A 72,089-nucleotide genomic window follows, 5' to 3' on the forward strand; every position below is an offset into this window, starting at 1 on the left:
ACTCTGATAAACATCTTTCATCAGACTCTGAAGCCATCAATAGCACAGGTTCATCATCTAATTCTCCTCTGGCTATATTTGCTTCTTCTGATTTCCTTCCTTTGTTTGCCAAACAGTCTCTAGCAAAATGGCCAACCTGTTTGCAACAGTAACATTGAACTTTCTTCTTCTCCTTTCCCTTCTGTAATTTCTTCTCATAAGAAGTTGAGGCTTCCTTCTGGAATCTATCACCACGTCTATTCTTAGACTCTGACCAAGAATGCTTCTGGTCCTTCTTGACAAAAGAAGCTTTCAGAGCTTGCTCAACTTCCCTTTCGGAAGTTATTTCAGTCAGACGCAACTATTGTGCTTCTAGACTGCTTTGCAACTCTTCTATTCTCATGGTTTCCAGATCTTTAGAATGTTCAATAGATACAACAATATAATCAAATTAAGGAGTAAGTGACCTCAATATCTTCTCTATGATTACTTGTTCAGAAAGGGTTTCTCCACAAGCCTTCATCTCATTAGTGATCAAAATCAGTCTAGAGATATACTTAGAAACTTTCTCATTGTTCTTCATGTTGAGATTCTCATATTGCTTTCTCAGGGATTGAAGCTTCACCTTCTTCACTGATACGTCACCACCGTAACACCTGACCACTATATCCCACGCCTCATTTGACGTCATAGAATCAGCAATCTTCTCAAACACATTCACATCCACACACTGATGGATGAAGAACAACGCCTTCTGATCTTTCTTCGTCGTTTCTCTTTGCGCACCTCTTTGTTCTTCCGTTGCATCCGCTGCAACTGGAGCACATCCTTCAGTGACAAGATCTAGAACATCTTGAGCACCAAATAATACATGCATTTGAATCATCCATCTACTCCAGTTTTTGCCATCAAGAACTGGAAGTTTGGTATTCAAGTTGCTTCCACTCATCTTTAAACTTGTGCAGAAAAAACAGATTTCACTCACACTCACACAGTGTTTCCCAACCCACAAACAACCAAGAAAAATGTGATTCAACACAACTTTGTTTCCCGGAAACAAAATCAATCACACAGTCACACAAACTCACATTCACTCGTGTTTCCTTGTGTTTGGAACCAGAGCTCTAGATACCAATTGTTGGTGCACAAGAATTAAAGATGATAACAAAGAGAATAAACAAAAGGAATAACAACGCAAAAAGAATGAGAGAATAATTGTTGTGTTCTCTATTACTTGTTAATAAATGATAGCTTCTACAAGGCTATTTATACAAAAGAAAAATTGCCACATAAGCCCTAATAGAATAAACTTAGTGAACAAGTTTAAGGTACAGACATTACAATACTAAGAAATACTAAAGTACCTTTACTAACTAAATAGCTAAGCTAACAAGACCCAGAAGGTAGAACTTCTGGTCAACACTATCTTCTGAGTAACCATCAAAAGATCAATCTACATCAGAACTTCCGATGCTCATCTTCTGAATATGAATTACTCTTCAATACTTCCAACACTGAAAAATCAAAAGTACGATCATATTGTCTTTGAACGATATTAATACAATCTTCATGGATATGATAATTTTACTTTCGACATTGTAGTTTTTATTGACACGAATACTACGACCGCATTTTACTTCAACACCTACCACTAAGCTCAACACCCTGATTGCACCATGGACTTTTCTACAGTGAGGCATGAAGATACTGGGGCCCTTCCCACTAGCCCCAAGACAATTGGAATTTTTCTACAGTGAATTAAAGCTGAAGTGTTAGCAAAAATCACACCCACCAACATCTTGAAGTTCATCAAAAAGAATTTCTTATTTTGATACAAGATCATGCAGTCTAGGGTCTCTGCCAATAACACTGAAAAAACATAACTTGAGAAAAATCTTCGAAGACCTGGGGATCGAATACCACTTTACATTACTAAAACACACTCAAACAAATGTCCAAACATAGGCCACTCACATAGTCCTATTGAGATAACTAAGATAAAAGACTAGAAAAGTCCAAAGACAATTGGGTAGAAGAGGTTCCACACGTACTAAGCCATATCAGACCACGACCTACTTCACTACCAGGGAGACATCTTTCAAACTTAGGTAAGGTACCGAGTCTTCATTCACGTTGAGGTTGGATATATAGCTTAGTTGAAAAATAGCACAACCCTTCCACAACGAGGAAAATTCACAAGCGATTCAAACAAAGTCGGACTTCCTATATGAAAACAGATGTTTTACAATCCTCATTGAAGTCGTCGTCAATCAAAACACAACATCCAAATGCAACAAAAGAACAAAGCTCGGGGAATTCTACCCCGACAGCCCTGTCCTTCGCAGAGCCGACATCGACATGAAAAATATTGAGAGTAAATTGACATCAAACTGGAAAAGATTGCATAGAATCCCAACCAACACGTGAAAAGGAATTTACACACCTGAGATCTCCACAGAAAACTGATTCCGAAGACGTGGAACACAACTAAACTTAAGCTGCTAAGTTTCTTTCTTACACAAACACTCTACAATGTCACTCTACAATTGTGTAATGATAAAGTAAAGATTACACACTACACATTGACTCTAAACCTCAAACGCAAAGGTGATGACACAATAAAGGAAAAAGGAAAAGGCAAAAGGATAAATCTTAAATCTTCCAAGTAGACACTAAATTTTGAACAGTGGTGGACAAGTAAAGGAAACACCAAAGTACACAACAAAAGAAATCCCTAAATAAACCCCAAAAAAGTTGAGAACCAACGATAATGTTTCATGTGGAGGACTTTACTAATAATCAACTAGAAAAAAAGTTGAGAACCAAAATTGTTAATAGTCCAAACTATGAGACTAAAAATGTAATCTTTCCACTCTCATATGACATGGATTTAGGATATGATTCAAAATTATTTTTTAATTATATTTCATTTGGTAACTAAAAGAATACTAAAACACACTCATGTGTCATTGCTTAGCAATTCCGTGTGGAGGACACACTCCTTTCCATTGTTTATATGCTTTCTAATTTCAGTTTACAAATGAAAATTTGATTCTACTACATTAGGTCATAATTAATGAACAGGCCAATTAGCTTAATTTAATCTCAATTATTAAAGGGTGGATTAGTGCCAGAACAGACCAATACTTTAATGGTTGGTTCCACTTAATTTAGCAAAAGCTGTGGTGGGTCTGAGTCAATCCAACTAACTTATTTGATTATAGTATTTCCTCAACACAATTTGTGAATACTCTAATTAATGTTCCACATTAGTCGTGTATTTGTTAAATAGAAAGCAAAATTCTTCCCCAAAGTTTTTGAATTATTCCATTTTAAAAAGTATTATAAGAATAAATTTTTTTCTGCCAAGTAGTTTAGTGACTAAAATTTTACCCCTTATCATCAGATTTTTTTTTTACTAATTATTAATTGAACTGATTTAACGAGACATAAAGGATGACACAACGGGACTGGTCCGTTGGACATGTCTGTTTTACCCGCACTTTTGTGCGGGGCAGACCAATGTTTTAGACTCTCACTCTCTAAAGTGATTGTTCCGTTCCGTCCATTTCTATGCAGACTTTTATGGGCACGAACAGTTAACATAAATTTTATATTTTTAGACTTAAAAAGTGCAGTGTCCGTGGGCTTAGCCGTCCCACACTCACTTTTTAAGGAACGGACTAAGGTTTTAGGCCATACCCTCAACTATCCCTGCCCCTTTCCGCCCCTTTTTTTGTGGATTTTTGCGAGACGGATCTAAACGGGGCGGACATATCCGTTTGCCACCCCTAATAATATGTATTTTCCACTTTAATTAAGATTGAAATCTAAAATTTTTTATGAAAATAAAAATGCATAGCCAGAAAGTTGAGCAGTTTATACGCACTAGCTTGTATAGCTTAAAAGTTGCTTTAAAAAAGAAAACACTAAAAACTAATGACTTTATTTTGAGCTAACTGAACAAGAATATTTGTTCCTTGTCAACCACGAAACAAGAATATATTTCCTCCTCTTTTCTTTTAAAAAAATTAGTGTTATTATTATTCTACTCCCTCTAACTATCTATAGATACACAAGAATTGGTGTAGTGACGGAGCCAGAAATTTTATGCAGCCTGGACAAAAACTTTACACCATTGATTATTCATCTGTTTTAATTTTCACATCTTATTTTTACTAATTTTGCCCCTGATTTTGTCTAAAAATTGACTATTAAATTAGGGGAGTACAAAGAAAATAGGGGTTGAGCCTGGGCGCCTGCCCGAGCTAGCTGGGCCTTGGATCCGCCCCTGAATTGGTGGTATACAAACAAAAAATGTAGTAATTTTCATTTATTTTTATTGGTATGATGAAATATTCACAATATTCAAATATTCTATAGAACTCTTCAACTTCAGTTTTGCATGCATTTTTTGTGCTTAAAGTAAATTATTAATGAATAATATAGTGCCGATTGATACCAAATGCTTAAGTGGCTCTGATTTTTTATTTTATTTCTTATATTGGAGCTTAATATTTGATAAGCATAAAAAGATATGGACTTTCAACATCTCCCACTTTTCTATTCTATATGTGTACTCAATATGGCAAGTGGAACTAGGAAGAGGAAAATTATAGTTTGTTCAACATAAAATAGAGGATTTTTATGCTATGAGGAACATAAGTTAATCATAATGCATAAAAGGAAAATGGTACACCTATTATGCATTTAGCATCTTTGCCACTACGTGACTGGGGTTTCATCTTTCAGACCTTGCGGTCAGTTCGAAATAATTGCCCCCCAAACCCCTGTTTCTGCGAGGATTTGTGATATGCATCATTACTCAGACATGATATCGGTGGATGTAAAATTCCTAGATGAAATGTTGTTGTTTTTGAGAATGGGCGCATTAAATGTCTCTTTTAGAAAGTCATAATGTAATGCTGGGAGTGACTGGTATGTCTTTACTCTCTAGCTAGTGATGGTGTTTCTCTTTCTTTAGAGTGCTCGAGTGTTTAAGAATTATCTTTGAGAAGATCTTAATCGTAGGAAGTGCTGGGTGGATCATTCAATCATCAGTGACTAAAGGGAGCATAAAGGGTCTTTAAAGCGTTACTTTGCCTTTTCCACTTTTAGCTATCTACGAAGAGAGTAATTTTGTTTCCTTAATCATTCTTCCTTGAGAGTGTTTTTTTTTTCTGTCGTTGAATCAAACTCAAACAATATTTTTCGTCGTTGACTCTTGAATTATAATTTCGGCTTAAATGCACCTTTGGTCCCTGTAAGTTAGCGAGTTTTTTATTTTCGTCCCTGTAAGTTTTTTTCTGGGTCTGAGTCCCTATATTTCACTTTCGCGTTTGTTTTAGTCCCTAAAATCAAAATTGGCTTTAGGGACTAAACCGCAAGCAAAAAGTAAGATATAGGGACTCATACCAACAAAAAAAACTTACAGGGACGAAAATAAAAAACTCGCTAACTTACAGGGACCAAAGGTGCATTTAAGCCTATAATTCCCCTAGGGATATCTCTCATTCTAAGTTTGAAGTCCATATTTCTTTGCTCTTGCGCCCTTTCATTAGGGCTTCCAAGATAGGGATCACTCAAACTTTCTTACTTTGTTGTACCTACATCAATTTTTTCACGGTATATTTTAAACATGGTGATTGCTTCAATTTCCACCAAGAAAGCTGGTAGGGATATCTTAGCTGATTAGGTGGATCACGTCACACTAGGGATTATTTTTGCCTTTGTTAGTGAATGTGTATTTAACCAAGCTTTGACAGAGGTGGATCCCCTGACTGATTGGTGGTGTTTCCCCCAGATGAAGATAAAAGGATATGCAGCCGTTATGATAAATGTGTTATCCCTTTTCACGAATGCTTGTTCTCCATCATAGGTTATCGTCTTCCTTTCAACGAATTCGAGTTCAACATATTGAATCACTTGTTGACTTCCCTCTCCCAACTGCATCAAATGAGTTAAGCATTTGTTGAAGTCTTTCATCAATAGTGTGAGTATAAAGGAGATACATCAACTATGGCGCTATTCTTCCATCCTCTTAAGTTTCAAAACAACTCCACTTATGCAAACAATTTTGGACTATTTATCAAGTATCTTTCTGAGCTAGACATCTCACACAGACTTACTTGTTCATACACATCCCACTAAAATGACATTGTGGAAAGAAAACATATGCATCTAGAGGAGATGGGATTGACATTGTTATCTCGCTCATTCATTCCCTTACACTTTTGGGATAACAACTTTGATCAGTTGTGCATGTCATAAATATACTCCCTATTGCAGGTTTTCCAAAATCTCATTCTCCATATCACGCCTTGTACCACAAGTTACCTAGTTATGAGTCTCCCAAGGTTTTTGGTTGTGTTGCTTTCGTTTCACTAGACCCTATTATAAGCACAAACTAGATTTTTAAAAGCCAATAATGTGTATATCTAAGTGTTTTATATCAACATAGAGGTTGCAAGTGCCTTAATAGGTTTGGGAAAATTTTCATCTCCAAAGATATTGTGTTTCATGAAATTTCCTTTTCCTTCCCAACTATGTTTCCAGCTAGTGAAATCATCTCATGTCAATCGACTGTTTCTTCTGATTCCCTCACCTATTTTAATATACTTATTTCTCAAATGCCTAATTCCACTCCCATGAATCCAATGGATAATTTCCCACCCTCTTTAATTAGACCTGACAACTTACCATCTGCTCACACACCATTTGTCTAGTTAAATCCTATACCAGACCCTATCGCCGAGTCTAATCTATCTCAAAGTGCTTTTAGCAACCCTGGTCACATACCTCAATTCAATACCTTAGAATTTTCAAATCATAAAAGTCTTCAATGAACGTCTTTCTACCTCTAGAACCTACATTTTTTCTGATCCAAATGAGCGTCCTTCTTCCTCTAGAACCTACATTTTTTCCCTAATCTTGTAACCTGGAGCTTTAAGAAACAACATTTTGTGACTAGATCAAGCATTGAAGTTGAATACAATGTTCTTACCCTGACTACTTATAATGAATTGCTCTGGTTAGAATCATTTCTCAAAAAGCTTACAATATTGTTTCTACCTCCCTTTCTTTTGTGCAATAATCTCAGTGTAGTACTATTGTCCCCATAATCCCATACTTCATGCTCACACAAAGTGTATTGAACTTGATATAAATTTCATTCATGAGTGTGTTATCTTCAAGAAGATGAAAATTTGACATGTTCCAAGCTTACTCCTTGCAACTTGCAGACACTCTCACCAAATCCCTTGGCACGATTGTGTTTCAAGAACATCATACCAAGTTCAAAGTATTGACTTTTGTCCCTCCTTGATCTTGTACAGATCTTATAGGAGGGAAGTATTAGAAGAAGAAGCAACTTGTACACTAAGGCATCTAGTAATACACTATGTATGATGTATTAAGATGATGATATAGTTAGCAATGCTTTAGAACATAAGCGATATGGATGGTAGGATGACATTAACATACATAGGTCACTATAGGTACTAGTGCATTTTTATTGTAAGAACTTAAATGATTAATGTATAGTAAAGCGGTGTTCAAAGATATAACTCTAATAGTATGAAGTTCACATTAGTTTATATTTATTGTACAACAACCCATTTTTATAAAAGGTTAAGACTAAAAATGGACATAAATCTTATGGCAATTACATTTGAAATATCTTTGCTTTTATAGACTAAAAATATCTCTAACCGAGAGACTCTCAATTTTTTTAGAGGTTGGTGTAAATTAGTTATAATTTAAAATCATGACAAAATAAATAAAGGTCTAATTTAATCAAAGTTTAACTATGAAAAATATTTTATGAAGTTCAATTTAATTAAAATTTACTTATGATAAATTTACGAGTCCCCTTCCATATTCTGCCTTGCACATTCTCAAAGAGAGACTCTATCTTTAAATCTAAAATTTATTGCCTTCTAATCAATTTATAAAAATGACTAATTTTATAAACTAAGTATCATCCGCTAAAAGATTAATTTTATGAATCTTATCAATGGCCAACTCTCTTCTAGACATGTATATCATGAAATTTCATGTAAGCACTCTTCAATAACTAGTTTTTTTTAATTGATTCCTAACTTGGAAAACAATAGTAAAGCTGATGTACTATTAGTCCATAAATCTTATTTTAACCGATAAAAATCGATATTATTAAGTTGATATTAAAGTTTTTAATTCTGATATTCACAATTGTGTGTATGCGTTTTAATGATTAATTTCATTTCGTTTTCGGGAAAAAAAACTCGAGACCATGAAAGAGACATCAAACATTATATCTATATATATAACAAAGACAAAAGATGTGCATATCAAACTAATCTTATCTTATATAACAAGAATTAAAGATGTGTGGAATAATTAAAGTTATAAATTAAGCACTAAAAAGAAAGTAACTAAAGTTGATCAAAATGATCAAACTCCAACATGGTTCACAAGCTTAGTTAAACCAAAAGTAAGAGACATAGCAAGCCATCCACCAATCAAAACCCTAAAAGAAGACTTAACCAAAGGTGCTTTCCCAAGAAAACCACTCAACAATCCAAACCCAAACAAAGCAACACTCACCACACCAACCACAACTCCCAACCTAACCCTATAATCTTTCACAAACGCCGCGCCGAGCAACGGCACCAACGCGCCGACCGCAAACGCCACCGCCGAGGCGAACGCCGCGTAATAAGGGTTAGGCAACTTATCTTTCTGAGAAATATTCCCTTGTCTTTTCATTTGAGAAAGCTCAATATCATATTGTGAAAAGACAGACACAAATTCACCTATTGCCATGCTACATGCACCAGCAACAAGACCAACAATTCCTGTCAGAATCATTGTCTTAACATCTTTGTTAACCGCTCCAATACCCATCATTAAGGAGGCTGTTGAGAGTAATCCATCATTAGCACCTAATACAGCTGCTCTAAGCCATTGAGCTCTTTGAGTATAATCCTTTTCATCAATTTTTTCTTCATTCTTTTCAACATCCATGTTGTATACTTTTGATTCACTACGAGGTAATGAAGTTGCATGGTGTTGAATTTCAGCCATGGATAGATGTAATAAATATGTGAGATGAAAATAGTGGTAAGAGTTATTGGAAGTGTGGAAGACACACGCCATGGGATAAAGATATTTATAGAAAGAAGTTAGTGGGTGACACGCGTTAAACATGATATATAAACTTTATTTTAAGAATCTAATGCGTTCATACTTTGGGTGGTAATTATCTCTTTATATATACTTTACCGACTAGTATAGATCATGTTTTTCTTTTCAAATATTGTATCAAATTATTTTTTGGAATCTATTTACACCTAAGCAGAATGACCTATTAGCTGAAATTTGCAAATGGTTAAATCTAGAATGAGGTGAGTGAGTCATCACATGAAGTGATTGGTAAGATGATTAGAGATATGTGTGAGATGAACATTTTTCAAGTTATTGAAGTCCATAAGAATTTGAGAATTGAGTTGAATATTGACCTAGCAGAAGAAGATAATTAGATTGTTTAGTCGTATTCTTTAATTGTAGCACACCATTAAGTGAAATTGTTATTGTTACTATTGGATAATATGAATGACAAGTTATTTATAAATTGAGAAGAAAAAAAAGAATAAATATAATAGAAATTAAAAGAGAAGTATAATTGAAATGAAATTGAGTATATTAGAAATATGTGTTAGACTTTTTATATTGGGACAAATTACAAACTAACTTCAAATTAGTAAGCACATATATAGTTAAGAGTAATCACGTGGATAACTAACATTAATCACATGCATAATTGGTAGTAATCACATGTATAACTAGCAGTAACTACATGTTGAATTAACATTAATCACATGTTGAATTAGCAATAACCACATGCATGTCTATGGGCAACCACTCGCATAACATTCAACAACCACATGTATAACTTTCAGTAATCACATGTGTAACTATTAGTAACCACATGTATAACTAACTTCTAACTTCTGAAAATTGAATTACATATATAATATCCTTCCTAATTTAGACTTCTTAAAATCCTCATTCCCATTAATCCTTTTAGGCCTTCAAATCTTGCTTGCTTCAAAGGTTTTGTTAAAATGTTAGTAAATTGGAATTCAGTCTTGCAACACTAAGTTCTTAACTCTCTTTACGAACTTGGTTCCTAAGAAAATAATACCTAATTTTTATGTGCTAGCCCCTACCATGAATCATAAGGTGGTTTGCGAAATTTGTTGTTGACTAATTATCCACTAGCAATTTGATTTGCTCACAGGTTCTCACATTCAATTCCTCAAGCAACATCTCCAACCAAAGTGTTTGACATGCAACATATAGGAGGCTGCAACATACTCTACCTCACATGAAGGAAAAGCCACAATTTCTTGCTTCTTAGAACTCCATGAGATTGGTGTTAATCAAAGCATGAACATGTAACCAAATATTCTCTTTCTATCATCTTGATCACCACTGCAATCTAAATCAGAATAACCATAGACCTTAGCTTTCATTCTTGTGTTTTGTTAATTTGGCATGAGTACTCCATAGTTAGTCGTACCTCTGATGTATCTTAGGATTCTTTTTGCTACAAGTAGATGGCACAACCTTGGTTTCTCCAAGAATCTACTTACCTTCCACACTATGACAAATATCAGGCCTTGTATTGCAAAAAAAAAAAAAAACTCAATGAGCCAATGATCTGCTTGTACAAAGTGATATCCACCAGTTCATGATCTGACTCCTTCTTCAATTTGATGTAGGTCTCCATAGCTATGTTTGCATGTTTGCATTTTCTCATCTTGAACTTCTTTAGGATGTCTTCTACATATTTCTTTTTATGCTAGAAAACTCCATGCATTGTATTCATAATTTCCATTCCTAGAAAGTAGGCCAAATTTCCTAAGTCTGGCATATCAAACTCATTTTTCATACTTGACTTGAACTTTGCCAATTCATCTATATTAGAACTTGTGAGCAATAGAGCATTTGTATATAAACATAGGATGACTTAGTTTTGTTCATTTGAGTCTTTCATATACATTCCATGTTCTAGTATGCACTTGTTGAAACATAGCTTGATCAAGAAGCTATGGATCCTCTTGTTCCATGCACTAGGTGTTTGCTTCAATCTATACAAAGCTATTTATCCGCCTATACACAATCTTATCTCGCCCTCTCACTTTAAAACGAGATGGTTTCTTCATATAAACTTCTTCTTCTAAGGGTCCATTGAGGAAGGCTGAGTTTACATCAAGTTGGTGCATCTTCCAACATCTATATGTTGCAATGGATATAATCAGTCTTATGGTTTCAAGTCTAGCAACTGGTGCATAAACTTCTTTAAAATCAATTTCGAGCTTTTGAAGAAAGCCTTTTTCCGCCAATCTTACCTTATACTTGGAATTTTCACCATTTAGCTTCAACTTCAGCTTGTAAACCCAAATGACATATATTTCCTTCTTACATAGTTGACAAGATCCCTATTTTTTTTCTTTTCAATAGTCTTGATCTCTTCATTCATTGCACCTTGCCAAATTTCATATTACATGGCTTGAACATGGTATATATTGGCTTTACTTCAAACTTCATCACTTCTTCAATTAGGTCATCATTTTCTCTTATGCCTCGATTTGGAAAACTTTCATAATCATTTACTCTGACTAGTTGAGTTTTGGATCTTGATAATCTGCATACCTCTTGAGATTGTGCAGGTCCAGTTCCAGCTTCTACTACTTGCTCATCATCCTAAGGATAGGTTCTAATGTGACTTGAACCTTCACTTTCCTGCATTAAGTTGAGCCAGTTCCATTATATACTTTCATCAAATTCCACATCCCTAATAAGCACCACCTCGTTCTCAAATCATTTTCTAGCCCATGGTCTTACCTCCTCACCAATAATCAAATAAACATAATAATTATATAATATTCGTAAATAAATATTATAAACAACATAATTCTAAATTGGGATGTTACAGAAAAAGCTTGTATGTTTGGCATCAGCAGAAGAACACCCAACGTAGTGTCACTCTTGAGCAGTTGTATTCCCCGCCTTAAATGGAGGAGATTTACTCCATTGTTCATATGATCTGCATGTCATCATAATTAGTGTCTTAATCAATACATCACAAACAAGCATGTTAAAGACAGAAAAGCCAAGATTTTTCAGGGCTTTCAATAGTTGGCCTTTCTTTCCTCCCGGGAACTGGCCTTTATTAGCATTCAAACATCAATGAGGCGCTGCAAATGTTTTCGATCGGCATCCTCTTTAGGGATACTTCCTCCAAAGTAGCTCAGATCTCCAATGAAGCTTATCAACCGTTTCTTCTAATACATATCCTCATAAAAAAGATTTGCCTCTTTGTATACATACACATTGTTCCCCATTAGAAAATGACTCTTCGTCCAATACTTGGGAAACAACTCAGCACAGCGTCCCTCCACTTTGTCTCCAATGGTGCAGACAATGGGATGAGCCTTAGAGACGATGGGGATGGCCATAAATAATCAATATTCAAAAGGCTGAAGCTTAAGAAGAGGCATGAGTCCACACACGGTCGGTTCCAAGAAAACTAACCCTCTTCTTCGCCCCCCCTGAGCCACAAATCTACGGAAGTAGTTAAAGAGATGAAAGAAAAGGTTCATGGAAAGCTTTCCTTTCAAATACTCACACCAATACTAGTAAACTGTAATGTATCCCCAGCTTGCGGGATGAAGTTGTGAAGGAGCCATCGCCAAATGCTTTGGAACTTCTATCTCAAAGGTGGTAAAAGGTAGAGGGATAGAAGAAGGTGCGCTCGTAAAAGGGAATGGTAAATCTCCATACTTATTGCATATCCTTTCATCTTCGGTAGGACTCCTGACTCCCTAGTAGGGAGATGGATTGACTTCGGTAAAGGCATTATCAAGACCGCCTAGTTTAATGACAACAAAAGAAGTAGAAGAGAACGTAGAATCCACCCAAGAAGATAGAACATTATATTGGTGTTTGTGAGCGTTCTTCTTGGTTTTTTACTCATATTACACTAACTTTCGAGGTGCGGGAAAGTGAAACTCCAAAGGAAAAGACAACTGCTAAACTAAGAAAATGACTTAAAGAAAGATAACGCTGACTCTTTGAGAACTATATTCTAGCGAACAACTTCTTAACACGAGCAATTTCCTAATGACGTTAACACATATCTCAACTTCAAGTGTATCCAACAGGTTACCGCAATCCACTCCTAACAAGTAGCGAGTTCGTTATTTTCTCTCCCTATATGTAGAGAAGGCGCTAAATTGAAGGAACAGGTTTCAAACACAATTTTAATTTACTCCTGTCTCACATATTGACTTGAGCTTGGAGTGTTAATCCTACAAGCTCCCCCTCTCCACCGCGTCGGAGGTTAAGATTCACCACCATTTCTGATCATCACTCTATTCCTAATTTCAACCCAAAGAATTCTCAAAAATTATTTTTTAGAGAAAAGAAATTAATAATTTTTTTTTTACTAATTTTCAAATTCAACTATAAAATCTGAATCAAATTTTTATTTGATAGTTGTTGAATTAAAATTGAATAACTCATGACTCAATATTTTTTAATATAAAAATTTATACGCTTTTTTAAAAAATAAATAAGTGTGAAGCATGAGAAAGGAACATTGATAAAAGAGAATATTATTATTCATTTTGTGTCATGTCGTGTCATGTTTTATTCTTTCTTTTTTCTCAACAAATACACCATTAATAACACAACCTATATTTACACCTCTAAAAAAATGCAAACAAATCTAATTTTGCTAAGATTCTATAAACAAACTATAGTCTATAGTCACACAACTTTCTTAAAGTATCTACACACCAATAAACTTTCTCACAACCCTTCTATTTTTCACACTATTTTTGGTCTTGTTTCATATTGCACCTTCTATTCCATATATCATTTTATTACATGTTATGTGAAATCAAATATTGAAAAGTTTTTTTATAAGTATTGACAATTTGTTAGAAGCACGTGTGTTATGTGAAACGAATTTTTGTATTTTTTAAAAGGTGAAAAGTATAGACAATTTGCTACTACATGTTGGTTACTCCTATTTAAGTTTGCATTTTGATTATTTTATTTACGACAAAATGTCAAAAATCATGTGCTGTGAGAGATATATATGGGAATTGGATTCAATGTTTCTTTTGTGAGATTCTATTATTATGGGTTTTTTTAGGACATTTGGACATCATTGGTATGTTTCTTATACAAATTTATATAGATATAAAGATTCGGTGCTATGCTATTTTTTTGGAATAAAACTATTTTATTTAGTTGCGTTGCTACTCAAGCAACTAATATAAGAGATATAATTTGAGAGAATAAGAATTCTGATAGTGGTGTATTAAATTAGTAAATAGCTAATATAAGAGAGATGGTCGTCTTAATAGGATTGTAAGACGGGTCGGCTCTGTCGGACTGGTCCATTTAATTCGTTATTTTAGAAAAAGAAGTTCATTATAGTCTATATATTGCTTTTAAAATCTATAAATTTTTAAAATTATTATTCATTATTCTCTTCTTATTCAATAGTTGTTTTTGATAACACAATTAAATTGTATTTCAATATCATAAACATCATAATTATTCTAAATTACAACTAATCTATTTTTAACTAATATATATTTGTATCTCTAAATAACAATTCTTGTTTTATTCATTGTGAAAGTGGTATAGATAGTATCATTCAAAAATGACAAAATTACTTTACATTGTAACTTCCGGACCGTGGAAATGGTTGGCTTAATTCTTTTAATTTTTAATTATCGTATTTGTATTGGTTAAAAAGTACATGTGTGTATGTTATTCCTAAAATGGCAAGGATATTTAGAGGTTTTAGTAGGTTTATCATAATTTGTGATGGTTAAAATTTACCCATGATAGCGTAAAGTCATATATGTTGGTTTTATGGTGGTTTTAGAGGAGTTGTGCTTACGTGAAGTGGGAGGTATCTTTTGACAACTTTGATGAATAAATATGCCAATTTATCTTTAGTAGGACAATACTTCACTATTAGTTTCTTTTTACTTACTTGATCTCCAAGATAAAAAAAACTTTATTTCAATATTCTTGCTCTTTCCATGGAAAATAGGATTTCTAGCTGGATTGATGGATGTCTTGTTCTCTGTCTTCAATTTGATAACATTGTCTTTGCTGATATTTAATTAAGGGTCATGTGCCCTAAGAGCACATGTTAAGGATACTATAATTAGAAAACGTTAAATGTAATTAAATGCAATAGAGTCATATTTAAAGTTTTAATACATTGAATGCACGCATTCCAATAAAATATTTCTATAAATATCTCATTAATTTGTGATCTTGGGACACATGTTAGCTTTTCCCTTTAATTAATTCTCGAGGAATTTCAGCCAATTTTCTTGGAAAGCTACTAAAGACTTTACCACAACTCACTTCACAATTGATATAGATGTAACAAATTATTTCTTAGAACACATAAAAAGATATTTCTCACTCCTCGAAAGATCGATGCTCCCCTTGGATCATGTAAAACTCTTATATACCAGTATGTTGAATTAAAATTGTTTCTAAAGCATGGAGAGAGAATTAATCACTAACTAAATAATTAATCACATCTTGACTAAATAAATAACTAAATCACTAACTACCTTCATAAAGTTAGTTATGCTAACTAACTTTTAACAAGCTAACAAAAAATTTATAACTTTGTTGATCTAACTATTCTAACTGATTTGATTAGTTCTAAAATTACAAATTCAACACTAGTATTATCAAAATTGAAATTTAATTGAGGTAAATGTTAATATAGCCCTTAGCTCAATTTGTTTTCCTTTAACAAATGGCATTTTAGAATAGATTGTGTCCCTCAATTATGCATTTTTTTAACTGTTCTAAATAGTGTTAAGTTTGAAAATGAATAGTTTTAATTATTAAACTAAGAAATGAATAAATATCATCTAAATTAAAATGATAAATTATTTGTTTGATTTTGTGTCTTAAATATATGGAAAAGTATAAAATTTATAGGGTTAAGAGTATGTTGACTTGTCAGTGGACAGAATTAATTCTAGTAAAATTAAGTTTGGTAGAATTGATTTTAACATAATTGAGTTTAGCATAATTGATTTATGTTTGGATACATTTATGTAAAAACGGGTTGAACAATAAATTTCAGTGTAAAAATCACCCAGAATCAATTCTGGAGGTAAAAGCTACAAATTCTAGCTTCAAGTAAAATCAATTATACTTTTAAAAAACCAAACATACACTAAATATTTAATTGGTCCATGTAAGTAAACGTATTTTTTATTTTGGTCCATGTATTTTTTTTTAGGCAAAGTCCTTAAATGTTAATTTCCATTTGATTTTAGTGCCTAACGTCACCCTCCGTTACAAACGGTGATGTGGGTAACATTGTTGAGGTGGATTTATTTTTTAAGTTTAAATTGTTGATGATGATTTATTTTTTTAACTTCTAAATACTGATGTGGCATTTCTCTCTTATTCCCCCGCCCCCCCAAAAAAAATCCCAAATAATGTTTCACTTATAGTCCTTGTAATTAAGGTTGAAAGAAATCTGAGAATCAAAGGGAAGCATTTGTGGTAGACGCATGAAGATTGTCACCAAGGTAGAAGAAGGCATCCATCCATTATCTACTCTTCATCCACTCTCCGAGTTTAACATTTTCTTCGACAGAGGTAAACGAAACGAGGTATTGAATAAGGTAAAGTTATTTCGTTCCATCCTTTTTTGGTGTTTATTCGTGCAGATGAGATTTATAAATATGCGAATGAAATGAAATGTGTAGTACACTTATAAGTTGATCATTCAGTATGAGGCGTGGTTGGAGTTAATGTTGAAGAAGAGGAACAAGATGATGATGGTACTGCAACACAAGAACCTAATGCATCTATAACTGTAGCCCGAGAACTATTTGTTTATGGTATTTTGACACAAGATCCTAATGCATCTGTAATGTCACTAAGTGATATTGATTTTGAGTTTGAAATGCTTGCTGCAAACCTTGTTGCAGCATTCGAGGCAACATAACTTCAACCAAATGTGAATGATGTAACATCTACACCTATTACAACTGCTACACCTACACCTGTTCAAACTAATGCACATGAGTTTGTACCTGATTATATTTTTTCTGCACCTGTTGAACATGAGGTACCTCAAGTAGCTACTTATGTAGAACCAGAAACTCCTGAAGTTTTTAAACTAGTTGAGCTTTTGCAACTTGCTACAAATATGTTTAAATCATATTGCTTAATCTGATACATTGTTTCATTTGTTATGTAGAAAAAGAAAAACAAAGCAAAGGTTGCATGAAAATTGAACTTAAAAGTGAGGAGAAGTAATAGAACAAGGGTTCTAAAATGCAAGAACCTCAAGGGAATGAAGATAAAAATAAAGCATTTTGGGACCTTTTTAGATGCATTTTGGGACTTTTTTGTTTTATAATTTGAAGCATCTTGGTTATGTATTTTGATACAAGTTTATATGTATTGGATGACAAAAAACATATGCCTTTTGAAACAATATGACAAGTTCAATTTGTGTCATTCTATTTATACATGTTTTGCTTGTTATCTCAATTCATTAATTTCATTCTTTAATGTTATTCATTAAGATCATTCATTACAGTATAGGGACGAAAATAAAAATAAATTCAAATATACAAGGACAAAAACCATAAACTTCATTCATTAATTAACCATTACAGGGACGAAGATCATAAACTCTCAAAATTACAGGGATGACAATTAATAATATGTAGTCTCCAATTTTTACATTCAAAACCATTTTACAAACATCAAGCACAAATTTTTAAGTATGCAAAGAACATTATCCAAGACACAATCAAAAGAATCTTAAACAAATTGGCTTTGTTCCTTTCAATGTCCAACTTCATCTTCATATCCTTATTTTTTTTTCAACACTCAGACTATTTCATTATGCTAGCTAAGTCCTTCACAACCTCTAAGTAATTGCAAGAGATTGACATTTTGGGTTTGGTTGATATCTTGCAAACATATAGAGGATGGCCATCAAGTTCATCATCCCATATAAAGAGCTTCCAACTACTCACTGTCTATGGATTTTAACAATAAAATTTACCATAATCAGATGACCAATGTACAATGAACAAATTGAAGTTTACCCCCTGAATTTATACATTAACATATTGCAACCACATTTTAAGATTTAAAGCGGAGTTGAGTTCCCAGTAGAGGAATTAAACATACTTCAATACGGAAAAATGGATGAAAGAAGAAGATAATGTAGAAATGGAGGAAAGAAGAAGATGACGCAGGCACGAGAATGAGGAAGGAGAAGATGATTTTTAAATAACAATTTATTTTTGGATTTTGGTCCTTTTTAATACCACCAAACAACTTAATCCACCTCACCATCTAATTCACCAATTGAAACTTCATAAAAATAAATCCACCTCAACAACATTAGCCACATCACCCTTTTTGTAATAGATGTTTGACGTTAGAGACTAAAACCAAATAGAAATCAATATTGACGGGCTTCATCCAAAAAAAAAAAAAAAGATAAAATGACCAAAATCAAAAACGCGCCTAATGACAAGAACCAATTAACTATTTAATCCATATTTATAAAGAAATAATTGTTTTACTGGACAAAAAAAAATACATGGACCTCATATTTTAGTCTTTGATATTTTTTCTACTCACATGCCCTCCTCCTTTCTCATAGGATGTCTTATTGACGATAATCCCTTCAGTAGTGGCAATGTAACCAGGGTATGATCAATTATCACTTCAGTTAGTGGCAATGTAAACAGGGTTGGATCATTGTGAATGGCAATGTAAATAGGGTTGGATCATTGTGAAACTTTGAATTTAAAAGAAAAATACCTCATTTTGCATTCACATAACCATCTTACCCTATTGGTGAAGATTGTTTGGTTAATTTTAAATTCAATTGTTATTTGTTTCTCACTCCAGTCTTTTTGTTTAGTTAATATAGATTTTTGAAAAATTTTAAAGTTATAGAATGTCAAAATTAAACTTTCAAATTAAAAAAAAAAAACTAATATAAAATAAACTAGTAATATTTTTAAAAAAATTATTTTTAAAAATACAAAAAAAAAATCAATTTTTTTAATGCTAAAACAGACAGACCCTATATACGAGGAACTGAATTGAGTTGATTGTCCTTCAAAGACATTTTATCCCACTCTCCCATTAGTTCTGAATGAATTACCACATGTGAATTGGCAAAGTTGCTTAAAGAATTGATGAGAAAAATCTATTAGATATTGTTTGAGATTCAAGACTGATATGAATTGACTCAAAATTTCTTGATACAATAACAGATCAAAAATTTCGAGACGAGACGAAAGGAAAGGAGGGGAGTGTTGTGTAACAGCAACAATATATGCCATGAGTGATTGAAGTAAATTGTTACCAACCAAGTCTCAAAGTTAATTAAAAATTGGCATAATTGTATTATTATTGATTATCATCCAAGGTCTCCATGGGATCAAAATCTCCCAATAAGAAAAATAATAACCACGCAGCGCATGAGTTTTGGTTACAAAACCACATGTTTAGGGGCAGTTATTTGGGAATGAAGACAAAAACAGAACAACGTTATGAAACCAAAAAATTCTCCCCTATTACTTCAGTTGAGTGAATAGCTTTGGTGCAACCTGCATTGCAAGATTATAATGTATCAGGGAATACAAAAGAAAATCAAGTAGCTCAATGGTTATTTATAAAATTAAACATCAATACTTACGCATTTGTCAACACAATACCAATAATCAAAGTACTGTCCAGTGCAGTGTTTCTGCCCGGAATCATCACCATCGATCCTTTTTATGCATGCCTGCAACAATTTAGAGAATTAGTTTCCTCTGCAAGAACTTCTTTTCACAAACAAAAATATGGTGGAACAAAATTTTGTCAAAATGTATTCTTAATTTTAAATCTGTCTTAGCAAAAGAATACAGAAAACTGCCATCCTTTACAAATCAGGCCATGGCGGAAAGCCAAAAAACTGCCAGCAATATCCGCCATGACCGATATTTGACAACACTGGTCATGATCCATCTATCTACCTGCATTGTTATATTTCTTTCCTCACTTGGAGCATAGTCCTAAATTCCCCCACAACAGAGAGACTACAGCAGAAGTGTTAAACATTCGATAGAATGAGAGAGCAGCAAAATGAAACAGAATAGAAGAAAAGCATTTAGAGGTTAGATTTCCGTGTTGTAGCTCGGAAAAAGAATTTAGTTCATCACTATCTAGCCAGTAGCCACGCATTCCCTCAAGAACAATCAGATAATAAGATTTTTTGGCTACATTGAATTTCTTTGTTATTTCCATTTCTCTATCTTACTAGTACTCCCTTCCCCTCTCCTTTCATATATATACACTGGTGACTATAAGATTCACCAATCACATTTTTCAATAAACAATATTATAATAAAATGTAAAAATTGTGACAGGGATAATATAATTAATCAGTAAATGTAAAACCCACTAATAATGCCTATCTACTATCGATTCTTAAACCTGAAAAAAAAATTTGTACTGGACATTTAAATTGAATTCGGCTTATAGTTCTACAACTCAGAAAAAATGACACACCTGATATTCAAGCAACGGTCTGACACATTTTGGTTTGCAAGACTCTTCAAGAAATCTCTTCTGATCAACAGGTTCCTCATCAGCCCTAATTTCACAACAAAATCCAAACATAATTTCAAAGCAAAACAATTTTTCATAAATAATTTGACGCCACAATTGTTAAAGTAGCAAATTGAAATTAGAATCAACAAAAGCTATAACACAGAAAACACAAATGAATGGAAAAAAATGCACGGGAAACGGATAGCATTCGCATGCTGTTCGAGTTCACACAGCTCCACACAGAAGTTAATCTCAGCTGTTGATTTAAGATCGGACATCAGTTTTACATCTCTATCATGGATCTAGATCAAAAATTGAGCTATAATTTCAACAAAAATAACAAAATGTACTACAATTAACTACGAATCAATGAATGGAATTAGTTATAAACATAAATCTAACAATAACAATCACCTCATATCATTTCTAGAAAAAAAATCAATCTAAATGAATCGGTAATTCGTATATTTTTCATGAAGAACACCGTAATCAATCGTAGCAAGGTTTGAAAACCCTAGATTTAAAAATTGGGAACATAAATGAACGGAATAAAGCTATAAAAGATAGATGATAGAAATGGAAAATGAACGTAATAGAGAAGTTTTGAGGCATACATGGCGGCGGTGCGTTAAGAGAGGTTGCAGGTGGTTGATGGCGGTGTTGCTGTTTCGCTTTGGTATCGAAATTTCGGATCAACTCTTCTATACTCTCTTCTTCTATTCTATTCGGGTTCAATATCCGATCCGATATGTCCAATTCGGTCAAATCATCCTACAAACTATTATTATTACAATTTTTTTTTAACATGTTTGATTTAAGTGTAATGCTAACTTGTGCTAAGTTAAAACATAAATATAATAAAAATTATTTGGAAATAAATGTGGGCTGAATTTAATTATTTTTTAAATTAAAGTTTATTAAATTAGATTTTCATAAAAATAATAAAAATAAGTGAGTCTATATTAGATGTGGCAAACGAGCATGCCTGTCTCGTTTAGGTCCGCTCTACGAAAGCATATAAAAAAAAGGGCGGGACGGGGCGGGGCGGGGAGGGCATAGTTAAGGATGTGGGTCTAAAACCTAGTCTCGTCCCGCAAAAAAGTAAGGGTGGGACAGAAAAAGTCTGCAGACACTACACCTTTTAAGTCTAAAAACGTAAAAATTTATGTAAGTGCATGTATCCGTAAAAACTTGCGTAAAAAACGGGGTGGACACATTAGAAGATGAGGGTCTAAACTCTTGGTCTACCCCGCACTAAAGTACAGATAGAACAGACATGCCCAACAGGCAGGACCTGCCGGACCTGCCGGACCTGTTTTGTCACCCTAATCTACATTAATAAATTTCATAAATTAAATTATCACTGGACATAAATATGAAAAGGGTAAGCCTATAAGACATAAGTTAAGAAGAAAATTTGGTTTAATTACCATGAATGCTAGTTTATATAGTTCATGTGTCCACTAGTTTGTTTATTGTATTAACATTTCATGTATTCTTGATTTTAAATTAATGAAGTTTTTTCTCTTTCGTCCAAATTTTATCTTTTATAATATGATATAGTTTGAAATTTTCAACTTCATTCACCTTTTTCGTCTGGGTTTCCATTCAGTTTATCTTATTCATCACAAATAATTTATTCTTCATTTGTTTTCTCTTTGATTTGTTCATTGATTCTTGTTTTTCTTAATAACTTTGCATGTCGCTTCAATTGGTTAACAAGCTGACACAAACTCAATCTACTATGTGCATTCAAGTGAAGGCTGAAATTTAGTTTCAATCGCTCTGAAGTTGAATGGCTCCAACTACCTAGTATGGAGTAAATCTATGCAAAGAGCGAGCAAAAGGTAATTCAGTTTACCAACTTCGAGGTGAAGTTCAGTTTCTACCATTCATAGAATAAAACATGTTAGCATCACTTTATCAAATGGTAATTCCATATATTAAATAAGAAGGCCATGTGTATTTTTCACTAAATATCCATTTGCATAATGTCCTGTAGTATAATGAATTTCATCTCAACCTAACTTCTATATCCAAATTATGTTAATCCTTAAACGGTTCTATTATTCTATTAAATTCTCAGCACACAAATGTGTTTTATAGACTTGAGCACCAAAAAGATGATTGGTTTGGATAAACAGGTTGAAGGTCTATATAGACTATAAGTTGATGGTTGTACACTTGTTGATGGCACAAACTTCCCTCATTCAAAAATACTAGCTCATCCTATCACTAGTATCAAGCACTTTTTCAGCATCTCATTCATTCCAACATTTTCCAAACCTTGTCTCCGAATCATGCCTATGCTTCATGGATTTATAGTGATTCCAAAAGGTGTTTTTATGATATAAATAGCCATAGTTTCTGACCAACTTGGCAACCATCTCGTGTAGGATGAGTGAAATGTAACCTCGATGTTGAATTTAATAATTAAATAGGAACAACAAACAGAGGGTGGTGTTATAGAGATTGTTTCGCCAGTTTGAAAATAGTTTTTATGGAGATTGAAACGTTGACCTTTAAAGAAGCTTTGCAGACAGTTATTCAATTACAAATAGATCATATTATACTTCATCATGTCTCATTTATAAAAAAAAAAATCATTTTTTAGATATATTGAATAAATAATGTATCTGGACAACATATTGTCCAGATATATTATTTATTTATTGTATCTAAAAAAGAATTTTTTCTTATAAATGGGACCATAGGGAATATTTGAGAGTGACTCACAAATGGTGCAAGCAATTCATGCAATTTATAGTTCATGCAATTTATAGTAATTCAGAATTTAGTGTGATTTTTTTTACTATTAGGAATTTATTAGCTTTCCATTCCAACTTCTAGGTGAAATTTGTTAAGTGCCAAAGCGAATTCGATTGCTTACATGTTAGCTAAAGTTGTCAATTCTTGTACTAGGCACATTATTTCTCATTTGATTCCTTCTTATATTAAACAACAATTAATTAATTAATTAATTAATTGAGCTTGTTTGTGTAAAAAAACTACTTTAGTGTCTTATTATTATTTTATAGGACAAATATTAAAGAGGTACATATTCATAGAGGCCTAAATTAGATATTCACTCTTAATTTAATTATTTTTTAAAATCTTGATAATTTAATTATTTTTTAAAATTTTGATATCTGACCTTGCGTCGATTAATTCAACAGAATCTATCTAGTTGTCCACTTGCAAAGGTTCCATTTAAAGTTAAGATCAAATTCTTTTTATAAACTTAACATTAACCTAACACCCAAATTGTTAGCATTTAATAAGATTCAAAACTCAGACCTTCGGAGAAGCACACTATAAAATTTCAAGTGGTTTTAATTTTATAAAAAATGGTCAATTTAAAATTGAATTTAAATAAGATAAAAAAAAAAGATGCATTGCACGGATTTGATGAAAATGTTTTTAAATAGTTTTTTACAAAAATTACTTTAATTTGTTTACTTTTATACAATTTTTTATTTCAATTATTAGTTGTATATTGTTTGAATATGATTTTTTATGAGTAAAATAATAATTTCAATATATATAATTGTAAAACTTTGTTTTATTTTCTATTTGTGAAATAGAAAAACTATACATAAATTTTTAATGATTAAATATATTTTTGATTTCTTTCGTCGAGAATTTTACATGATGTTTAAACAAAAGTAAAAAGTTTCATACCATATCAAAAGTGCGGATATAAATTATTCTAAAGGTGATTTAAGACAAATGAAAATCAAAAATATATATATTTAAAAGTTAGTTAATTTTTTGTGAAAAATTTATAATAATTTGACACAAAAATTAAAATAATGTGTTTATAAATGTCTATTACTTAAAATCATACTGAACTTTTACTAATTTGAAGTTTAGTGAACTCTAAAATTCTGCCAATGTGATGAGAATGTAAACTTGTATAAAATAATAAAGTGTATAAAATAATAAAGTGTGTAAGTGTCTATTATTATCATTAATGTGTCTATTATAAATTAAAATTGTAGTGCAGAAAAATTCTAAGAAACAAAATATTTTATGAGGGCGTTTTTCTATGAACTATTGCATTTTTGGAAGAACCATAAATTAACGCCACCTAATTGTTGCAAGTATATAAATTTCCTATGAGGCTTATCGTAGAGGGGTATGTGTAAAGTTGTTTCATTATGTTGTTCTCATAAGTGTGGATAAAAAGTGTAACAGATGGATTATTTAGTAATGTTCAGAAGTCCAAGCAGAAAACCTAGAAACTTGGTAGCTGGTTCTATTACGGGTTATAGGCTAAGGCTGCAACAGGCGACCTAGCTACGTCGATCACGGTGCACCATAGACAGGAAGCCAAAAAAAAACCACACTTCCATCATATTTCAAACATTATAAAAAAATGTTGGGTCTCTATACCAGCATACTTCCTACTAAGTCTTCACAGTTATGAATTGGCATAATGTTATTATTAATTATCATCCAAGGTCTCCATGGGATCAAAATTTCCCGATAACAAAAACAATAACAATACAGCGCATGAGATTTGGATACAAAATCACAAGTTTAGGAGAAGTTATTTGGAAATGAAGATAAAACAGAACAATGTCAAAATACCAAAATATTATCCCTTATTACTTCAGTTTGGGGAATAGCTTTGGTGCAACCTGCATTGCAAGATTATAATGTATCAGGGAATACAAAAGCAAATCAAGTAGCTCAATGGTTATTTATAAAACTAAACATCAATACTTACGCATTTGTCAACACAATACCAATAATCAAAGTACTGTCCAGTGCAGTGTTTCTGCCCGGATTCATCCCCTTGTATCCTTTTAATGCACGCCTGTAGCAATTTAGCGAATTAGTTTTCATTGCAAGAACTTCTTTCACAAACAAAAACAACTCGGAAGAAAAAATTGCCAACATTTATATTTATTCTAAATTTGTCTTAGAACTCAAAGGTGATTGCTATCATGTGAGTTGGAGTGGAATCAGCCTTATAATAAGGCACAATAAGACAACCTACGATAGACCTACAATGGGGCTACCTTTCCTCGGACCCAAAATGGAGTTTCCCTTTATTGTCCAAGGCATGCATCTACTATTCAACTAAACAAATCAGAACCTGAGGTTTTCCCGCTAGTGTCATACAATGTTGGTTCTCTCAACTCAAAAGAAGGAAGTGGGTATAAGACACGGCCCACCCAAAAATAAACTCTTAATCAATGCAAAACAGGAACCATAATCTTCTACCCTATTCCTGCATACCCCGGAAATGCAATATTGAGGCCTTGGTTTAGAACAAGCACCATTGTGTCGTATCTTCAAAAGAATATAGAAAATACTCATTCTCGTGGCCATAATTCATCTATCCTAACTTGAAGGAGAACAGAATCCTAAAATTCCCCAAATAGACTAAAGCAGAAGTGTTATATTTTCAAAAGAACGAGAGATGAAAAAACAGCAAAAGCGTCAACCTAAAAGAAAAGCACTTAGAGGTTATAAATTAGACCGGCATGTTGTAGCTCAGCATAATAGTTTAGTTTCATAACTATCTAGCCACTCATTCACTCAAAAACAATCAGATAATGAGATTGTATATCCCTTGCAAGATTAACACCTCTAACCTTTCCTTTACTACATTGCAATTCTTTGTTATTAACATTTCTTCACCTTACTAGTACTCCCTTTTCTCACTCCTCTCATACACAGCACTCATGACTATAGAATTCTCCAATCACATAGTTCAGTAAACAATATCATAATAAAATAGAAGAATGTAAAAGAGACTATAATTAATCAACAAAATCTAAAATTTCACCGATATTCAGCTTCTTTAAAATCTAAAAATTCACACACCTGGTATTCAAGTAACGGTCTGACACACTTTGGTTTGCAAGACTCTTCAAGAAGTCTCTTCTGATCAACAGGTTCCTCGTCAGCCCTAAATTCAAAACAAAACCAAAAAATGACCTTCAAGCAAAACTTATAAAACACAGACACCGGACACACCACATCCTGACACACCAGTAATAATTGAAAATAATGAATAAATTAAGCGTAATCACAAGTGTCAAAGTCGATTTCGGACACCTGACACGCCTTTTTTATCTTAGAATTAGAGTAACTCAATAAATCTCTTGAAAAGCTACAACTCAATTTATCGAATCATTATAATAATCGGTTAATCATGAAGAACACCGGAAAAAATCAATTAATTGAAGCATGGTTTCAAAACCCTAGATTTAAAATTCGGGGGCATAAAGCGTAATCGGAATCGAATAGAATATAAATCACAGATAGAAAGAGAAATCAAACGAGAGAAGCAGAGAAGGTTAGAGACATACATGGCGGAGAGTGATGAGAGAAGGTGGTAGGCGGTGTAGTTGATTCGTTTGGGTAACGCGCAGTCGAAGCTTCAGATCAAGTATAAGAAAAAAATGACTATGGGTGGAGAGAGAAAAGTATAAAATAAAACTGAAAACCTAATTTCATCTCACAATTTTTTTAACAACTTAATACATTCTAGGACGATAAATAAATAAATATAAATATTTTATTTAGTAATATTTTTATATATATGAAAAGTTAATTTTTATATTACTATAGGCATTTTGTCCCGTCAAAAAATATTTGAATTGTTTCGCTAACTCAGCTCAGTTGTTAGTTGTGCAAAGACATCATGTATAATGTCATGAATTCGAACATACGACATCTCTTAATTCATATTTAAGGATAAACTTCCGTCACTAGACTACATGACCAAAACATCAGTTAATAGTTATGCAAGGAAATCAGATACAAGGTTGCGAGTTCGAACTCGAGATATCTTACTTGTTCATCTTTTATTCGAGATTAATATTAACAGACTCGGGTTTCCTGTTCCTACGTTGTCTCAAGTACTGCAATGTCGTTCGTACTTTCCCCATCATGGCATCTAGAACGTCCCTTATCTCAGATTCCATCCGGAGAGAGTCCTCTGTCTATACTCGCTTGCACAATCTCCACGATACGCTGACATCTAGGCAACATATCAACAACATGACCTGCTCTAGCCAGCTCATCCTCTAGTATCTCCTAATGAGTTGTCCTAAGTGGATCTCCCGAAGCATTTAGTGTCATATAAGGATGTGACACCCTACAATATCACCTGATGTAGCAGTGTACAACACTTTAGTTGTTATGAGCTATGATACTCCATGCCTCATACAGTACCAGATGATAAAGATAATCATTAAACATGATATCCATATCTCTACGAGTCATTGCAGAAGGAGCGTGATCAGAATGATCCCTAGGAATAAACTGCATGTAGCTGAACTGGCGCATGACGTGCTCAAGAAAATGAGGATATGCTAAATGTGAATTGTAAGCCAACCATCTAGAGTATAAGGTTATGTCGTCCAAGTGACGGGTCTGACGGTGATCGACGTACACATGTGTCATACCCTAATTTTTGACCCCCCTGAGATGACATATCTTCAGGATTTTCATCAGGTCAAAGCAAGTACCCAGAGCAGTCACTTCTTCATCTGGCATTTAATCGAGGATGTTCAAAGACAAGAAAACTCAGGCAAAGGATCAATCAGTAGAAGGATTAGTCTCTAACATAATCATAGGACTCAAGAGCTTAATTTTCTCACCTATGATTGATTAGACACCCAGTCCTCTGAGTACAGATTTACTCAGGTCACCAGACTAGGGTTTTTGAGCCTATCAAGGACTAAAATCAGGGATCACCTTTGGGAAACCCTAAAAAGCCCCAGGGGATCATTCAAAGACATCAATCATCTTCAATTAGCTCATATGACAAGGTCCACTGGACATCACACCTCAATTCAAAGCCTATAGTCATCATTTTCATCTGGTCGACAATTAGGGTTTTTTAACCTAATTCATCTAGATAGTTGACTTTTAATCAGTGCATGGATCCAAAACTCAAGACATGATTCAAGAACCTCTACTACCTCAATATAACCCATTTACATCACTCATTTGAGGAGAAGATCTTAATTCCACACAAAAGTCCAAAATCTCACCTTATTTGGAAAAAGTCAACTGTATGGGATCACCTTTGACTTTTAAGATTTTTGGTCAAACCATGACTTTCAAGGATCAATATCATCAATATATGGATATTAAAGTCATTTGACCAAAGAAATTCAAGAAGAATCTTCAAGGAGCAAAAAGTCGGGAATTAGGGTTTTTGAGGGCATTGTGGGAACTCAAAATTTCACCTACACAACTCAAAAAACTTCCAACATGAAAGTTGTAGATCTTGCAAAATAAAACAACATCTTACAATGGAACTTTTTTCAAAAGATCAATCATTTAAGAGATTTGGAAATTTTGAAGTTTTAGGTCATAAACACTTAGAAAATTTTCTAAGTGTTTTAACCTAGTTTTCTTCCAACTTTGGCCTCATTTTTCACAAATTTGCCAAAGGATTCTGAAGAAACTCCAAACTAATGATTTGAAGTAGATGTTTAGGGCTTTCCAAATTGTGTTCAACCTTCTCCAAATTCATTTTGAGCTAGGAGTTATGCTTGTTCAAAGTTGGCCTCATAAAGTAAAATTATATGTCATGTATCATTTTTGAACTTTGCAATTTTGTGCACATGACCTCAATTATGGATGCTACACGACCCATAACACATCTGAAAACATGCCATGCATTCATTTTCACCATGCCATGATAATTGAGGAAGATTCCTAAAACAAGAACATGTGATTATGTAATGATTACATTTGATAATTTATGGCAAATTGATGAATCACCCAAGGAATCTTCTCACCAACCAATTAGAGCTCACTTTGCATCTGAAATGTTCCCTAAGATCAGATAGAATCAATGGATGGGGAGCTGGCTCGAAAATGCAATGATAACACTTGGATATTCTTTGAAATTTCTTCATGGCTAAGAAACCAAATTCACTTCACTAAGCAAGCTCACTCTCTCAATCAGTACTGAACCATTTGCCTATAAATAGGAGAGCATACCTCAGTAGAAAAACACACCAAAGCAACCATATTCCTTGCTTTCTCTTTCTCTTCTCATGCTTATGGTTTTTCAAAGTTCTTTGGCAAGAAGAATCGTTTTCTTCAAACCAGAGCTTATCTTTGGAAAGTAAGCATTCTAACATCTCAAAGGGGTTCATTTGAGGTGATCCAAGCACCTGGATCACTTCTGTAAGTGGAGGAACGCCATTGTTACTCTCACTTTGGAGCTGTTGCAGTTGGAGGTCCACAGAGCAATTCAGAAGGTTCCAAGCAAGGTTAAGCATCCAGGCACGTTCCATAGGAGGTAGTGGAGCTATCCAGATGGTCGCAGCTCATCTGTAACTGCAGATTCATCATCCTCCATGTTCACTTGAAGCTCAAATCGAGGGAGGTCCATAGAGCAATTCAGGAGAATTGAAGTTACAATAAGCATTCAGTTAGCATCACTGAGTCCCAAGGAAGCTTTTGGGATCATTCATACAAGCCCAGGTGCTCTCTACCATCCTCACGACCTCCATTTTCAGAGGTAAGTTTCTGAACTCCACCTCTTTAATTTAAGCACTCTTTGTGGTAAAGCTCGATTCTATCTTGTTCAGCATCATCAGAGGATTGAAAACCCTCTATCATCATTCATTTATTCATCTTGTGCATCATTTAATTTTAAAATTAGGGTTTATATGTTCTTCGTGTTCATGATGAAATTCGTTAGTTACACTTAGAATAAATGAATTTTGAGCCCATGATCATGTTCCTTGTCCAAAAACGAGTGAGATTGATGTTTACATCATGCCATTTAGTTGAGAAACCAGAGAGTTAGGAATTTGAAAATCTGAAGCTCGAGGAAGAAGATGAACATGGCGCGCGTAAAATTTGAATTCCCTGGCTTATCTGAAAATATAATATATTGAGCGTATATAGTTAACAAGCTGCGCGCGCAGCTCAGTTGGTTAAGTTTTGAAATGTGATCATGAAGGGCGTGGGTTTGAACCTCTCTAGGGCCAAACCAATTTTTTTTAGCACCCATTTTCATTCCTTTTTTATACAAACTTCACACAATTAATAAACCTATCAAATTAAATCATTTTCACTTCATTTTTCACACACTTGTTATTTAATATACCTATTTTGTGAATAATCAAAAAAAAAAAATCATAAAAACATTATTTATTTCATGTATTTTTATTAGGTTTAAAATAGTATGTTTTAAGTGTTTTCTTAAATACTTTAAATATACATTTTCATTTTGTTTTAACCTAATTACTTTATGAATAATTTTATGATAAAACCCTAATTATTTAGGTCTTAATTAGGTATAGATTTTATCTTTACCTTAATTAAGTTGACTTTTGTCAATTTGCAAAACTGTTTTCAATCTCCGATTAAGCAGACGATTAAGGTTTTCAAACAACAAAACCTTATATCATTTCAATCTTTTTTTTCAACTGTTTTTATAACAGTAAATCATTTTCAAGTGGGCCTCTAATAGAGTGTAAGTCCCAACACCTTCTTTCTTTTCATAGTTTGTTTTTCAAAACTGTATTTACAAAATCTTCTTTCTGTTTTCAAAACATTCTTCTGGTATTTGAAGGGCATTATTCCCGGTGAAACTCTTCAGATACCTATGTGACCTTTGTCCATCTTCACTTCTTCTGTTTTCAAAAAACCATTAACTGTTTATCCTATATATTCAACTGTTATCCATCAATTACTGGTAAGGCTTTGTACATACTTCTTCAAAGGTCTCCACTCCATCCAGGTTAGGCTTTACAAGCTTTCAATTTACAGTCTTTATTTAAATTACTGTCAAATATAAACTGTGCATATATTAGTTTAGAACTATGTTTGAGTATAAACCCTAGGACAGTTAAAATATATATATATATATATATATTATAGGAATATGGCCTAGGATTGAGAATGTCTTCCCGGTGAAGGCTCTTTCCTAATTAGAGATCTGTAGTTCAAACCCCCAAGATGAATTATTCCTGGTGAAACATCTTGGTAAAAACCTTAGAATCCAAAAATAGGACACATCCACCCAAAGAGGAATTATTCCCGGTGAAACCTCTTACCCATTTGCTTAAAGCCAAAATAAGTTCAAAACTACATAGCTTTCTCTTGTGCTATAACAAGGACCCTCGATGACCCTCGATTAGCCTCCTCTTGGACTTTGTACAAGGACCCACAGGCTTCTTAAAAGCATTTCCAGCTTCCTCTTGAGCTTGTATACAAGGACCCATCAGGTTTCTTATAAACATAGGAACAGGTCTTTAGTCACCTTTTAACATACCCTGGTGAGTTTCTTCCAATTTAAACCAGACTTTAAATAAGCTAAGTTTGTCTCAATTTTACATTGAGTACACCTTTTGGAATGAGAGACATGGACAGTCTCTGTCACCCTTATCTTCATCAATCTTCCTTAGCAGAGTCTAGGATCCATGTTTGCTTATCCTCAGTCAGTGTCAGCCTTCATCTTGGGCTTTAATCAAGAAGTCTCACTAGATAATCTTTCTGCCAATCATCTTAATAAAAAACCCCTGGAAAGGGTTAGCTTCCAAAAATCATTCTTTCATTTTTAACAAAACCCCTGGAAAGGGTTAGCCTCCAAAGTCAATTAATAAAAACCTGTTTAAAAGGATAAAACCCCTGGAAAGGGTTAGCCTCCAAAATCACTTCTTCAAAAACCAAAGATTCATTTCTCTTAGGAGATAATTTCCCCAAAAGAGTCAAAACCCCTGGAAAGGGTCAGCCTCCAAAAAACATGACAAAAATCAGTCTTTTAACAGACAATTTCTCCAGCTGAGTCAAAATCCCTGGAAAGGGTTAGCTTCCAAAAAAATCAGTCTTTTAATAAATAAATCCTTCAGTAGAGTCAAAATCCAACAAAAACAGTTAGCCTCAACCTTGGGCTTCATACAAGGCACCAAAACAATAAAACTCCCTGTTAATAGTCAGCCTCAACCTTGGGCATTGTACAAGGCAGATAATAGAGTCTCCCCTAGTGAGTCCTTCATTTTTCAGTAGCCACAACCTTGGGCTTTGTACAAGGCAGATAAACCATATTTCATGTGTCAAAGACTCCTAACATCTAGGATCTTTTCCCATAGAGTCATCCATACTCAGTTTATTTAAGAGTCCGCCACAACCTTGGGCTTCATACAAGGCAGAAAATAATATTTCTCCTAGTTAGAGTCAGCCTCAATTCTGGGCTTTGTACAGAACACCAAATAAAACCCATCAAAATAGATTTTCCCTAAGTAGAGTCAGCCTCAATTCTGTGCTTTGTACAGAACATAAAAATCCCTTGTAAATTAATCCCCAGTGGAGTTTTCTCCCAGAGTCATAATAATAATCAATCAATCAAAAAGCCTCAAGCTTGGGCCTCATACAAGCCAGTTAAAAAATCAAATCTTTTATACAGTAGATAGACATAGCTTATCTCTATAGAGAGATCTTTCCTCTATCTCACCACATTCAAACAAACAAACATTACATTTCATTTTAATCAAGTCTCCCATTTAGGATTTTTGAAAGGCATGAGCTGGCAGTAAAACCCAGACATGTGGTAACTTTCCCTAATTTGGATGAGCATCTTTCTTTCATTTAAGAGGCATTTGACTGGTATACTTGCACATACACAAGTAAGGTCCCCCTCTTGAATGAAATGAATTCAGTTATTCTGTCACTCTTTTAATGTTTGTGGTGGAATAGTAGAAATACCTCTCTATAAAGATGACTTCATGTCTCTTTACTGTAAACAGAGATTTAATTCCAGCTTCAACCTTGAGCTTCAAGCAAGGCACCAAAAAATAATTAATTTCCCTAGTTAGTTCCCCGAACTACATTAAGCTCTGACTTCCATTAGGGATATGTAGGCATGAGGTTCACAAGGAATCTCAGCGAGCTAATAAAATACCAAAAATAGTCTGTCTGTCTGTCTGTCTTTCTTTTATTCAATTCAATTCCTTCTCCTAATACAAAGGAGAAACTTTCCCAATAATCATTAGCAGCACAAACACATTTAGACACAGAGAAGGTTCCTGTAGAGTACTACAGATATGTAGGGTGCTTAAACACTTCCCTATGTATAACCGACCTCCCGGACTCCAGAATTTCTAGTCTAGGTGAAATCCCCACACTTAGCAAACTCCTAGGGTTTAGTTGAGATCTTTTTTTCCCTTTCCTACTCGTAGGACAAATAAGAAAGTTCGTGTGATATCGTAGGAAGAACTGAAACAAAATTCATCCCACCACGGGCGCATTCTCCTTCCAAATTTCGCGTGAAGGGTATAGCGTGCCGTCCTCCCAAGTGAAACGGGGAGGTAAAAAAAATGACACCACAACATGTACACATGTATGTGTATATCCTCTACTAATATGTTGTCAATATACACCTTGGATGGCTCTATCTGTAACACCCCGAATTTAATTAAATTGGTTAATTAAATTATTGAAGGATTTAAATATTTGATTTAGTCGAATTTGGATTGTCGGTGTTATTTAAGAGCGTATTTGGAATTATATAAATCGAAGTCGGATAGTCAGAAAATAATATTAAGAATAATATTATTTATAAGTCAGAATTTATTATATTGTTGGAATATTAATAAAAGTGGTATTTTGATTTAATTGGAGTTATTTTTCTTATTGGGCCTAAATTAAATTGTGAAGAATAATAAAAAGGGAGTGAAAGACTAAGCCCAATTGCAATTGATAAATTAGGGTTTTAGAGAATGAGAAGTTTAGTTTGTCATTTTGGAGAGAACAAGTTTGAAGAGAAGGAGGCAAGCCAAGAGGAACAAGCTTAGAGATGCAATTGGAGACCCATTGAATTGCTTCATTTGACAAGGTAAGGGTGGGATTCTCTTCCTATAATGGGGCTCATGAACAATTGTATGTGGGGAAATTGAGTGTGTAGATTTATTGCATTTGCTTGTGATAATTTGTTGCTGGAAATTAGGGGTTAGGTTTTGCTTGTGCTGTGTTAAGAAGCTACCGAAACTTGATATTCAATATGTCTCCATTGCTCTTGTGGTTGTTTGTTGCTGTTGCTGTATCGTGTTTGAAAAGAAAATAATTAAGATGACGGGAGAGTCGGCAGCTTAGTATTGTATATTGGCAATAAATTATTTTGAATTCTGTTACATGTGGGCTTAACACATGTATCATGATATGTTGTTATATTTCTCATATAATGCTAAGTAGGATGCTTATATAATAATAATGGAAATGGCATTATAATAGTAAAACAATAGGAACAGTAAGTAATTGCTACTACTGTTGAATAATATGCCACGAACATTAGTAGTTAGAAAACAAATAAAATGCAAAACAGTCCTCTTTGATCGAATTAGCCGAATTAAGCGGTATATTTAGTTGTTCGAAATTTGATAAAAATTTACGTGGTAGCTAAGTTTAATTAGTAGATTAACATGGTGGTGTTATTTTGTTGAAATTGTGATATTTTACGAATCAACTAAAATTGAGTTTTAATTAAAATATTCTTTATAAATGAATATTGATTTTGTAATGAAAATTGACACACATTTTAGGAATAGAATATAATGGAATTGGAATTAATATTATTTGTAATAATTTTAGGAGTTTTGGAATTAGAGATAAATAATTAGATTAATAAGCTAATTTAAATTATTTTAATTTGAATAGAGTTGTTAGAGTTGCTAATAGTGTTGTCAATAGAGTTGTTAGAGTTGTCAATAGAGTTGTTAGAGTTGACAATAAGTTGTAAGAGTTGTTTTGGGTTATAAAGAATCGTATTTTTATTTGTTTTGCGTAATTTTGACATGTTTAGAGTTGTTAGTGTATGATGTCGGTGTTAGCTTTTTCGTTGAAACTTTAACAATTCATATCTTTTGAACCGTAACTCCGTTTGAGTCTCCGTTCGAGGCGTTAGAAAGCTAGCGTGATATTCTTTTCAATAAAATTGTTTTGAGCAATAGAATACTAGAAAGTGGAAATGGAATAGAAATAGAAGTGAATTAAATTAATATAGTTTGATATTAATTGGTTAAACTAATAATTGAATTAATTGCGATGATTCTATTTAATCAGATTATGTTTGGACTTGGATAACTTATTTGGTTTATTGGTAAATTACGGTATTTTGAGGATTTTTCCGTAATTGTGTTTTGTCTTGAATATGTATGTTGAGAAATATATATTACTATGTCAATGATGTTGTTTTGATGTTGATTTTCTGTGGGTAGTTGGATAGCATTAATTTTAATGATTAATTGCTTGATTTTAAATGTGTATGTTCATATATAATTGGCAAAATGAGAATTAACATGAGATAGTATGGTTACTAGTGTTAATTGGATTTTGTGAATCGTAATTGATTAATTGACCTTTTATATGTGAATGATATGTATGTGTTGTGAATGTTGTGTACAATTGGTGGATAATTCATCGAGTTGAATTATTGTGATATGCTAAATATTAAGATGGTAGAGATGATCTTAAGTGCATATGTTTGATTAACATTGTACATACATTCATATCATGGATGCCTTGAAACAAAGGTGGTTTGCTTTGAAACATAAGCGATGCTTGGATTCTAGAGTGAATTCGGAAAGCGGTAAACTATATGTTTACATTTGGTGGCTTTGATCTTGTCCAGATCTGAAGCGTGGCTAGATTCTATATGAATCGGAAGCGGTGGAACTTTGGGTCCACATTGGGTACCACATGCATAGAGTCACATGTCTTGCATTGAGTCACATTGAGGTTAAGTGATGTTTGAATATATGCATTTATGTGATTGTCATGTGTACATGAGATGTGATAATTGAAATTGGTGATGTTTTGATATATAATTGGTTAAACGTGTGAATATGTGATAATGATGGATTGTGTATATATTTGGGATAATAGTATTGAATCTTTTGAGTATTATACTATTGAATTTTGTGCTTACTTGAATATGTGAAATTTATTAGATGATACTATTTACATGATTATGACTTGTTGTGTGATGAAAAGTATGAGAGATTAATGAACTGTGGAAGTATAATGTGTATGATAACTGTTGATACTTGCGATGTAATGATTTTATATGCCTGAATCCTAATATACAATTTATCATGCGCCCACTTATATGATTTGATATCTCACCCTTTTCTCTTGTTTCGCCGTTGCCTTTATATTGGTAACGTGCAGGTATTCATGTATGAAGATTTAGTAGCCGTTACTCGAGTCGGTTGTCGCTCTGATATGTAGCACTCTGGGGGGAACGATTTATATCATTCATGATGTTGTTGTTTAATTGTGTTATCTTGGTTGAACAAAATGATAAGTTAACTGAAGATATTTTATTGAATACTTGTTTAAGTGATTCTGCTGTGTTTTAATAAAATAAGTTATTCTGTTTCAAAGGTGCTATGTATCCGCTTTATGCGACGAGTTGATTTGTTTTGTTTTTATTATGTGACGCCTCATTTGTTTATTGAGAAATTTTGAAAACTCTGATTTATATATATTTGTCGGGTAGAAATGGGGTGTTACATTAGTGGTATCAGAGCAGGTCGGTCCGTCCGGCCAAGTTGTCGAGTCTGTTGAGTTGTGCGACAGTTGAATGTTGTCAGTGTTTTAGTCTTTAGTACATGACACATGTGTGAAACATTGTCCGTACTTGTTTATTTTGTTGCAGGAATTGGTTTGTTTCCAAGTGGTGGAGAAATTTTAATTCTCGAAGATGTTTCTGTTGTAAGGGATGGTCAGGTATGTCGTCGACAAGCGACGATGCAAGTGTTGTTGAGAGTTTTGGGACGATGTGAAGTTAATGATAATTTTGGGAGACAGAAGTTAGAAAGTGGCGATGTTCAGCATGGTTAAGGACTGAGAACTTATCGGTGTGTTTAACCTTTGCATCTAATGCCGGTGTTTGACAAGTGTTAAAGTGATAAAGTTGCGGTAGGCTTTATCTTAGACTCGCATAAGTGATTAACGGACGTAGTCGATGTGTGAAGTGGTGTGAATCGCGAACCCGAGTGGGAACTCGAGAATGCGTGTAGCTTGAGTTTCAGATATCTGATTTGAACTCTGTTTGAAGCGTCAAAAAGATAACGAGATGAAGTGTATTATAAGAATTATTGCCGCAGTCATAATAGATTTGATTTTGACGTGATGATGTTGAGATGGGATGCAGTTTATCGTCGAAGTTATTTGAGGAGTTTAGGAGATAACATAAAAATTGTCGATGCTTGACGTCGATGTTTACAATTCGGATAACCCCAGAGTTTTGTAGCTTGGGTTTCGAGTATCAGTTGGACGTACCGTTTGAGCCTACGAAGAGGTGAAGTTGTATTCTACCATATGGAAATGTGTAAGCCTGTTGAATAAGAATGGTTATTACCGCAAATGTCTAAAGCGAAGTTAAGCAAAACTTGTTGTTTATGATTAAGATGAGAGAACGAGATATTTGGTATTAAAGATGATTTGAGTACTTATGACTTTTAAGGAAGAGTGAAGTACTAGCGAAGAAAAAGTCAGACTTAGGGATGATAGAAGTCGTATTTGGGATGCCGAAAGTGGCGATGTGTATAAAAGAAGGACTGTATGGAATTTCTACTGCCAGTTTATCGTGAGGAGAACTTCGGTTGAGACGAAACAAATTGTGTGATGCTAAGTTATTATGAATCAGACTTTTGTATTATGTTTGGACGTCGGTGTCTCACCGACAAAATCGATTAATAAGGTAAGATGTTGTGGGAGATGTGAAAACCCAAAGTGAATCATTGGATTACGTCGTGTTATTGGATTTAAGTGGAAATTCAGAAAGAACACTATTTTGATGTATCAACGATTTATACTCCACTATGGTTGTCAAATACTAATTGACAAATTGGGGAACTGATCATCCTCAATCCATTGTTAAAGGGTAGATGACAATCGTACTGAATGTTATAGATCTGTGTTGCTATCCTAATAGTAGAGAAAGAGTATTGGTGTTACATCGCGTAGGTAGTCGCTCACCAGTTTGTGTAACTTGATAAGAGGAGTGGTTAAGTAAGAGTTTGACGAAATGAACAATTTGGAGTAGTGAGTATTGTACAAGCGAATGACGCAAGGGAGAGATTTGGAAATAACAGTGAAACAACGATGTGAAATGAGTATTAAGGAAAGTCTGCGTTGGATTGAAAATTTGTGAACCATACAGTTGACGGAGTTTTAACAAGGAAATGACTTAAAGAAGAATTATCAGAGTTGCGCTGCGGAAGCATTGCGTTGCACTGTTGTTATACGACTTGTAAGAAGTGAAGGACGATATGTCAGAAGACTATGAAGTGGAGTTATCTTGATATTGGATTGATGGACTGTTGGAATAAGTGTGATGCGCCAAAATACTGCATTGAGTCGTTGATTATTGCAAAACTGGTAAGAACTGCAATGTGTTTATGTTCATGAGAATCATTGTTGTGACGAAGAGGTAGTGATCGAAGTGTTACCAAGCGCGATTTAGAGATTGATATTTGGATACGAGGTTTGTGTTTGGATGGTGTTGAGCCAATTTTCGAGGACGAAAATATTCTAAGTGGGGGAGAGTTGTAACACCCCGAATTTAATTAAATTGGTTAATTAAATTATTGAAGGATTTAAATATTTGATTTAGTCGAATTTGGATTGTCGGTGTTATTTAAGAGCGTATTTGGAATTATATAAATCGAAGTCGGATAGTCAGAAAATAATATTAAGAATAATATTATTTATAAGTCAGAATTTATTATATTGTTGGAATATTAATAAAAGTGGTATTTTGATTTAATTGGAGTTATTTTTCTTATTGGGCCTAAATTAAATTGTGAAGAATAATAAAAAGGGAGTGAAAGACTAAGCCCAATTGCAATTGATAAATTAGGGTTTTAGAGAATGAGAAGTTTAGTTTGTCATTTTGGAGAGAACAAGTTTGAAGAGAAGGAGGCAAGCCAAGAGGAACAAGCTTAGAGATGCAATTGGAGACCCATTGAATTGCTTCATTTGACAAGGTAAGGGTGGGATTCTCTTCCTATAATGGGGCTCATGAACAATTGTATGTGGGGAAATTGAGTGTGTAGATTTATTGCATTTGCTTGTGATAATTTGTTGCTGGAAATTAGGGGTTAGGTTTTGCTTGTGCTGTGTTAAGAAGCTACCGAAACTTGATATTCAATATGTCTCCATTGCTCTTGTGGTTGTTTGTTGCTGTTGCTGTATCGTGTTTGAAAAGAAAATAATTAAGATGACGGGAGAGTCGGCAGCTTAGTATTGTATATTGGCAATAAATTATTTTGAATTCTGTTACATGTGTGCTTAACACATGTATCATGATATGTTGTTATATTTCTCATATAATGCTAAGTAGGATGCTTATATAATAATAATGGAAATGGCATTATAATAGTAAAACAATAGGAACAGTAAGTAATTGCTACTACTGTTGAATAATATGCCACGAACATTAGTAGTTAGAAAACAAATAAAATGCAAAACAGTCCTCTTTGATCGAATTAGCCGAATTAAGCGGTATATTTAGTTGTTCGAAATTTGATAAAAATTTACGTGGTAGCTAAGTTTAATTAGTAGATTAACATGGTGGTGTTATTTTGTTGAAATTGTGATATTTTACGAATCAACTAAAATTGAGTTTTAATTAAAATATTCTTTATAAATGAATATTGATTTTGTAATGAAAATTGACACACATTTTAGGAATAGAATATAATGGAATTGGAATTAATATTATTTGTAATAATTTTAGGAGTTTTGGAATTAGAGATAAATAATTAGATTAATAAGCTAATTTAAAATATTTTAATTTGAATAGAGTTGTTAGAGTTGCTAATAGTGTTGTCAATAGAGTTGTTAGAGTTGTCAATAGAGTTGTTAGAGTTGACAATAAGTTGTAAGAGTTGTTTTGGGTTATAAAGAATCGTATTTTTATTTGTTTTGCGTAATTTTGACATGTTTAGAGTTGTTAGTGTATGATGTCGGTGTTAGCTTTTTCGTTGAAACTTTAACAATTCATATCTTTTGAACCGTAACTCCGTTTGAGTCTCCGTTCGAGGCGTTAGAAAGCTAGCGTGATATTCTTTTCAATAAAATTGTTTTGAGCAATAGAATACTAGAAAGTGGAAATGGAATAGAAATAGAAGTGAATTAAATTAATATAGTTTGATATTAATTGGTTAAACTAATAATTGAATTAATTGCGATGATTCTATTTAATCAGATTATGTTTGGACTTGGATAACTTATTTGGTTTATTGGTAAATTACGGTATTTTGAGGATTTTTCCGTAATTGTGTTTTGTCTTGAATATGTATGTTGAGAAATATATATTACTATGTCAATGATGTTGTTTTGATGTTGATTTTCTGTGGGTAGTTGGATAGCATTAATTTTAATGATTAATTGCTTGATTTTAAATGTGTATGTTCATATATAATTGGCAAAATGAGAATTAACATGAGATAGTATGGTTACTAGTGTTAATTGGATTTTGTGAATCGTAATTGATTAATTGACCTTTTATATGTGAATGATATGTATGTGTTGTGAATGTTGTGTACAATTGGTGGATAATTCATCGAGTTGAATTATTGTGATATGCTAAATATTAAGATGGTAGAGATGATCTTAAGTGCATATGTTTGATTAACATTGTACATACATTCATATCATGGATGCCTTGAAACAAAGGTGGTTTGCTTTGAAACATAAGCGATGCTTGGATTCTAGAGTGAATTCGGAAAGCGGTAAACTATATGTTTACATTTGGTGGCTTTGATCTTGTCCAGATCTGAAGCGTGGCTAGATTCTATATGAATCGGAAGCGGTGGAACTTTGGGTCCACATTGGGTACCACATGCATAGAGTCACATGTCTTGCATTGAGTCACATTGAGGTTAAGTGATGTTTGAATATATGCATTTATGTGATTGTCATGTGTACATGAGATGTGATAATTGAAATTGGTGATGTTTTGATATATAATTGGTTAAACGTGTGAATATGTGATAATGATGGATTGTGTATATATTTGGGATAATAGTATTGAATCTTTTGAGTATTATACTATTGAATTTTGTGCTTACTTGAATATGTGAAATTTATTAGATGATACTATTTACATGATTATGACTTGTTGTGTGATGAAAAGTATGAGAGATTAATGAACTGTGGAAGTATAATGTGTATGATAACTGTTGATACTTGCGATGTAATGATTTTATATGCCTGAATCCTAATATACAATTTATCATGCGCCCACTTATATGATTTGATATCTCACCCTTTTCTCTTGTTTCGCCGTTGCCTTTATATTGGTAACGTGCAGGTATTCATGTATGAAGATTTAGTAGCCGTTACTCGAGTCGGTTGTCGCTCTGATATGTAGCACTCTGGGGGGAACGATTTATATCATTCATGATGTTGTTGTTTAATTGTGTTATCTTGGTTGAACAAAATGATAAGTTAACTGAAGATATTTTATTGAATACTTGTTTAAGTGATTCTGCTGTGTTTTAATAAAATAAGTTATTCTGTTTCAAAGGTGCTATGTATCCGCTTTATGCGACGAGTTGATTTGTTTTGTTTTTATTATGTGACGCCTCATTTGTTTATTGAGAAATTTTGAAAACTCTGATTTATATATATTTGTCGGGTAGAAATGGGGTGTTACACTATCGCCTGATTCCCTCTGAGCGGGTTGGATGTAGAAGCATGTGGCATAGCCTCAGTGTAGGTCGGCACACATGACCATCCAAATACGCGTGAGAAGTGTTGGAGGATCCAAAACTGAAAATGGTGCATATGAATCATTAGTAATGGCGTTGAAAAAATGTTATGAAAATGACACACAAACTATAATGCAGAAATATTATCGTCAACAGTGTGATGTTATTTGTCATCTGTTTAGTCTTCCACATACAAGATTCACGTAACTTAGAGTACAAATAGACCAAACAAGTGGCCCCTAGCTGCATTCATGGATTCGCTCCAATTCAATGAAGTATCGCGGGTAGATTACATCCACATAAGTGGCGCTCTTGTCCATAAAAATGGGCGTGCCAACCAAGAACAACATATACGCTCTCAATGCGTATGCTTTCTGTTACACAACCTACTCATCATCACTAGCGACATGCTCTACATTATGCATCTGCTATGTATATAATAATTCTAGGAATAACCTAGCATGAACCCCTCGAGTGACTTCTAACATCCATAAGGCATCCCTGAGGTCAGCTCCTAAATAGTATCCATCATATCCAATACGTATTCTCTGTTAATTATGTCGTGGCCTAACAATTTCCCCCCTGATCGGAAGATGCATCAGGCATGAGACATCGTCTAGAGCGCTAGACATCTCACCACGTCGAAGATGAAAAAATGAAGTCTACAAACGCATATAACTTACCATGGTTAACCATAACATACCCGATCCTATAGAAGTCTCTCAATACAGATAGCTACAACACATCCTGAAACCACTGCTCATCAGGCCGCGATACACTGGTAATTTTCCGTTCATGGTTGATGTATTTTAAAGCATCATGGTCATGTAGAAAAATATTTAGTCGTTAGAAACTTCGAATATTATAACAAACATGTTTTTTAAAGAATGAATACAATTGAATTTTACCTCTCTGTCCCAAACATGTTTGGTAGTATGTTCCAGGTATAGAGGCAACAACAATAAGTCGGACGAGCCTCCCCCAAATCCTTTGGATGCCTCGGGTGCTTGAGTAGGTGACTCGCGTCTCCTATGGGAAGACGAAGGCGGAGATGCGTGAGCTTCAGAAGTTAACGCCTCCGCATTTATCGGGCTAGAAACGACAACTGTCTACGATGATCGATCTTTTTCCATATGAACCGATACATGTTGCACAACTTTGTCTTGCCTCATTTTGTATAGACTATAAGCTATAATGCCTATAAGTAAACCACACAAGCATTATACATATGAAACAGAAAGAGTTCAAGCCAACAAAAGCATACTGATATATTCCGGAGATGCATCTCCGTAATTTTTTTTAACATAGCCTTAAAGCCTGATTCAAAAATTGATGTATTTAATATGCGTCCGAAAATATATTTTCAAAATCTGTGAATAATATTGAATTTTTAAGAGGGTGTGAAAGTCATCCTCAGTGCCTTAAAGAATTCCCAAATATTACTCTATAAAATTGGTATTTTTGTTGTTGGAATTGTAGTGGGTAATGGATCTTAGTGTTTTCTAATTCCTTTATGTGGCCAAGTTCCATATCTATCTATCTCCCATTCGAATTTATCATAATTCAAAATTAACCTCGTTATTATTGACTTAAGAATGGATCATCTTTTTTCCCCATTTCATCACACTTTTAAGTAGCCAAGCTCCATCAATGACTATCTCCCAGCATAACATCCATTACGCCTGCCACCTGTTTGAGAAAATGCCCCAACCAGAGATATCCAACTTTGCAACACATGCCAAAGCTCTTTTATTTTTCCTTGAGATAGAACCAGCATTCCACGTGTCAAGTTCTTATAGGAGAACAGTATCAACCGCCATAACTTACTTCTATAACTAACTCTTACAAAAACTAGTAAACCTCTCTCATTCATCAAAACCATTCCCAGTTAGAATGGGAGCCTTTGCACAACGGTATCGCCAAGCTCTTCAACATTCTCGAAGGCTCCGAGCCTAATTTCACTTCCGAGGAACGCGTATGTATGTATTACGTTAACATGTTCGTGTCGTGTTTAGTCATCATTTAATGTCAATATGTTCCGGCATATGTTCCTGTCGTGTTTGATATTCATATCAGATTATTTCATTCTTCGTAGATAATAATTGTGACTAAAAATATATCTTTTTATATCGAGAGTAACCAAGTTTATCCTTTAAAACCAGTGAAATGATTGATAGTACGAATGATCTTGATACAAAGTATTACATTGGTGACTAAAAATTGCAATTACATTATTCAAATGTAGACCTATCTTCCAAAGTTCATCCCTATAAAATCTTTCCTCTAAAGAGACTCTAAGATTCTGCATAGAGCTCTTTGATTTTCTCAATTTCATCATAGCTTCCAAGGAATATTGGTGATCTATCATGTATTTTCTTTGGAACCAAGTCAAGTGCCTGCAAACCATAGTATTATGTATATGATTCATGTAACATCAAAAGTATATGTTTCATGTGAAAGTAAAGATACATAAATACATGAAAATACCCTTTGTTTTCCAGTGAAAGCTTGACCTCCTGCTTGTTCCATCAAATATGACATTGGAAACACTTCATACAAAACCCTAATTTCACAATCAAATTTCATAACCATCAATTATTGATTTAAAAATATCATATCTAAAAACTATGAAACACAGACACAAGAAACACGACACCGACACTGACATGTTGACACTAGTATTCATTTTATAAAAAATTAATAAATTAAACGTAATTACAAGTGTCAGTATCGATTTTGGACCCCGACACTAACACGTCGGTGCTACAGATATTAAAAATCAAGACACCAAAGTATATCTATCATAGGATCTTACCTTAGTTTTCCATTTGGGCTTTTGATATCAGCAGGGTACATGAAGATACCACCATATAGCAATGTTCTATGGATATCAGCTACCATACTACATTGTTCATTCTTTGTTAGAACACAAAAAGAAGACACTAATTTGAAGAAAAACTATAACAAGTTCAAAATCATATACCTGCCAATGTACCTAAGAGATTTTGGTGATGAACCATCTTCTGGAAACTTGCAATTTGCTACATATCTAGAAAATAAAAAAGTTTCAATTCAATGATTCAATTCAAAATTAATTCAGTTATTTCAAATAGTACTAATGAGACCGAATGTTCAAAACTAATTACTTGGTGGTTGGTTCGTCCCAGTTTTTCGCATTTCCTTCGTTCACCGAATAAATCTTTCCTTTCTTTGGTACCTTGATGTTTGGATGAGTCAATATGAACTCTCCAAGGGAAGGATCAAGTGTGAAACCATTCACTCCATATCCTGTGCTAAGCACAAACTGAAATTCCAAAACACGAATCAAATACTCAATCAGAATAAAATACTCAAAACACGACAAATATGTAATGTTGTTATTCGATGTCGGTTTTTTTACCGTGCAAGAGCTTCCGTACATACAATAACCAGCTGCTACTAATTTGCTACCAGGTTGCAATGCATCTTCAATGGTAACATTATTTGCATCCTTCACCATGTAAATACCAAAGATTGTTCCTATTGAAACTCCACAATCAATGTTTGAGGATCCATCCAATGGATCAAACACAACAATGTATCTTCAAAATCAAAAACAGAATTTGTTAATCTTACATGCATTTTTATATGAAGCACTGACACATACACGACAACGGACTATTATGTAGCAGACATCAGACACGCGTATCAGGTGTTGGTGCTACATAATTGAAGAGTGAAATGAAAATATGGAATATTATTTTGTAACTTACTTGCCACGTTGTGATGGTGGCACAATGATAGCATCTTCATTCTCTTCAGAAACAAGAAGGCATGTTCTTCCACTGCTGATTAAGGCTTTCACAAATACTTCATTAGAAATCACATCCAATTTCTTTTGTTCCTCGCCCTTAAAAAAAATATATAAAAATTGATCATTTTTAAAATTCATTGAATAATTAATATATCTGATACATATAGCAGATTCATTGAATAATAAATGTATATAATACATATAATAGATTCATTGAATACTTAATGTATCTGATACATATAACAGATTCATTGAATAATCAATGTATCTAATACATATAACTAACTAGTTAGTTATTCAGTTAATCAGTTACCGACTTGAATATTGGTATCTCCCGCAAGTCCTAGGAGTTTCGCCAATCCTGCCTGTAAATGAAATAAAATAAAATAAATTATAAAAAAAAAAAAATTAACTTATAGAAAGAATGAAGAAGAAGAGAGTAGATACCTTGTTAACAGAAGAGCAAACAAATTTGCAGCCAAGAACAATGTGACTAATGAGGATGGTGAAATCACCACGTGATTCAGGAAACTTGGATTGTTCATTGAGAACAAAACGAGTTATTGTCATCAAATCAGTTCTGTTAGCATCTGCTTCATGATCCATTTTCGAAACAAAGTGTTCAATTGAATTGAATGAAAATGATATTGGTGATATATTGGGATGAATATGAAAGAGGATAAAGCATATTTATATGCTTGTGCGTTTGTTAAGGAGCAATATAAAAAGTATTGTCAACGTGTGAGATAAGAACAACACATGGACAATGAGTTGTTATCATGGATGAGATTATCTTATTGTAATGTCACGTAATATTTTGTACTCTCCCTCTCTTCATATTATTTATCGCAATTGAACATTTTATGCAGATTAATCGATCCATATTACTTATTGCGATTGAACATTTTATACAGATTAAGAAACAGTAATAAATAAAAGAGAGAATAGTTACTTTATCAAATTATCTTAATTAACTATTGGTGTATTCAAATTAGCATTAATGTTAAGTGAAAAAACAATAAATTAAAAGTATTTATTAGATGATAAAATTGAAAAATTAAATATAAAATTACATTAATAATATTTTGAGATAACTTTTTTCATAAATGTGACTATTTAATATGGGTCATGCTAACATGTGCCCTAAGGGTACATGTTAAGACCTAAATGTAGAAATTTTTTCTAAGAAATTGTGCATTGTTTTCATAAAAAGTTTATAATTAATGTATTTATTACGTTTTCCAATACAAATTTACTATATTTAGGTTTCTTAACATGTGCCCTTGGGGCACATGTTAGCTTTATCCATTTAATATTTATATATGGTAGTATTAGTATACTTTGTATATATATATATATATATATAATGTTTATTGTTGTCAAATTTTTAAGAAATTTATTACATAATAATTTATTGTCCTAAGACTAGATTCGAAAATTGTTTATTAAAAAATACTAATATTGTTTATTAAAAAATTTCAATTTTGACGTAATACATTGTATATAATATTTATTACTGTCAAAGTTTTTAAGAAACTTCCTTCAGTGTCCTAATGCTGGATTCAAAGATTGTTATTTGAACTCATTCCTAAACTTATCCGAGATTAATATTTAAATTTATTTTGGAGATAACGAGGGTAAAATGTTATGTTTTTGTTTTATAAGTGCATCTGAATTTCGATTTCAATCTCCACCATAGTAAAAATTTACTTGAAGTATAGAGTTATCTGATCCGAATCATAATTATTAGTTTGGTATCCAGTTTTAAAATTTTGAACCGTACCGAAATATTATAAGTTAATTTTTTACAAACCGAATCATCTATTAAAGAACCGAACCTTTAAATTATTTTTAAAATTAAAAAAGAAATTGTTTAGTATTTTTTTATTTTCAATTTAGAGTCGATTCAGTTTCAATTAACTATTTTTAATTTTCAATTTATAGTCTGTTTGTACAATATGATTTTTGATTTCCCCCGTTTGTACAATAATGATTTAATTCAGTTTTATTTAATTATTTTTAATTTTCAATTTAGAGTCGATTCAGTTTCAATTGTTTGTACAGAATGATTTGATCTCCCAACAAAATATAATGTTTGTACAATATGATTTAATTCGGTTTTATTTAATTATTTTTAATTTTCAATTTAAAGTCAATTCGGTTTCAATTGTTTGTACAGTATGATTTGATCTCCCAACAAAATATAATATAACAGCTCGATTATTATGATTATTATAACTTCAGTTTGATTCCATTCTAAAACTATTTATGCAAATATAAGTTGATTCTCTAACCAATCATAACAGTTATTTTAACGTTGATCGTTCGACTATTCTTTGTTAATAATGATGTACATCTTAATATCTTCGATTCTAAATTCAGTTGCACTGATTTGTATGTCTAATATTGATTCTATTTGTTGCTCGGACACTGGCCTTCGTATGTATAAATAGCATCTGCCCGTGTTAAGAAAATCTAATTTAACATAATATAGATAAAATGTGTTGATAAAAAAAACTAATTTAGTTAATCTAATCCAAACATCCTACTTTAATTTTTGTATCAACAAATTCAAATCAAACACACGGTGGGGATCATATTTATTTGCATAAAATATATATTAAATAGTTTGTATTTAGGAAACACTGCCCCATAATTTTCAAATTAAACATATGATATTGATATGCTCATCACCTCATCCAAATAGACTTTCACCAACATAAAGCATTAATCATAATACACCAAAAAAACCTTAAATTTCACTGCAAACCTGAAAACCAACTAAGCATAAAATAAATATAAACAGAAATGACTCAAAAATCCCTGTCTGGGTGAAAAATATGCTGAAACTTATCCTCCTCCTAACTTGAGGCACCTAACTTCATGGCCAGCATGAAAAACAAATTAAATGAAAATCAAACCAAACAGAACCTACAAAGTTCGAATAGAATACCATCCCGCCAATTGCATAAAATAGTCTGGCTTCCAAGGACCTAAAGAAGAAACATATAACATACTCAACTTACAAATCCATTCATAAACTAGATATATATTTCTATTAAAAACCCAAAGCATCATCAAATAAGTCAACCAAACTTGACTGAATATGGCACAAGACGACTGGATGTATTTAGAATTTGATCACTGCCCAACTTAGAAGCACTTCCTGTGGACAATAGCAGGACCAGATTCATCGTATTCACCCTTGGAGATCCACATCTGCATAGAAGAGAACAAAGAAAGCACTCCATAAAATGGTCCATTCTACTGGTTATGACAAATAGGAAAGGGGGAAAAATAGGAAAAACAGTTGAGAAAGTAGAGTTCAAACCTGCTGGAAGGTGCTGAGTGATGCCAAGATAGAACCACCGATCCAGACACTGTATTTCCTCTCGGGAGGTGCAACCACCTTGATTTTCATGCTGCTTGGAGCAAGAGCACTGATTTCCTTGCTCATTCGATCAGCAATTCCAGGAAACATAGTGGACCCTCCACTAAGAACAATATTTCCATATAGATCCTTCCTAATATCAACATCACACTTCATGATGGAATTGTATGTAGTTTCATGAATTCCAGTAGCTTCCATACCGATTAGAGAAGGCTGGAAGAGTACTTCAGGGCACCGGAATCTTTCAGAACCTATTGTTATGACCTGTCCATCAGGCAACTCGTAGCTCTTCTCCACGGCAGAGCTACTCTTGGTGGTCTCCATTTCTTGTTCAAAATCAATAGCAACATATGCTAGTTTCTCTTTCACGTCACGGACAATTTCCTTCTCGGCAGAGGTGCTGAAGGAGTATCCTCTCTCGGTAAGAATTTTTACCAAGTACTCTGTTAAATCACGCCCAGCAAGGTCCAACCGAAGAATTGCGTGAGGAAGAGCATACCCTTCATAGATGGGCACTGTGTGGCTCACACCATCACCAGAATCAAGCACAATACCTACATACAACAAACAATTCAAACCCAAAAGGAAATAATGTTATGAGAGTCCCAAGTTATTAGTGAAAAATTCAATGTATTGTCATCCTTGTACATATGGAATTATGCCTGGTGAATATAATTCAATTAAGCTTATGAAAACAAAACCAGTTCATATAGAATTTCAAGCTACAACCAGCTTCCTAAAGTTGCAAATAATGTAAGTGTAAAGTAGAAGATTGCAACATTTTAATCAAATCCAAACTTAGCCAACTCGCAACATTATTAAGCAATAAACTAAGTGAACTAGTACAATTAAAGACACATGATAAAACAAAATAGCAAACAAAAATCATCCCGAAAAACAAACCTGTAGTACGTCCACTGGCATAAAGAGACAAGACGGCCTGAATTGCAACATACATTGCAGGCACATTGAAAGTCTCGAACATAATCTGGGTCATCTTTTCTCTATTGGCCTTGGGATTCAGTGGTGCCTCAGTAAGAAGCACAGGGTGCTCCTCGGGAGCAACACGAAGCTCATTGTAGAATGTGTGATGCCAAATCTTTTCCATGTCGTCCCAGTTACTAACTATTCCATGCTCTATAGGATACTTCAATGTAAGGATACCCCTCTTTGACTGAGCTTCATCACCCACATAAGCATCCTTCTGACCCATCCCAACCATTACACCAGTATGACGAGGTCGCCCAATAATACTGGGGAACACGGCCCTAGGAGCATCATCCCCTGCAAAACCAGCCTGCAAACATAGGACAAGATAAACAACATAGATTAATAAACTACCCATTATGATTTTTCTTTATATTATTCAAGCCAAGCAAACATCTGTATCACCGACACCTCTGAAAAAAGTGTGTATGTGTGTGTTGGTGCCCGAAACCGACACTGACACCACTACATGTGATTATGTTTAATTTATTCATTTTTTTCAAATTATTATTGGTCTGAACATGTCAGTGTAATGTTTCCGGTGTCTGTGCTGTATAGACAAGAAGCACACAACAATGCATCAACTTGCCAATCACATTCACTAACCTTGACCATTCCAGTTCCATTGTCAACAACAAGAGGTTGAATATCCTCAGCATCAGCCATCTTTCAAAATCTGTAAATCAGAAAGAACAAGAACAGATCATCAAATCAAAATCCATACAAACAGATCAATCACTGCACATCACTATATCATGCTTCCCTCAAACAACAAACTACACGAGCAATTCCGTCATTCACATGCAAATACAGTAAAAAACACCAACAAAATCAACAGATCGGAAACATGCATAGTTCAACACATCCACAAGATTCGCAAAATCAACAAAGAAAAACACAAATAAATCTACAGAGCTTAATCAACTAGAAATCGAACCAAAAAAATAAAAAAAATCAATTCCAGATGCATCAAAAATCAGCTTACAACAAAATTAAGGAAAAATCCAAACCTAAACAAACTAGATTAGCAGCTTAACACAAAATTAAGCTCAAATTCAAATCTAAACACACTAGATTAGCAGCTTACAACAACAATTAAGCAAAAATCCAAACCTAAACACACTAGATTAGCATCAACATACTAGATCCAGATCAGCAAGATCAACTAAACTCACAAAATTCCCGATCTACATAACAAATCTAAAATTCACCGATCCAGAAACAAAAAAGACCTAGTAAACGCAAAAATCGATCAAAAAAACGCAAATCGGAGAATCGACGATCGAAACGCACCTTGTTAGAACGAAAGAGCTTTGAGATTTTAATCGGTAATAGTTCGGCGAGCGGCGGAGCAACGGCGGAGCAGAAGAAGCGAGTGGGAAGTGTTACGGGAAAGTGTGTCAGAGAGAAGAAGCTTTATATATATTCTATTCGCTAAATGAGTGTCAAATGCGACTCAAATGAGACTCAAATGAAACTCAAATGCAAATGAATTTGGACAACGCCGAATTTCACGCGTTTGGTTTTAGATAAACCTATCCCGAAAAGAAAGGGAAAGAAAATCACGAGAGATTCGGAAGGAAAATGGACTACTTTATGAAACCAAACAGAGACTTTTTTCTTTGGAGGAAAATGGAAAGAGTTGAAAATTGAAATCCACTGAAATTCTCAGCCGTCTATTTTTTGTGATGTGCTTTTGCCACGTCATGATGGGCGGCTACGATGTGGTTGTGGGTCCCACTAGTGCCGACCAGTTCTCGAAAGTGGTGCTGTGCCTTATTGGATCCAACTCCTTTTTTTGAATTGATCTACCAAACATTCAATGCTTATGTGGAAATACTCAAACAAAAGATAGAATTAAATATGGTGATTAAGAATTTGTAGGAAAAATAGGATTAGAAATTCAGCAAATGGGGAGAGAAAATGACAGCAGGAAAAGAAAAATAATAAATGCAAGGTTGAAAGAATAACAAAAGGGTTGAATGAAAAATATGTGTTTCCACGTTCTAATCAAAAGCAAAAGATAAAATATATTATTATAATTAACGTTTAGTTTCTTTCTTATGACTAAACTTAATTCTTAAGACTATGATGAGCTTTATTTTTTTATTATTATTATTTTTATTATTATTATTATTATTATTATTATTATTATTATTATTATTATTATTATGGGTAATGCTACAAGTTAAAAAAACCTATTTATTAAAAGTTTGTATTGAAAAAATTAATTTAAAAATTAATTTTATACTTTTATTAAAAGAGTGGAGATTCATTTTGATATCTCACAAAAATTACAGAATTTAAATTAGTCCCTTATAAAAAAGGAGTCGATTTAATCCCTTGTAAATTTTAACTATTAGTCTTTTTGTTAATATTTTTTTAATCGGTTTTTTTCTACTTTTAAACCGTGACTAGACTTGCCACGTTGAATATTATTATTTTATTTTAATTTAGTTTTTAATAATTCTGAATTAATAATATTAAAAAAGCCAAAATTATTTCTTATAAGGAATCGAACGAAGACTTTTAAATAACATTTTAAGTTTTTACCACTAGTAATGTATTCATGTCAAATAATTTCCTTTGTTTATATTAATATTAAATAATTCTGAATTTAAAAGAAAAAAAAATACAAATTTTGTACCAATGAGTTTCGAACCAAGTCCGTACAAGTTAAATGATAGTCACCTTACAACTAGTTAAATCAATTTCTATTGTTTATATTTCTAATGATAAATAGTTAATTTAATAATTGAGAATAAATATTTATTTATTTCAAACAACACATATAAATATTTACTCATTTTAAATAATACACAAATTTAAAAATAAAATTAATAAAATATCAATCTTAAATATATTTAAGAAAATAAAAATAAATAAAATAATATTCAATTGAATTACTATTAAACTAATTGATCACTATTTAGTTTGAATTAAATAAATAATTTTAAAAATTAATTAATTATTTAATTTAAATTGATTAAATATTTTAACAATTAATTGAATTACTATTAAATTAATTAATAGTTATTTAATTTGAATTAATTTGAAATAAGTAAATATTTATTTGTGTGTTATTTAATTTCAATTAAATATTATTTATTTTATTTCTATTTCATTAAAAATATTGAGGATTTACATTTTGTTAAATTTATTTTTAAATTTGTGTATTATTTGAAATTAGTAAATATTTAATGTGTGTTATTTGAAATAAGTAAATGTTTGTTCTAAATTATTAAGTTAACTATTCATCATTAGAAATATTAACAATAGAAATTGATTTGTTCAGTTGAAAAGTTATTATCATTTAAAAGACTTAGGTTCGAGATCCCATTGGTATAAATTTTATATTTTATATTTTATATTCATAATTGTTTAATATAACTAGAAATCATGCGAATTATTTGTCATGAATGTATATTAGCCTAGTGGTAAAGACTTAAGATGTTGTTTAAATCTCTTCGGTTTGATTCTTTATAGTAAGAAAATAATTTAGGCTTTTTTGATATTATTAATTCAGAATTGTTTAAAAATGAAATTAAAATTAAAAATTAATATTGAATTAGGCTTTTTTGATCAAACTGGGTAAACAAACTTTCGTCATTTTCTCGCCTTATTTTGTTATATTATCTGTGTACGAATTATTATTGATGTAACCATTCATGTTGGTTGTTATTTTTCTTTGCCTCACAAATTGATATTGAATTTTTTCGTAATTAACAACAAGATTCACAACATAAATATGTGTGAGATATTGGATCGAACTCTAGTATGGTCGAAGAGTAGCTTCTTGGTTCGACAATTCGACATAATTTTAGCATGTTGTCGAAGTTTGTTCACATTTTGTAGTCGAAGGTCTACAATGCAGTAGTCGAAATGTTAGGATTATTAGCATGTCGAATTGGGCCTATTTGTCAAGCTCAATTATCTAAGTTAGTTTGTTCCCTAAGTTAGTATGCGTAATAGTGCATATATCCTAACATTTACTTTTCATAAATATCGCGATTTAGGATAGTCACGACAATGAGGTTGTTTTCGAATACATGACTAGTTCAACATTTTCAATGTGATTGTACTCATTAATCACTAGGTGATCATATTCACCAATTCTCATGTTATCTCAGCAATACTAGGTGATCATAGTCTTCCATTCCCATAAAATTTCCACGTGTTCCATACAAAGCACATTGATTGTCATTCGAGTGAATATTTGTTCGCAATACACACTGAGGTACCATTGCTCCCAAGAATCATCACATAACTCATTTTCATAACCTAAGTTACCTTTATAAGTCATTCACTTAGTTATGCACCTAGGTTTTCCTCACTCATCATCCTAAGATTTTAATCACATTATTACACAATCAACAAAAAACATCGATTCATAATATAGTTCATATCACACAACATAATATGATTCATAAACATTCATAAAGCACACATAATAATTCAACACGTCATAATAAACCCTAGAAAGGGTCATCACACTCTCATCTCAATCTAACTTATTCCACTTTCACACCATATAGTAATATCTGTCTGATCATTCTATGATGGGGTTAACCGGACTCAAAAGTAAATAGATAGTGGAATGACTAATAGATACCTCTGTATATATTATATTTCTCTAAGTTAGCTTTCTAACGCATCCGATCACGTCCAAAACGGAGTTATAAAACTCATTTACCAATTGTTTTAACCTAATCAAGATTATAGGTTAGAATATTCTCGATCTCATGTAATTCGAGCGATTAATGTTAATCCAATGCATACATATCATGCTACAAGTTATAGGACGCCTAAGATACATTAGAAACATGAAACAAATGGTTTTTGGAAATTTTAAGATAGTGAAATTGATTGCACAAGGGAGTCAATCGATTGCATGAACTTCCAAAACACTCTGTTTGCAAATTTAAGGGAATTAATCGATTGCAGCACTGTGTCAATTGATTGAAACAGTGAAAAATCATTTTTTTTTCTTTGTAAAATCAAGCCATCAATCGACTGAAGGGAGGGTGCAATTGATTGCACCTTTGATTCATGCAGTTTTTTTCACATTTTCAACAAGATCAATCAATTGTATATTGATGTCAATCGATTGACATATGGAAAAAATGGTTTTTGTTCGTTTTTTTAAGGTGTCACATGCAACTATAAATGTTGTTAATCATAGCAAGTGACAAAGTTAAGAGTATCATACCCACATGGAGTGTTACTACTTAGATATAACTTTAGTATTATATATATTCTTTCACTTTAAGCATAATCAGAGAAATAATAATAAGTGAAGGGTTGAATCCAGTTTTGATAAAAGTAAACAGAAGAGAAAAGCGTGGTGTAGAAGTATTAACAGAAATATAGTTGAGCTTATGATCTACTAATATCTTAGGTGTGTTTGTGTGTTAATGATGTGTGGTGTCGTGACATGCAAGGTCAGAAGGATTTGGTGGTGTATTTCTACATCATTCAAAATCATGCATAAAGGAGCAAGGAAAACAAATCTCTAAGTTTCACTTATAACCCTATTATACGTCTATTAAAAGTTATGAAATTCCCTAATGGTTGCAGTTTCTTATGTCTAAGTAAACTAGGTCAATTGAATATATCTATTATACTATTTCAACTATTTTTATGCATGAAATACAGTTGTTGTTGTTGGATTTCTCACAACAACAAGCTATTATCCATGTCTAAGGTGATCAATCAAAGAAATAGATTTTGGAAATATAAACACATGATAGAGCAAATACTAACCACACAATCATATAACATAAACACACCTCTAATATTAATATCACATAGCTCAACTACAAGAAGTTTAGCTCATATTGAGCTAATTACAAATAATAAACATGGTTCTCAAAGGAAACATCTTAAAATAAAAAGATGAACAAAAGAAATCAACCTAAGAGGAATTCGAAGTAAGACTTGAGATGGTTAATCTTCAAGAGGAAACTCTAGTCGCGTCAAAGATCATCTGCCAGCACTGACTTAAGAGAGGAGAGGAACTCGTTCACACTTCTGCAAATACACTCTCAGACTTGTATATTATAAACTTGAAATATCTTTTTCGTGAACCCCTTCCAATGATGCTTTCAGCTCTTTATATAGGCCAAGGAATTAGGGTTTCTTTAGCTTCCTCGGATCATGGGCCTAGATTCAAGAATTTCATCCAGCCCACGAATCCTCAACGTCTTCAACATAGAAATAGGGAATATTCGTACCATCCGACAACAGTGGGGGACAAGGCAAAATGTGCAGACTGTCACAGCAGGAGCAGGCGGCGTACAGTGTACCTTCGTACCAGATTTTGTCTTTTAGCGCCAACCTCTGCATCCTTGAATTTGAGTCCTTTCCACTATCATTTTCAGCAACCACCGAGCCTTCCTTATAATTAGTACCTTTTTCCACTCTATATTTACTAACGTAGCAACTTGCAAGTTCTTGTCTCTTTCTAAATCAAGCTTCCTCAACTCGTAGCTTGCCAGCAGACTAGTTTAGTCTTGCTTCAACTTGACTATTGCTAATTTCTGCACCCAAATATAAGTTAAACTAACAAATGGGAGCACCTAATGTACTCCACACTAATTTGATTAAAACAATAAATATGCAGGGAAAATAAACAAATAAACTTAAAATATAACTAAATTATTAACCATAAAGCCATGTATTAACTCACAAATGTGGGTTAACAGTTTTCCTACATAATTTAACTGAACCAAGCCATTTCCTTTCATTTCTTCTAGTCTCCTTCCATCAAAACATGACTTACCTAAATTTTAACCATTCCAATTCATTCTAAATCATGCTTCAACTTGAGTTCTTGAGATCAACAAGTTCAACAACAAAATCACAACAACAAACAAGCATATTATCATAGATTCAACACAACAATAACAACACAGTATCATCATCAAAACCATCTTTAGAGCAAGAATATACAAACCCTAATTTCTCAAGGACTAAACTACCTAGGAACCCCCCTTGGGATGATGAAGATTGGTGAAGAAGACAAGATGAAATCATGGTGTTGATTATGAAGATGATGATGATCTTCCATGGTCCTCTTCTTCTTCTCCTTTCCCTTCTTTTTGTTATTTTCTTTCTTTCCTTTTCTCCATTACTTCTGACTATGTTTATCTCTTCATGTTACTACTCCTTTTCTATGATTCTTGTTTTTGCGTCTACTGATAAAAAAGGAAAAAATGGTATGGTTGGAATAAAAGGAAAGGATAAATGAAAAAGAAAAGATGTGGTTGGTAGAAAAGGTTAAGAATGAGTGGATGAGAACACAAGTCGGTAAAGGGAAATATCTCAATGATATTTCTCAGGAATATTTTTCTCTACTAGAGTAATTGATCAATTATGAATGTTACCAAAATGTTCCACCGGGTACTAGTTAATAAATTAGGTCAGTCTATTTTAATAAGGATTGATCTCTTATGAGTCCACTGTTTACTTTATTAGTTCCAACAAACAATATTTAGAGCATTTAAGGGCATACGGGATATGACAATTAATAATTTCTTTCTATTGATACAAAAATATAAATAAATATTGCCCTCAATGACCGATTTCTCATTTAACTGAAATATAACACACTATTTGAATTATCCCACTCACCCCTATTATTTTGAAAAGGTGAAAAAACTGTCACTCACTCTCCATTTATCATTAATAAATATGCTAGAATTATCCTCATGTATTAATTACATTTTACTCATTTTTATTTATTTTATTATCATCTATTTAAATAATTAGTCAATATAAATATAATGCAATAAAATAAAATATGTTAAATTATAAAATACATTAAAAAAAGACAATTAGGAGTATTCATTTTTAAAAAAAGAAAAAATATTTTAAAAAATATAAAATTAAATTAAATAAAATATTTAAATATAATATATATTCAAGTTAACATTGAATACAATATGTGTTTTGAATATATATATATATATATATATATATATATATATATATATATATATATATATATATATATATATATATATATATATATATATATATATATGGGACGTATCAAATGAAAACTTTAGTTATTATGAGAACTGAGAATTTTTAATAATAACCGTACAATTTAAAACCAATGCTCAGATTTGCTTTGATATGATATGTATTTAAACCAGAATCTATCTATTAATCACTGTCTCTTAAAATTTAAGTAAAATCATTTAAATCATACAGTTATTATTAAAAGTTATCAGTTCTTATAATAACTAAAATTCTCATTTGATACGTCCCCATATAGGGGACGTATCAAATGATAAATGAGAACTTTTAATAATAATCATACGATTTAAAATCAATGCTTAAATCTGCATATATGTGATATGTATTTAAACTAGAATCTATCTATTGATTATTGTCTCTTACAATTTGAATGAAATCTAAGCCATTAATTTTAAATCGTATGTTTATTATTAAAAGTTTTATCTTTAACACAATATTATATTTCTTTCACATGAATAATCCAGTTCATATATATTTACTAATACGGTCAAATAAAAAAATAAATACCACAAATAAATTTAATTATTATTTTTAATTAGTTTAAGTAACACTACTAAGAAATTGATCAGTGGACAATACTATTTATATTTACTAATAGAAGTTTACTATCAAATTTATAATATATGAAAAATTAAGTTTCTTTTAATTTTCAAACAAATTTCTCATCATTTTTTTTAGTTTTATTTAAAATAAATTCTAATATATCCACTTAAATTAAAGGATAAAATTAACATATTTTTAAATAAAAAAGAAAATAACATTCAAAATGCACATAAAACTTTTTTAAAAAATAAATTATAAATAAAAAGTACAAAATAATCTAATTGCAAATCATAATATAAAATAAAATGAAATTCATTTTAAAATAAGAAGAAACTATTCATAACTAAGATTTTTGAAGCATTATAATTGTAATATCATACTAGTATTATTATGACTCTATAATATTTATTCAAATAAAATATGATATTTACAAAATGAACATTAAAAATATATTAATTTTATCCATTAATTTAAGTGAAAATAATAAAATGTAAATTAAAAAAATTGAAGAAAACAATGAGATTTTTTTTCATATAACATCAATTTTATAGTAAATACAAATAGTATTGTTCAGTGAGCAATTTTTAATTAGTAGTGTTACTTAAGCTAATTAAAAATAATAATTAAATTTATTTTTTGAGAGTAAACTCATGTGGTATTTATTTTTTTTTATTTAACCATACATGTAAATATATATGAATTTGAAATGAAAGAAAAATAATATTGTGTTAAGATATATGGCATTTATTAGATAGATATATATGGAATGAAAGGTCATGTTAAAAAAGGAAATATTTTACTAAGTTTGATTTTTTAATAGCCATTAGATTTTAAATAAATCAAAGGTTGTAAATGAGTGTAATACTTGGTGTAATTAAATGGTGTAATTTGATATATATATATATATATATATATATATATATATATATATATATATATATATATATATATATATATATATATATATATATATATATATATATATATATATATATATATATATATATATATATATATATATATATATATATATATAGGAGGAATCAAATTACACCCGAAGAGTTACACCACGAGTTACACTCGTTCAATAACTACATCTCGAAATAATATTTTTTAAATTCAACCGTTGGATTGAAACATAATATCATATAGATCATTCCTATAAAGTTTGAGCTTAATCTATAATGATTTACTATGTCATTGAATAACATCAAAATTAACGTTATATGAAAGCTCATTTTGACGTTAATCTTTGGATATCTTGATGATATAGTAAATCATTATAGATTAAGCTCAAACTTTATAGGTATGATCTATATGATATTATGTTTCAATCCAACGGTTGAATTTAAAAAATATTATTTCGAGATGTAGTTATTGAACGAGTGTAACTCGTGGTGTAACTCTTCGGGTGTAATTTGATCCCTCCTCATATATATATATATATATATATATATATATATATATATATATATATATATATATATATATATATATATATATATATATATATATATATATATATATATATATATATATATATATATATATATATATATATATATAGGGGACGACTCAAGTGAGAATACTTGGTTATTATGAGAAATGAGAACAATGAATCACGGCCATTAAATTTTGATTTTTTAATAGCCATTAGATTTTAAATAAATCAAAGGTTGTAAATGAGTGTAATTAAATGGTGTAATTTGATATATATATATATATATATATATATATATATATATATATATATATATATATATATATATATATATATATATATATATATATATATATATATATATATATATATATATATATATATATATATATATATATATATATATATATAGGGGACGACTCAAGTGAGAACACTTGGTTATTATGAGAAATGAGAACAATGAATCATAGAAAGAGAAACCAATCCAGTCCATTAAAATCAACAAAATCAAAATTTAATGGCCGTGATTCATTGTTCTCATTTCTCATAATAACCAAGTGTTCTCACTTGAGTCGTCCCCTATATATATATATATATATATATATATATATATATATATATATATATATATATATATATATATATATATATATATATATATATATATAAAATTGACCATCACCTGAAACTAGGTTCAAATAATATCAATTAAATTGAATTATAAAATACAAAGTAAATGTTAACTATTGGTATTCGCATATTCATAATTTTAAAAAATTAATATTTTAATTTTTAATAAAGATATTTTATTGAGTAAAAAAGAAAAACAAAAAGAATGAGAAAACATAAAATGTAACTTATACAAAAAAAATTAGAAAAATTGATAGTTGGACATACTGAACTTATATCTCTTGAAAAATTTTAAAAGCATAAATAGGGAGTGAATCCCTCAAAGTGTCATCATCAATAAAATAAATTCAATTGCTTAATTTATCCGCACCTGCATTTCCCTCCCTCAAAATATGAGATATCTTGAATTCAAAGGAGTATATAATCGGTAAATTATTCTTCAATTTAATAAAAAGATGTCAAATGACAATCTTAGCCTGAAAGTATATGCAAACTCCAATCTCAACTTGAATGTTTTTAAATTATCCATAAATATGCCACCTTAAATTGATGTTCCAGGTTTTTTCTTGAAGTACCATCCATATTTCCCTTAATCCAATTATGACTAGGAAAACACCAATTATCTTGTATGATTCTAAGTAGAACGGGAGAACAATATTTGATGTCAAAGTATTTAATAATTGTAAGCTCGTGAAATAAAGAGTACATCGTGTCCCTTAAAAGAAGTAGATGTCATATAGATTAATTGATTAACATCAAGAATGTATCAATCAAAGTCAATGTTACGATTTTGAAACCTAATATATCATTTCTTGTGTGCCAAGTTGTAGCAACCTGCCCTAAAAATTAAGATTTTAGAGTCGCCGCCTATTCTACCAGGGCGAATAGGAAACCCTACGCAGTTAAGAGAATTCCGGGTAAGATATTATATTCGGGTCAAGGGAAGGTGTTATTATTACCCATCGCGATCAATAAATTTAATCGAAACGAATAATAAATAAAATCCTAATATTTTGGCCAAATGGCCAGTGGGATTGGGCAAACCCTAATACCTTGGTCACACACTCATAGGGTTTTTTTATGATCCTTACCATTAAAGTTGGTTAAATTAATTAAATCAAGTAATCGGAAAAATAATTCTAAATAATTATAACCCTAATCCTAATTTATATTCTAATCCTAATTAAATAAATCCATTAAATTAAACATAATTTACTAACCTTTAATCTAAAATAAATAAATAATAAAGTAAATAAAAATATATGAAAAAAACCTGGTTTTGATCCTATGATGTTGGCCTCTGAGGCTCCATGATGCACCTTCAGCCTTGTGTGCGTCAGATCCAAGATAGTGATGATCCAATGGCTAGATGGAGAGGGCGTATGGTAAACCCTAGGGGCTGCAGCGCACCGAATCTGCAAACAAGACTCAAAGAAAAGTTAAGAAAATATATGCAGGAAGGGAGACTCGAACCCCTCCTCTTGTGCTTGAAGCACTCCTCGCTCTTCCACCAAAGCACTTGTCTTTCGCTGATAATAACACGGTCATCACATAATATGTACGAAAACGAAAAATAAAAAAAGTTTGAATGTAAAACGCGCGCCCAGGTGCTTCGTCCTCCTCGTGAGGGTTTTTAAAAAAAAAAACGCAGACTTTTACCTACGGCTTTAAAGCGTAGCCATAGGTCTTCCCCCTCTAAAACCTGCGATTCAGCATCAAACAACAACAAATAATAACCCAGATCAATCTTAAATACTCTCCCGAATCCAATGATCTCTTTAATTTTGTCTAATTTTTCCTTTATCTAAAACCCCCAATTTCGAAGCTCCGAAACCCTAGTAATGGTATACCTTTGAACCTGCATCTGAACATGAAATTAGCAACCCAGAAATACTCCATGCGGTCATGTGAACGCAAACATACACTCACAAGTGATTTAAGAAGCGTAATTCGGCATAATCAAAGGGAAATTTTCTTCAACAAACCATAAATGGGATGAACACGATACCGAAAGCTATGGGTGTGCGTGAGACTCGTATTCACCTCTGGGAGTGCCGAGCAATCGTTTTGGATGCGTGGGAAAGCTTCAATTGGCCTCAAACTCCTTCTGCCATGGCACCTAAATTCATAGTTTTGAAGCTTGGAATCGGTTTGTCAAACTGCCCCCCAAAAAACCCCTTTGAGGTCTGGAAATCCTTACTATATATAATAGCTCAAGTTAGGTTAACAATTATAGGTTAAATCCTGGTTAATTGGAGATTTGATTCTTGATTGATCCATGATTATGAACATTTCCAATTTTTGCTCAATTTACTCATTCTCTTGCCAATCTTGGAGAGAACGAAATTGAATCATATATTTGCTCAATATTATGATTGAGTTTGATTAGAAACTTTAACCAAATCAAATCTTTCAATATTTTCTTAATTACTTGATTAAATCTCTTTTTTTAATGAATAAAAATTCAAATAAAATCAAGTAATTGTCAAAAATTCGTGGACTTGGACTTGGAGCTTCTTGAATACTTGAGGAATAAGTTTGGATCATAAAAAGTTAGTTCCATTCATAAAAATATTCATTTCGAACCACTTTTGTTTCACATTTTCCATCCAAAATCGGCCAACTTTGACAAGGCATATCTGCTTCAATTTTTAAGATATGGAAGAGTTCTAGGAATTTTTGGAAACCTCAAGATGTCATCTACAAGCCACTTTGGAACATATTTCTTATTTGAAGATTTTATCTTGATGATATAGCCTTTGACATAAAACTGCTTTTGGTTGACTTTTAAAAAGGACCTATAATCTTTTGTACCATATCTCCCAAATGAAGCATTTCTGGCCTTGGCATGTGAGGAACAAAGTTGTAGAGAATCCAATTTCCTTCAAAATAGGATTTGAGTGAGAAATTTCTGATACTCCATGTAAAAGTTATGGCCAGTCAAAGTTGTGTTGAGTTTTTACTTAAAAAACCCTAATTTGAACCTTTTGACTTTGTTCATTTTTGAGTTTTTATTAATGAGTCATGATCAAACTTTGATAAAATGATGGATATAAACTCAAATACTTGATGTTGACCAAAAGTCTTGAAGTTTGACTGTATTTTGACTATAGTTGACTTTTAGGTCAACATAGTCGATTATTGATCATCTGAACCATTGACTGAACAATCTTGTGATCCAAAGCTTGAAAATTTGTCTGGAGATGCTCTGAGACACATGAGATACCTTGAGGTCCATTTTAGGCCTTAGAGATTCAAACTCCTTTGATAAAATGCAAACCCTAGCTTTGGATATCTTGGATCAGGAGGAGCTTCGTCTGATAGAACCTTGAGTGCTCTTGGGCAATTGAGGAACCTTTGATTAAATATAAGAGGACAAATTTTGGGGTATGACAGCTGCCCCTGTTCAATCTTCTTAAACCTGAAGAGTCAGATAGGCACGTCTACCTATCGTGATCTAAAGGTAGAAGATGATTGAACACTGAAATGCCCTGAAATTTGCATTTGTTGGGAAGAAGTTCCGTGGGAGATGGGCTTAAAGATGTCATCCAAGGTAAATACCCCTCTTCTTTTTTTTTTTAGAATGTGGAGCATATGCTTTTTGGAAGGAACCACGTGTTTTAATTGTAGCATGGCCTGAAAAGGCAACCTTAATTTTATGAAATGTCATGATGCATGCGATGTATGATGCAGTGAGCTTCTCAAAATAAATGAGAGAAATGTATGTATATGCATTATGTATGAATGAGGTATGTAATTGAATGATACATGACTGTTATCTATGTTAGTTGAAGTATGTTAGTAACTTTGGAAAAGAAAAATAAAACCCTTGTTTGTTATTGGTGAAGTTTTGAGGAAGATCACTGTCGAGGGACTAACGTGATGAACAAACCCAATTGAGGAACCCTTTGAAAAACCCTGTTGTAAAACCCTCTGTAGATCATTATCGTAAAACCCTTTTGTAAAACCCTTTATAAAACCCTTTGTAGTTTTGAGGAAGATAACTGCCGAGGGACTAACGTGATGAATAAACCCAATTGAGGAACCCTTTGTAAAACCCTGTTGTAAAACCCTTTGTAGATTCTTATCGTAAAACCCTTTTGTAAAACCCTTTGTAAAATCCTTTGTATTTTTGAAGGAGATCACTACCGAGGGACTAACGTGATGAATGAACGTAGCTATCAATAGCAAAGGCTTGCAGTTTGTTATGTAGAAGATAATCAACTTGCTATAGTGCTAGCAAGCTTTCGCAGTTCGTAGATAACCCACTTACCGTAGTTCTAATAAGTCTTCGCAGTTGGTATAACCCACTTACTATAGTTCTAGTAAGTCTTCGCAGTTGGTATAACCCACTTACTATAGTTCTAGTAAGTCTTCGCAGTTAGTATGACCCACCTACTATCGTAGTTTTAGTAAGTCTTCGTAGTTGGTATAACCCACTTACTATAGTTCTAGTAAGTCTTCGCAGTTGGTATGACCCACTTACTATCGTAGTTTTAGTAAGTCTTCGTAGTTGGTATAACCCACTTACTATAGTTCTAGTAAGTCTTCGCAGTTGGTCTAACCCACTTACTATCGTAGTTTTAGTAAGTCTTCGTAGTTGGTATAACCCACTTACTATAGTTCTAGTAAGTCTTCGCAGTTGGTCTAACCCACTTACTATCGTAGTTTTAGTAAGTTTTCGTAGTTGGTATAACCCACTTACTATAGTTCTGGTAAGTCTTCGCAGTTGGTATAACCCACTTACTATCGTAGTTTGTGTAACCCAAAAGGATCACTTGCTATAGTTCTAGCAAGCTCACTTGCACCAATAGAAATCACTTGCCTTGGTTCGGACAAGTTTACCTGTACCAATAGGAGTCACTTGCCCTGGTTTGGACAAGTTTACCTGCATCAATAGGAATTATTTGCTATGGTTCTAGCAAACTTACCTGCACCAATAGGGATCACTTGCCATGGTTCTGACAAGCTTACCTGCACCAATAGGAATTATTTGCTATAGTTCTAGCAAACTTACCTGCACCCAAGGAATTACCTGCCGTGGTTCTGACAAGCGTACCTGCATAAATTTCTTTGGCATATCTGCAGAACTTAGAAATATGAGAGCCAGAGACCTGGCGTTGTATATGCTGTCTGTACCAAGTTAGCGTGCGAAGCGTAGTGTGTAGAGCATAGTGTGTAAAGCGTAGTGTGCGAAGCATAGTGTGTAATGCGTAGCGTGTACATGCCTATGATCCTGACGTTTGTATCATGTAGATGTCTTATGATGTAGAATCGAATGCTTATGCTGATGCGTATGTATATGACCCTGTTATTTGTACAATGCGATGTATGAACCGTCTGTATGTGTAATGTGTAGCGTGTACATGCCTATGATCCTGATATTTGTACCATGCTTATGTTGATGTATGTATGCTAACGCTAATGCGCATGTATGTATGCTGATGCAATCCCCAGATTTTATCTCCTTAAACCCATTGAACTTTGTTTAAACCATATTTGCACCTATACCACGACGATGCTTATGTCGGCTTGGTAATGTGGATAATTCTTATGCTTATGCATATGCGTAGTTTATTTATGAGTGAAATGAACAACAAGGTTGCTATCATCGGTAAGGTTATCGGGATACATCAATAAGGTGATTGGGGTCAATATCTCCGTAAGGTTGCTATCATCGGTAAGGTTACCGGAAAACTCCAAATTGTACGGTTTAGGGAATGAACAATCAGTGAGATTACTGACAACGGTAATGTTACCGGGAAGCAGGTGGACAATATGGTTTAGCACCAGAGTGATGACTTGGATGTTTTGATGTATGAGATGTTTGTTAGAATAAATCCTAGTTTGGATTGTATTTGAATGATCGCTGATAATTTCTTTGTGATTGCAAAATATCCTTTGTAAAAGTATTGTGAAGTATGCGAACGCCTCAGATGATAGTCGTTGATAACCAAAGCGTATATAGCTTGTTAATGTTGTAAGGTTGTTGGATGCTAGCGTGATTTCCTAATACGTGCTTTTGAACTTTGAAGATCGTAGTTAGGAGAAAGATTTGTCGGATGTTGTGAAGTGTGAGAACGCCTTTTCTTTTTGCTATGCGTCTTGCCCCGGTTTGGTTTTTTGAATTACTCCGCGCCTTTGAATTTTCGAAGTTCTCCGTGTCTTTAACCTTTTGCAATTTGCACCTTTAACCTCTTGAAATTCTCCACACCTTTAGTCTTTCGAGGTTCTCCACGCCTTTAACCTTTTGAGGTTCTCCACGCCTTTAGCCTTTCGAGGTTCTCCACACCTTTAACCTTTCGAATTGTTCACCCCACGGATTTGATATCCACTGCCCCAATATTTTCGTGGAAAAAGACACCTCTAATCTCCAAGCCACGAAGGAAGTGCTCCAAGAAATAACCTGGTCATATGCTTCGACGTTTAGATTGAAGGGTATGCCCCCGGTCTCCAGGATATGGAAGGTTATCCATGGTGTTCTATCCTTTTGGTTTAAATTCCTCCCATGTTTGACATGCCCCTGATTGTTATTGCTTTGAGATGTAACCCAAGTCGATTGAACCTTAGGATGAATGCCCCCTAGTTAATAGGATCTTTGATTGCATGCCCCTGTAATTCTTGAAATTTTTGCCCATGTTTAGGAGAACCCTTTGGACGTGGTTTCCCCATTCAAGAGTCTTTATTATAAATGATCGCCTTTGATTAACCAATTTCTAGATCTCCTTGATGCTAAATGTATATTCGTAGATGACGTTGTACCCTTTGAGAAGTAACTCCAATACGTATGCAAGCTTTGAAATCGAAGTCCATTATGAATTAGGACTGGATGATTAGAAATGAATGTTTGAAGAAGCGTAGTGGTTAGGAACAGTTTTAACAACCTTAGGAGTCAGTATAACAAAATCCTGCTTAATATGCTTTCGTAGTTAACCTTGCCTCAATTAGGACTTTTGAATGTTGTAACTTGGCCTGGTTCATGGTTTAAGAAACAATGGATGTAAGGCTCAAAATTTATTTAACCCACCCCTTTCTCCTTGATGTTCTCCAAATCCTAAAAATTCACCTAATCCAATGAATGTGCTTTGTATGTAAGAGAATCGCTTCAGTTCTGATGTTGAGCAGAAGCCTTAGTAGAGATCCAAACACCGATGAAAAATGTTGCAGAGATCCAAGCATTGATGAGAAGCTTCCATGATTTTAGCAGTCACAAGATTATCCTTTGTATTTCGCCTTTGTTTTTATCCTTTATTTTTGCATGAACCAATCCCTTTGAGTTTGATCCATCGGGATGCCCTAATTTTTGCCTAAGTCATTTTTGTTTTTCTTTCATGGAATTTTCCATTTTGACTTAGCGGGCGTTTTCCTCCTTTTTTTTGAATGCTCCTTTTAAAATATTGACCCTTGGATATTGAATGTTGTGACTGCCATGTTGACCTTGATTTGTAAGCTTCAACTTTGATACGTCCTCGATGATGTATTGAGGAAGAAGTTGTGAGTATTGTTTTTATTGCTTCCTCATTTTTTTGATGAATGCGAGGAAGAGGATGTGCTTAAACCTTTGCTTGATCCTTATGCTTGAACCTTTGCTTCAAACTTTGCTTGACCCTTTCTTGGGTTGACTGATTCTCTTGACAACCAAAATACACCATTGAATTAATCGAAATCTACCCTGTCCCTGGTTGAAATCAAGGTTTATTTGAAAAGTAGAAAAAAAAACTCCAACTCCTGGCTCGAGGGGGTGACGAGGGATTAACATCCTTATATCTCCACTATTTAGGAATTGAAACAATGCCTGTACATCGTCGGCTCGGTCTTACCTCGAAAGCACACGTTTAGCGAGATTTAGTTATTTGTGTTCGTCATTCTCCTTTGTGTTTGTTAATAATCCGAAATTCGAAATTGAAAATAGAATTGAAATGTGCGAGTGGAAAGTCGTAGTAGTGAGCGAATGAATTGACTCCAAAACCTGCATGGTTATCCCATTAGAATTGTTACTCCGAAGGTACAACTTTTATCATGAGTGACACTTAGCGATCGTAGGGGTTGAAATTCTGAGCATGACAAAACCTATTGATCCTAGGGACAATCTCCTTTGTAAATCCGTTGACCTTATTTTACTCCTTAGTTCCTAGACTTGTAGAAGTATAGGGTAACCTCGAATTCTCCTTGGGCACGTCAAACCTGTCGGGAATAGATTGTTAGCGGTGGGTTTTCGTCGTTTCGGAACTTCATGAGTTTCCTTTGAACCTCTTTTGCTTTTCTAAGGGTAGTATCACATCATTCACAACCATCATAGTTTGTAAATTGATAGAAAACCTATGACCCTTTTGCCCCTTGGTGGGGAGTTAACATATGTAGCCTTCCCTCCATCGCAAATATGCACCTTCGTTCAGGGTATTGCCCCAATTGGACTAATCCTTGCCCCTAGGTTATCGTAAAGCGTCCTTGTAAGTTTGATATGTTCTAGGATGAACCCCTTTATGACTAGATACCTCTTGAGTGTATCTATGGGGGAACTCCTTTGTTGAACTAATTCTTGCTCGATGATAACATTTGTTGTACTAACAATCCTGTTGCGAAAAGGCATGGACATGTGGCTGGCGTGGTGAAAGACATACTTTTTTTCTCTTTGCAAGACCGAGCTCATTCCCAATAATTTATCCTCCTTTCTCCATGGCTTATGATCCTTTTTGGCCTTCTTCGTGAGTTTCGAGAAATCGGCTAGCACGGTAAGTATGGATGCGGGCGAAAATAGAAATGCAAATGTAAATGTATGAATGCATGAAAGTGCTTATGCACGCATATGCAAAAGACTCCTCTTTTTGTGTATTATAACTCTTTGTATGTAATGCAATGCAGACGTGCGACCGATATAACCCTAAGGATAACCTATGCGACATTAGACCCTAGTGAAATCCTTGCAAGCTAGATGTTATGACGCGCCAATGGAAATCTCTTGGATTAGGGAGTACGCAGAAGATAGCAGCTGGTGACCGTTCAAGACAGTCACCAAATCTCATGGCCATCGAGAGGCCGTTCGACGTGTACTAACGAAGTTGTCCCTCGTGGGAAGGTTCTCTATGCGGAACACAACCTATCTAAGGACGATACCGGACGAAGTGAAATCCCTACAAGCTAGGGATGAAAGATGTATAAATGGAAATCTAAACCCTACAAGTTAGGGGGTGCGCAGGAGCAAGCATGGGGTGACCGTTCAAGACAGGCACTAAATCTCATGGCCATCGAGAGGCCAATTGACGTATGCTAACGAAGATGTCCTTCGTGCGAGGAATGCGATCTTAGAAGTAGAATCCCTACCTGCTAGGGAGTGCGTAGATGTAGGCACAAGGTGACTATTCAAGACAGCCACTAGGTCTCATGGCCATCGAGAGACCAATTGACGTGCATAAATGGAGATGTCCTTCGTGGGAAGGACACGGTCTTGGAATTAGAAGCCCTACAGGCTAGGGAACGCATATGAAGACCTGCAAAAAATAAAAACGCAAATATTCGCAGTATATAAATCGCAAACATATAATAAGCGCCTAAGCACAAAAGTCCTAAGTTCATAGGTTCGACATGACGACTTAGGGGGTCTACCCTTCCCATTGGTATGTTCTAGAAGGTCTCCTGGGGTCGTTCGTAGCCTCCGAGACTTTTTGTCTCTTTGGATTTTAGAACAACTCATTTATCCATGAGGTTCGAGTTTTAGGGGTAGGTTCCCAGAGAGATCAACTAAATACCAAGTCATGCCCTCAATAAAGTCAAGCCTCGTATCAGACAATTCCGGATATCTAACCCACTCTGAGTGGAATTATAATGAGACTCGTAGGCGATGTAATTCCCCTCCGGTCTTAAATATAATTCCCACGCTTGTGTTTTAACAACAATTTATATACAACCCAAGAAAATGCAATAAAATAACAAATATTCAAATAAACAAATATTTAATTAAATTGCTATAAATAAATGAAATTGCTGTAAATAAATGAAATTGCAAATAAATAAATAAATAAAATTTAAATATTTATAAAAAAACCATAAACCTTAATTCAAAACCCTAAAATGGCAAATTAGCCGAACCCTAATAAATTCGCCAAAAACCTAAATAATTTACCAAAAACCTAAACCCTGCCAAAACCTAGGAGCATAATACTCACCATTATAGTTATCCCCAACAGAGTCGCCAACTGTAGCAACCTGCCCTAAAAATTAAGATTTTAGAGTCGTCACCTATTCTACCAGGGCGAATAGGAAATCCTACACAGTTAAGAGAATTCCGGGTAAGATATTATATTCGGGTCAAGGGAAGGTTTTAGGCACCCTTAAGCCTTCTAATGTTTTGAATTTAAAGGCGAAGGTTTATGGCTAAATGTTAAGGTTTAATGGCTAAGGAAACGAATAGGACAAAAAGTGAGATTTGAGTGAATTGAGGTTTTGGGGAAGGGGACTCGCCTTGGTTATCCAAGTGCCTACGTACCTCCTTATGGAGGATCAGAGTCTACGTAGTTCGGGGCAGGGTTGTACGCCTTAGATTTAGTATGAAGTTGTTTGAAGGAATTTTGAGTTGCCTTATCGAAGTGATGAAAATCCGTAGTTTGCAAGGTATTTTGAATTACCTTATTGCAGTGATGAAAATCCGTAGTTTTGGTTTGATGTGTTTTAAATGGCGTACAACCCTGATTTTAATTTGTACTATTAATCGCGATGATCAATAGGTTTGATCACCATAATTAACAGATTAGTAAAGGATTGCCAACAATTCTAATCGATAGATTCCATTATCACTAATAGCAAATTGATGTGTTTTAAAAAATTAATTATTAATTTATCGTTACCCCTCATAATAAATAGATTTGATTACAAATAATA

General features: G+C 33.1%; 5 protein-coding genes and 1 long non-coding RNA gene across 6 annotated transcripts; all 6 read right to left on the reverse strand.

Annotated features, from left to right (window-relative positions):
- Positions 1 to 8,251: 8,251 nt before the first annotated feature.
- LOC131625349 (vacuolar iron transporter homolog 4-like) lies at positions 8,252 to 9,111 on the reverse strand. Its single transcript, XM_058896218.1, has one exon. The coding sequence runs from the start codon at positions 9,043 to 9,045 to the stop codon at positions 8,413 to 8,415; it is 633 nt and encodes a 210-aa protein (XP_058752201.1). The 5' UTR covers positions 9,046 to 9,111; the 3' UTR covers positions 8,252 to 8,412.
- Positions 9,112 to 19,457: 10,346 nt separating this feature from the next.
- Positions 19,458 to 21,431, reverse strand: LOC131625356 (cytochrome b-c1 complex subunit 6-1, mitochondrial-like). The gene is made up of 4 exons (XM_058896224.1): positions 21,288 to 21,431; positions 20,632 to 20,716; positions 19,775 to 19,864; positions 19,458 to 19,685 (listed from the first exon to the last, which is right to left on the reverse strand). Coding segments are annotated over exons 1-4 (210 nt in total). The 5' UTR covers positions 21,290 to 21,431; the 3' UTR covers positions 19,458 to 19,652.
- Positions 21,432 to 25,096: 3,665 nt separating this feature from the next.
- LOC131625365 (cytochrome b-c1 complex subunit 6-1, mitochondrial) lies at positions 25,097 to 27,156 on the reverse strand. The gene is made up of 4 exons (XM_058896233.1): positions 27,000 to 27,156; positions 26,512 to 26,596; positions 25,406 to 25,495; positions 25,097 to 25,316 (listed from the first exon to the last, which is right to left on the reverse strand). Coding segments are annotated over exons 1-4 (210 nt in total). The 5' UTR covers positions 27,002 to 27,156; the 3' UTR covers positions 25,097 to 25,283.
- Positions 27,157 to 44,233: 17,077 nt separating this feature from the next.
- LOC131645132 (fructose-1,6-bisphosphatase, cytosolic-like) lies at positions 44,234 to 46,881 on the reverse strand. Its single transcript, XM_058915793.1, has 9 exons — positions 46,627 to 46,881; positions 46,497 to 46,544; positions 46,139 to 46,275; positions 45,787 to 45,967; positions 45,533 to 45,690; positions 45,370 to 45,435; positions 45,202 to 45,288; positions 44,874 to 44,949; positions 44,234 to 44,782 (listed from the first exon to the last, which is right to left on the reverse strand). The coding sequence occupies exons 1-9, from the start codon at positions 46,783 to 46,785 to the stop codon at positions 44,681 to 44,683; spliced, it is 1,014 nt and encodes a 337-aa protein (XP_058771776.1). The 5' UTR covers positions 46,786 to 46,881; the 3' UTR covers positions 44,234 to 44,680.
- A 2,032-nt stretch (positions 46,882 to 48,913) lies between these two features.
- On the reverse strand, positions 48,914 to 52,004 carry LOC131645131 (actin-101-like). Its single transcript, XM_058915792.1, has 5 exons — positions 51,851 to 52,004; positions 51,164 to 51,233; positions 50,474 to 50,867; positions 49,511 to 50,124; positions 48,914 to 49,398 (listed from the first exon to the last, which is right to left on the reverse strand). Exons 2-5 carry the CDS (start codon positions 51,221 to 51,223, stop codon positions 49,333 to 49,335), a joined length of 1,134 nt encoding a protein of 377 aa, XP_058771775.1. The 5' UTR covers positions 51,224 to 51,233; positions 51,851 to 52,004; the 3' UTR covers positions 48,914 to 49,332.
- A 4,328-nt stretch (positions 52,005 to 56,332) lies between these two features.
- LOC131625374 (uncharacterized) lies at positions 56,333 to 57,735 on the reverse strand. Its single transcript, XR_009290848.1, has 2 exons — positions 57,538 to 57,735; positions 56,333 to 57,338 (listed from the first exon to the last, which is right to left on the reverse strand). It is a non-coding gene; the product is annotated as an uncharacterized LOC131625374 (long non-coding RNA).
- Between the last annotated feature and the right edge of the window lie 14,354 nt (positions 57,736 to 72,089).

The sequence above is a fragment of the Vicia villosa genome, linkage group LG1 (assembly GCF_029867415.1).
Source record: "Vicia villosa cultivar HV-30 ecotype Madison, WI linkage group LG1, Vvil1.0, whole genome shotgun sequence".
NCBI classification, from domain to species: domain Eukaryota; kingdom Viridiplantae; phylum Streptophyta; class Magnoliopsida; order Fabales; family Fabaceae; genus Vicia; species Vicia villosa.

Bases quoted from the DNA above. Each gene is read 5' to 3' on its own strand.
- LOC131645132 (XM_058915793.1), bottom strand. From the start codon at position 46,785: ATGGATCATGAAGCAGATGCTAACAGAACTGATTTGATGACAATAACT. The intron at 45,691-45,786 runs GTAAAAAAACCG...TTGGAATTTCAG, and splicing joins TGTACGGAAGCTCTTGCACG to TTTGTGCTTAGCACAGGATA. The intron at 45,436-45,532 runs GTAATTAGTTTT...TTTATTTTCTAG, and splicing joins TGGGACGAACCAACCACCAA to ATATGTAGCAAATTGCAAGT.
- LOC131625349 (XM_058896218.1), bottom strand. From the start codon at position 9,045: ATGGCTGAAATTCAACACCATGCAACTTCATTACCTCGTAGTGAATCA.
- LOC131625356 (XM_058896224.1), bottom strand. The intron at 19,865-20,631 runs GTGTGTCATTTT...AAATTGTTGCAG, and splicing joins GACCGTTGCTTGAATATCAG to GCATGCATAAAAAGGATCGA. The intron at 19,686-19,774 runs GTAAGTATTGAT...CTTGCAATGCAG, and splicing joins GGTATTGTGTTGACAAATGC to GTTGCACCAAAGCTATTCAC.
- LOC131645131 (XM_058915792.1), bottom strand. From the start codon at position 51,223: ATGGCTGATGCTGAGGATATTCAACCTCTTGTTGTTGACAATGGAACT. The intron at 50,125-50,473 runs GTTTGTTTTTCG...TGTTGTATGTAG, and splicing joins TGCCAGTGGACGTACTACAG to GTATTGTGCTTGATTCTGGT. The intron at 49,399-49,510 runs GTTTGAACTCTA...TCTTCTATGCAG, and splicing joins CACTCAGCACCTTCCAGCAG to ATGTGGATCTCCAAGGGTGA.
- LOC131625365 (XM_058896233.1), bottom strand. The intron at 25,496-26,511 runs GTGTGTGAATTT...AAATTGCTACAG, and splicing joins GACCGTTACTTGAATACCAG to GCGTGCATTAAAAGGATACA. The intron at 25,317-25,405 runs GTAAGTATTGAT...CTTGCAATGCAG, and splicing joins GGTATTGTGTTGACAAATGC to GTTGCACCAAAGCTATTCCC.